Genomic DNA, 72,089 nt, shown 5'->3' on the forward strand with positions numbered 1-72,089 from the left:
ATTTTAATTATAAAATGTACGTCCACCGATTCCGTAACTGTTAGACACCTTAGTTCTTGCAACCTAATGGCCCGCCCGTTACGTTCCTCTACAGTGTAAATGTCTATTCATCATATACGATTACAGTTTGCTCTGTGGCAGGCCCACGTGGTTATAGGCTCGTATTTGTATAATGAAATTTTCACAATAAAGGTTTTTAAAAGAAAACATGGTAGTAGTATATACATTGGTAAAGTTTTTAATAATAGTGACTGTTTTAGAATCATTAAAAGGCAAGTGAAATAAAGCAGACCAATTACATGAAGGGTAAAAGGTATAATACGAAGGAACGCAGTAAAGATAAATGGTCAAGGGCTGTTGTGTTTTCTATTCCTGCAACATAAAGTGATCGATAAGAATCTCATATTCAGGCGTATCGGCGACTAAGACAGCAGGTCGACCCTCTTTTGCTCAACGGCTCCGTCATGGGACGAAGAAACGCTCTTTTTCTCGAAAAAAGAATATATTTTACTTGCAGGACAGTTGTAAAATTTCCGGGAAAGTACATTAGCCTGGAACATTATAACATATATTTAAGAAAAAATAATGTTCTGAAGTAATGAAAAGCGTAATTTTTAGGTCATATGACCAAGCCTTTCATCATTACAATAAGAAAAGTAAAATGAACCAATGAAAAGTTTTATTAACAAGTCACATGACTTGTTATGCTTACGTTACGCGCTGCGCGCCCCGGATGACTTCCGGATGCGCTAACGCGGCGCGTCATATGACGCATTACGCGACAACGCAGGTACAGAATATAGTCAAAATGTCTCCACCAACCAGCGGTCGGAACACAACCCCTTTCAGCAGGCTAAATAGTTCTGTTAAATGACAACAGAAGGGACAGGCAACAAGAACCATCAGTCAAAGAGGGGAGAGCTAGTTCTTCTCTACCGGGTTACATTGGGGCGCTACCGGAACTGATCGAATTGGTAGTCTACAGTGTTTCTGGATGTTTCAGACTGAAGCTGGGGTTAGCATGAGAGCAGCACCATTTCGTAGCTCCGTCGTGGTCATTCCGCAACCAATCATGGCAGCCGTTCTTTATCGTTATTTTGGGCGGGGTGGGTGGCGGAGCCGAGCTGTTTTGCAGCCATCATTGTGTGGAGTTCAGTTCATCTCACTAGTTTTGTATTTGTCATGAGGGGTTGTTCCTAATGTTTCTATTTTAGCGAGGTCAAAAAGAGATCCCGTTAGTGGCCTACTGATTTTGCTCGATTCCTTTTCTTTTTTTTTTACACGATTTTTCGTTATCTGCAAAGACTAAACAGAGTATTGCGACTCTGTGTTTGTTTGTAAATAGAGAATGAACCAAAGAGAACTAATTCTAAAACAGTAAATACTTGGATAACAATCAATCAAATGGAGAGAGAAGCAGGCACGACGGATTACAATGGGGGCAAAGACCTGCGTTAACTACCTTTCACTATCTGCAAAGAGAGAGTACTCCTAATAGAAATGAGGGGGGGGGGGGGGGCACCATTCAAAGCAGATCAGTGTGCATAAACACGAAAATGTTTTCACTTACCACGTACTTGACATTCGACAGCTTATGATATTTGCTATTAAAAAACCATTGAAATTCACTGAAAAAACCATAGGTTATAGACCATATATAGTTAGGAATTAGCATTTACAAAACCTTGAAAATTCACTGAAAAAACCATAGGTTATAGACCATATATAGTTAGGAATTAGCATTTAAAAAACCTTATTTTACTCACACAAAACCATTGAAATTCCATATATAGTTAGTTGCACTAACTATATATCGCGCACCTGCAATCCACTGCTGATCATGTCACATATTACATCATTCATGACATGGTCAGTGACATCACTGATGACATCACTGATGACATCTCAAATGACATCACTGATGACATCACTGATGACATCTCAAATGACATCACTGATGAGATCACTGATGACATCTCATTTGACATCAATGACCACATCACTGATGATATCATTCATGTGACAATACAATGCATCTCCTCACATTTTAATATAACCTCTGTTTCACCCAGTGTTAAATACAGAGTATAATTTTTGAAACCATTGACACACCAATACTAGTTACTACATACGTACTCACTGATTCCTACGTCTACACACACATTCACTCATTCACCCATACAATCATTCATACATACAATCACTCATCTTTACAACACTATCATATGCACTCATACACCTATACAGACACTCACACTCTGCCACTCATCCATGGAGTTACTCACACACCTAGTCAGTCCTGTAAAGAATCAATCACACTTCCATTTTTTTTGTCTATACAGTTAAACATAGAGCACCTTACATTTTCAAACATATACTAACACATACTTACTTTCTTATACAATCATTGATACAAGTACACATTGATCTGCACAGAGTCACACACCTCCCAGCCAGCCACACACACACTCAGTCTCCCATACAAATACTTAGACAATCAATCAATAACCCATATAGTTAATCATATAGCTACTGATCAACACATGCAGCAGTTTACAGAACAACAGACATAATGATGCACAAATTAAGACAGTTTAGTCACTAACCCATGCACTCAGTGAGACACATTTAATCACTCACTCATACATTCAGTCATGCACCTACTAAATCCTTCGTCCAGACACTTATACATCTACTCATTCTTCAATATGTAAAACATATTTAAACTTTACAGAAACACACAGTCACTGGATGATGTCATCAGTGATCTCATCAGTGATGTCATTTGAGATGTCATCAGTGATGTCATCAGTGATGTCATTTGAGATGTCATCAGTGATGTCATCAGTGATGTCACTGACCATGTCATGAATGATGTAATATGTGACATGATCAGCAGTGGATTGCAGGTGCGCGATATATAGTTAGTGCAACTAACTATATATGGAATTTCAATGGTTTTGTGTGAGTAAAATAAGGTTTTTTAAATGCTAATTCCTAACTATATATGGTCTATAACCTATGGTTTTTTCAGTGAATATATATATATATATATATATATATACATATATATTACCTACTGGCGGTCGCCAGTAGGTATATATAGTTAGGATTTTTTCCCTATGGGTTTTTTGAAAATTCTATGTCTAATAACTTTGGCGTTTGTGGACGGAATTGGCTGAAATTTTCTGGAAAATGGAACATTTTGTTTCTGAGCAGCCCCTGGAAATTTGGGGGGGGTTCGTCCAGGGGGGGCCGAGAAAAAAGGGGGGTCCCAAAACGTGTTTTTAACATTGAGTTTTCCATAGGGCGGTCTGTCGCACTTTTAGCCCGAACGGCTGAATGGATTTGCACGAAACTTGGCAAAATTGTAGAGACTGGTAGCCCGATGTGCCTTTTGTAGGTCTCAATATATGTGCTCCAGTGGATTTTGAGAAATTAACATTTAAAAAAAGATATATATCTGTAACAGCGGACTGGGCAGCTCCCGGTTCGCGGACCGGGGCGCGTACCAAAACTTCGCGTAGCGAAGCTGATTGGTTATCCGGCGTCTGTAAACATTCCAAACAGTCCGGAGCGGCCGCCATCTTGTCTCTCGGTAGGATTGAGAGACAAGAGGAGGCCAAAACAAAGGGGGAAATAACCATAAGGGGGCATAGTAGATCCTCCCTGACCCCTTAGGTTTAATGTGGAGGCTTTAAAAGGGCCCCGCGGGGCAAAAAAAAAATTATTTTTTTTTTGTTTTTTTGCGTGGGTAGCGCCCGGTACGCGAACCGGGAAGCGTTCTGGGCAGCGTACTGCAATGAAAAATGAATGATAGACTTTTCAAATGCTGTATGTTAATTGATTGTTGGTTTTGTTGATTATTTTTTATTTTTTTTTATTTTTTAAGCATTTTTTATTGTGTTTCATAATTTATTAAACTTTCTAACATTTCATTGTCAGAAATTTCAAAATTATCATGGAATATACATTGTAGTCTCTGAGGTTGTAAAATGTCCTCATTTGCAAGGAGGTTATCTACTGCTTGTACACATTGCAGTAGTTCTTGGTCCCAAGTTTCATCCATAAATTCAATCTCATTTGGATCAATGATTTCTGTGTTGGACTCTGGAAGGACAATTTCAAATGAAATTTTTTGTTCGCTTTCCATTTTCCCTGAAATTTGCATTAAAAAAATATATATTAGTAGAGGTAGGGCACTGTTGGGATTAATTTTAGATAGGCAGTTTTTAACAGTGAATTTATCTTTGGGCAGTGTATAGTATCAGAGTGGAAGTAGGAATATAAAAAATTGTATCTAAATTTATAAGTACTACAGAGGGATAGTATATAACTAACAGAAAAAGTTTGCCATATTAACTTAAAGTGCACAATATACTTCAGTTTTAAAAATAACAACTTACCTTTAAAAAGAAGTTGAAGTTATTAATGAAAATCCTATTGAAATGTACACCAGGAAGTAGTAGTCAAAATGGCTGTGTTTCCTTCTCTTCCTTTATATATATTCGGGTACATAACCAATCAAATGTCAGGTAAAAAAAGTAGAAAATGAAAGTAACATTTTAATTGGTTGTCAATTCCAACACTTCAGATGTGTTTTGTGAAGTAATTTACCTCACGGTATTTAGAGAGGTCTACAGGCTAAATGGCTAAATGGAATTCCAATCAAATTTGTGAAAATGGTAGGGATTGGTATGTAGTATGAGCTAATCTATATTTGGTGAAATTGTCTCAAGTGGCTTTTGTGTGAACTACTTTCCCACCTTTTTTGATGGTGCGCTTCCCAGGGAGCGACCCGGTACGCGAACCGTTGAGCGCCCCGGTTCGCGGACCTTAAGCGTTCCAGGAGTCCACCATTTTGTGTTTCGGTCGAATTAAGATACAAGATGGAGGGCAAATAATGTTCAGAATGGGTAGAAGGGGGCACGGTAAAGTTATCTTGACCCCCTAGGTTTTCTGAGGGTGGCTGAGGAGGCTTATATGTGCGAAAAAAAAACATTTTCAAAAAAAATTTCGCGAGGTTAGCTCCCGGTTCGCGTACCGGGTAGCGGCCCCGGTAGCGTATTTTGTTGAAAATTAGTGAAAAATGTTAGAGTTAAATAATAATTGTGAGTGATCAGATGTAGGGTAGCTCTGAGAAGAGCTTTTGGGTTTATGGTACATTTAGGTACTTATAAGTAGGTACCAATGCACATTCTTAAATTCAGAGTGAAAATTCTGTTGCCCTCATCTGAGAAGTGAACTCCATCTCCTCTGTAGATATCTTGCATGTAGTAACGCAAGTTATTGTTGTACAGGGAGCCCATTCCATGGTCTCTCATGTAAGCTGAAACAGATTTGTTTACATGCTTCCTCGATTTCTCAATTTGTGGACAAAATTGGTTTGACCACCTCCATTTCTGTCTTTGGCATATATTTGAATATACCAAGGCAGTCTGAGGAAAAAGTGCCATCAATTGCTCAAAGGTGTCCTTTAAAAGCATTTCCAGACCTACCCCAGTCAAAGTGCCCAAGTCATTACCTCCACAGTGCACAATTAACAGGTCAGGTTTGGGCAAATGCATAAAGGTTTTCACCAATGGTATCAATTGGTGACATTTTAATCCTCTGTGGCCAAACCACTTAATTTCCACATCTTGTAAATTGAGGTTAGGTAAATTCCTGCTTTCAACGTACCTTTGAGCCCAGTGAATATAACTATGACCAACAATCCAGACAGAAAACATGGTGAGAGAAGGTTCTCCTGCAGTCAGATGAAGTGTGGCAATGAAATGGCAGTTGAAAAAATGAGAGTTTGAAATGAAAAAAACTGTGGAGTTTCTGTGTTCATGAAGCAGTAACAGTGATTGGTGGATTTTGATTGCTGAAAACAAAAAGTTAGGGTGCACGGATGTGTTCTTTGAAAGATGTATTTTGAGTGGTCAATAAAAAGTCATTAAATGAAAGAATGCACTGGATATGCAGGTGCACTGAGAGTTCAGAGTTCAATTGCAACATTGTTGTGTGAACTTGCAAACAACAGAGTTCTTCCAGGAGGTGGTTGCCATGCAGATAAAGCAGAAAGGGCAGAGGGGGGATGGGTTTTCATTTGAAAAAAGTGAGGGAAGACTTTTGATTGGGTGACATGAGAGATATGTGTGAAGAATTACAGCATTTCTGTGCTTTTCATAGCTGCAGACTCTGGAGTGCATACCTTTTGCTCTGCTGCAGACAAATTGGTGTCTTTCTGAGACTGTTTTCAAACTCAAAGTATTTGCTAAGGTGAGAAAATATTTCTTTACTTTAGATAGAGAATAGTGTGTTTTAAGGAGAAAATTATGATTTATGTGGCGCAAATTGCTTGTAAATATGCTCTCACATGTGTATGGAAAATTTTGATTTTGAATGTTTGTGTTACATAGCCATGTTAAAAGTGACCCAACCATGCTGGAAAGGCAATCAAAAAATGCTTTCATGTGTTTTATTGACATTTTAAGTCATTTTCCCATGTGCAGTGTTTAGAAATTATGATTTGAAAATCGTTTTTGGGGAAAAGGAATTGTTTTTAAAATCATGACAAGGAGATAATGGTGTATACTTCTTTATAAGGCTATTGACTGTCCTTGATGTTATTTTTCTCATTTTAGTGTAAGACCTTTCTCTGTGGCGCAAATTGCTTGTAAATATGCTCCCACATGTGCATGGAAAATTTGGAGTTTGAATGTTTGTGTTACATAGCCATGTTAAAAGTGACCCTACCATGCAGGGAAGCCAATCAAAAAACGCATTTATGTGTCTTAAGGACATTTTAAGTCATTTTCCCATGTGCAGTTTTTAGAAATTATGATTTGAAAATCGTTTTTGGGGAAAAGGAATTGTTTTTAAAATCATGACAAGGACATAATGGTGTATGCTTCTTTATAAGGCAATTGACTGTCCCTGATGTTATTTTTCTCATTTTAGTGTAAGACCTTTCTCTGTGGCGCAAATTGCTTGTAAATATGCTTCCACGTGTGCATGGAAAATTTTGATTTTGAATTTTTGTGTTACATAGCCATGTTAAAAGTGACCCAACCATGCTCGAAAGGCAATCAAAAAACGCGTTCATGTGTTTTAATGACATTTTAAGTCATTTTCCCATGTGCAGTGTTTAGAAATTATGATTTGAAAAACGTTTTTGGGGAAAAGGAATTGTTTTTAAAATCATGACAAGGACATAATGGTGTATGCTTCTTTATAAGGCAATTGACTGTCCCTGATGTTATTTTTCTCATTTTAGTGTAAGACCTTTCTCTGTGGCGCAAATTGCTTGTAAATATGCTCCCACATGTGCATGGAAAATTTAGATTTTTAATGTTTGTGTTACATAGCCATGTTAAAAGTGACCCTACCATGCAGGAAAGCCAATCAAAAAACGCTTTTATGTGTCTTAAGGACAATTTAAGTAATTTTCCCATGTGTAGTGTTTTGAAGTTATGATTTGAAAATCGTTGTTGAGGTAAAGGAATGTTGTTAAAATGTATGTGCGCCATATGACCCCAAATTTCTTTTTCAGGGGTGCAGCAGGGTGTTCTTGAGATACCCCTGCACGCTTGAAAAAAATCCTATTTTGTGATGAGCTAATTGCTAATCACAAATTGCAACCTTCATTCCTATGAGCCTCCTAGCCCATGGAAATGAATGGTTAATTTGCAATTAGCAATTTGCTCATTGCAAATTAGGAATAGTAAAGAATTGCTATTTATTCCTTAAAATTTGCTATTTAGGAAATGCAAAATAGTTTGATGGTACATATGGTGGTTCATCTGTAACAAGATAAGAAGCTTAGGGATACATTTATGATGACTAGCGCAATAAAGTGCACATTACTTACTTCATTGGTAGGCCTTTACATGTATTATCTCCTCTGTATTCTTCATCAAGCGTAACTTTAATCTGCAATCCTGAGTAGGCCTCACCTTAAACAAACCTCTGGATAGGACACACTTTATTGTCATCCTGGATTAATCATTTAAAATGGTAGGGACAGATTTATGATAGGTGTATGCCTCTTTTGTGCCACTGTGCGTCACTTTTATGATGCAGCGGTGGTGCAAAAGATTTGCTATGAGGCGACAACATTACAAATTGATGCATTTAGGCAGATATGTCATGGTGTAAAAAAAACGTACCACATAAAACCCAAGCAGCAGTGATGCAAAAGATGCACCATGCCGCAAGACAGGCCTCACTTGGGGCCATATGTATGAAGGTAATTAGCATTTGCAAAGATCAAAATTCTACGAATTTCAGCCTTTGTTAATGTTATTTAGACAAATGGTATGTATCAAACAAGTTTGATGCAAAATAAGGAGTAGCAACATTTGCTATTCCTTATTTTGCAATTGCACTGAAGGATTTGCAAATTTTGTGATTCCTTAAATGCAATGTATCAAACAAAAAATATGTAAAAAATGACATTAAGGATTTGGAAACTATTGTGGTAAATTGGTGGTAATTTGTGAATTCTTTTCAAAAAGCTTTTTTTCAAAAAAACAAAAGGTGCTATATGATGCCAACACATGCCCTTAGGGCATGTATGTGTGCCATATGCCCCCAATTTTCTTTTTCAGGGGTGCAGCAGGGTGTTCTTGAGACACCCCTTCACCCTTGGAAAAATTCCTAATTTGTGATGAGCAAAATGGTAATCGCAAATTAAACCTTCATTCCTATGAGCCTCCTAGCCCATGGAAATGAATGGGTAACTTGCAATTAGCAATTTGCTCATCGCAAATTAGGAATGGTAAAGAATCGCTATTTATTCCTTAAAATTCGCTATTTAGGAAATGTAAAATATTTTGATGATACATATGGCAGTTCATCTCTAACAAGATAAGAAGCTTAGGGATACATTTATGATGACTGGCGCATCACCAGGGATGTGACAGTCATCCTGCGCCGCTGTTCCGCCACCCATGGTGTGCTGCATTTACAATGCGGCGCAGCATGGGGCAAAAATGGCACAGATGCGTGACGCATATGTGCCGTAAAGGTGGCGCATTGCTGGAGTTGTATTGCAAGTGCGATGCAGCTCCAGCAAGGCTCAGGGGTGCCGCATCTCCACAATGCTGCGTCAAGACCTATGCCAGCTTCAAGCAGGCGCAGGGTTTTGACGCAGCTTTCTCCTATCTGATTGTAAATGCGGCACACCATGGGTGGCAGAGCAGTGGTGCACGTTAACTGGTGCATGCCTGGGGATGTGCCATTTAATATAAATCTGCCCCTTTACATTTAAGTATGTGCAGGGGACACAGAGTCGGTGAGGCTTATCCAAGGTTAAGAAGAGATGAGTCCTGTTCAGTGAATAATTAGACATAGGCTTCACCTGCTCAGCATTGCTGGACATGGCTAAATAATAGCTGCTAAATGTTAATCTTGTTAAACAATTTTACTAATATAATCTCTGAGATTTGTCTCTTACTCTGCAACATCTCATTGTTGTTATCTTTCTTTAAAGATAAAGACAACCTCAACATGAGCGACAATCTGCAATCAGTTGATTTTGACCTCATCATTGAACTTGTAATTGAAACATCAGTGGATGTTGATCCTTTGGATGATTTAAATCCTGAGGATGAAGAAGAGCGTGATGAGGATGCAGATTTGTCCGAACTATATGATATAGGATGGGAAGCTGACCTGCTTGAGCCTTTGGAAATATAAACATTTATTTTTAAAATTTATAATTAATAAAAAGTAAAAAGGTAAACCGTTTAATTTAAAAATAAAGACACCTTCAAAAACAGGTTATGTGTAGTGTCTTCAATAAAATATTAAAATATGTTCATAAAATTAGATCAGATTCACATATAAATTAGCATAGATTCTTTTCTGGTATTTTTGTATTGTAAGATTGCCAATGACTAAAAAATCTTCAAATTAAAATGTCAAGTAGTGTGTTAAGTTTTTGATCACTGTTACTGATTTACTGTTTGGTAATAATGTTTATTAACATTTTTTATTATATTTTTCCTCAGATTCAACTGCAGATCATTTCAAGATTTTACCATGCCTACAATACAAAGACAGATTAAGGCTGCAAAACGTCAAAGACAGCAGGTGAAAACAAAAACCCAGCAGTCCTCTAACAAAAAGATTTCTCAAGCCACGAAGAAAGCACCGGGTAAGAGCTCTAAATATTTCATAAGAAATATTTGTAATAAAAAAAATATTACTACAGAAAATGTTTCAGTCCATAACACGAGAAGGAAATCAAATGGAAAGAAAAGGACAATGAAAAATGTTACTGCTAGAGCAAGAGATAAATCTGTGCATGATAGTAGAAGGAAACAACAGTTTAGGGAGATTCGTAAACGAATGTTCCGCAACAGGATAATTGGCAATTTGTTAAAAAATATTAAGAAAGGTCAACAGAAACTAGTTTTTTATAAGAGAAAAAAAATAGTTGAGAAAGTTATTGATCAGGCATTTGAAATTAAACGTAAGTTATTTATTTTGACAATCAATAGAATTAGGAAGCTAAACAAGGCAATTTTTGATTTCAAAAGAAATAGTAGATGGAAGAGAATAGTTAATCGTAGTAATTTTTGTGAAGTTTTTTCTGGAGAATGGATGCATAGTTCAAGCTCTGAGGCATTTTTTAATGAGGAGAGTTATTTCCAGGATAATGATTTGGTGCATGCAGTTGACACCAGTGGTCGTGCTTATGAAGTGAAAGATGGTTGTCCAGTTGAAAAAGAAAAACTTGTGACAACAGAGGCAGAAGAGGTGTTAGGTAATGAGGTTTTAGGAAGACGTGCTAAGGGTCCTGTGTACACCTGGAAGTGTAGTAGTATTTGCAGTGTGCGACAGGATTCCATCAATTTGCTTTGTGATTTTGTACGGTCATTTAACAAAAAAAGTTTGAAGCAGAAAATGATGTTGTTGCAAGAATTAGATCCTTGCAGAGTAAGAGAAGTGACAGGTTTGCATGGTCATTCACTGGCTTGTCTTTCCAGGAGAGTATGCCAGAGTGTTTTTCATCATTTCAGGATGCTAGCAGTGCATCATAACAAAGTGAGGAAATTAGTTAGAATGTTGTATTATGCTAAGAGTCCAGCAATTATGCTGAAACAATTATGCGCTGCTCTTTTGCATGGTTCTGAAATAGATGTGAAGAATATGTGTGAAGAAATTGAGTTTTGTTACTTTGGAAGTAAAGAGGAGAATGTTGAAATTGAGCAAGAAGTAGAGGGTCATGTGGAAGATAGTGTACAGGTTTCCAGTACAGATAATTTCCAGAGGGAAATTGCGACGTTTGAGGTGAAATCAAGTGAGAGGCCTAATTTCACTTGTGTGTGTTGTCGACGCACTTATTATAAGAATCAGACTAAGTTAGTGGATTTATATGCAAAAAGTGAAAGGGAAAATAATAGTGAATGGAAGTATTTTGCAACATACTTGATGGTAGAAAATTGTTTTGATTTGGGATTGGATCAACGTGTGTGTACTTATTGTTGTAACAAATTAAAACAAAACCTGATGCCTGCTAGAGCAGTTCATAATAATCTGGAATTGGTTGAGATTCCTTCTGAATTGAAGGACTTAAATACTTATGAATCTATTTTGATTCAAAGTATCCATCCCTTTCAGGCTATTGTAAGAATGGAGCCAAAGACAGGGAAATTGCCTCCATCAGATTTACAGAGAGGATTAAAGGGAAGAGTTGTTTATTTGCCTCTAGATTTCAAGAAAAACATTAACACAATTGGAGTAGAAAAAGTGGAAGAGGAACCTCTGGTTATCTTAGTTAATGGGGTTCCGACAAAGAATAAGAAAATATGGCAAGATTTAGTAGATGTTAGGAAAGTTAAAAAGGCAACATTGTATTTGAAAAAAAATAATAAATACTATAAGAATGTATATGTTGCAGAAGAGGAAGTAAGTGAGGAAGAGGATAGCGATTTGTGTGCTGGTCAAATTGAGAAAGTAGAAACCTCTACTAGTGAAGAAATATATGAACATTATAGTGTTCATCCTTTGCATTCCAAGGAAGTCATGGGGAATGCTATTGAGTTGTTTCAAATGAAACAAGCCAAAGGGAGTCCCATTAGTGTATGGGAGGAAAGTTTGGAAGCTCGGTGTTTCCCACAGCTTTTTCCAACAGGTCAGGGAGGAAGATATGATGAGCGACCTCATCAAATTCCTGCTTCTGAATACCGGACTTTGCGATTGTATGCAGGAGATGCTAGGTTTCGACAATGCATTCCCTATTTGTTTCATCTCCTGTTTGAAAGCGATCTGTCTGGACTGTCATATGCAGTGAACCACATCTTGAAAAGTGGTATACACATGCAAAACATCTCGGCAAGTGACTTTATGGATAAAGTCAATGTCCAAGATAGTATTTTGGATTCTCACCTGATTAATCTCATGGCGTGTCAGTGTGGTACTAATGAGTACTGGTACCGTCGTCATGGTGATTTAAAATGTATGCTGAGGAACTTAGGTACTCCCACATGGTTCCTCACTCTGAGCTGTGCCGAGTATGGCTGGGAAGACTTACTTGAATTTCTACGAGAGGCAAATGCTAACGTAGATAACATCGAATTCAAGACACCCGGAGAACTGTGCTCTTTGGATCCAGTCAATGTATGTAGGTACTTCAATCATAGATTTGAAGCTATGATGTCTTTCATCATGAATAAGAAGAATCCACCTCTTGGAGAGGTGTTGGATTTCTTCTGGAGAAAGGAGTACCAAGCAAGAGGTGCTCCTCATATACATATGTTGCTGTGGATCAAGGATGCACCTAAATTTGGAACGGATCCAGAAGACTCAGTGATGAGTTTCATCCAACAGTATTCTACGTGTGCTGTTCCGAACGCAAAGGAGAAGAAAAGCCTAAGAGAAAAAGTTCTGCGTTTCCAAAGCCATCGATGTGGAAAGTACTGCCGACGTAAATTCCGAAACAAAGACAAGTTCTACACCAAATGTCGTTTCGGCTTTCCACGACCGGTGATTTCTAAAGGAAGAGTAAACAGTTTGATGTCTTCGCTGCGACACAATGTGATGAAGAAATCACCTAAAAACACATACAATTTGAAGAGGAACGAAGAGTCCAAGTACATCAACGACTACAACCCGGTGATTTTGTCCATGTGGAATGCTAACATGGATATACAGTTTGTGGCTGATAACTGTATGGCTGTGGCTCGGTATGTGACGTCTTACATCACCAAAAAAGAGAAGACAGAATTGAAGGATATGTGGGAGGACATTTCCCATGAAAAGAGCCTCAGCAAGAAGTTGTACAGTTTCAGTCTGAAGATGTTGTCGCATCGAGAAATCGGAGCGTACGAATGTTCTGACCGGTTGTCTTCAGCAAGTCTCTATGCCAAGTCCAGGAGTATCGTTTGGGCGAGTCTTGGTCTTGCTGCAACGCGTAATAGAGTTCTCAAACCTGTGCGGGAAATTGAGTATTTGGCGGAAAAGGAGCCAAACAGTACCGACATTTTGAAGACAAACATGTTGGATACATATTATCCAAATCGAAGCAGTCACCTCGAGAATGTTTGTCTGTATGAGGTTCTGCAAAATTACATATTCAAGAGGAACATCAAAGAAGATACTGAGAAAGGAGTGTATGCTGTAATAGGAAGTGAGGGATGTCTGGTCAAGCAAAGAAAATGCCACTTGATAAACCATCGAAAATTGAGTGGCGAATCTCCTGAAAAAAAGGAGTTTTTCTATTTAGCACTTTTGCAACTTTTCAAGCCTTGGCGTGCAGAAGAGGAACTGCTTGGAGATTTCCTCTGTTACGAAGACTCTTTCAATGCCGCCAAGGAGACCATAGAATGTCCTGCTTTTCCCAAATATGTAGAAATGTTGAATGCGGAAATTGAGCAGGAAGCAACAATTGCAGCCGAGATTGCCAGAGACAGTTCTCAGGACAGTCAGAGTTCTGCTTCATTGAGTCAGGATCCACTAGGAGGACCTCTTATCGAAAATGAAGCTGCCACTGCTATGAATGAAGTGGAAAGAGCCATGGCACATGCTCAAGAGGATGCGGTTAACTTAGAAGAGTTGGAAAGGCAACTCAACGTTGAGCAGAGGAAAATATATGACGAAGTTACCATGCAAATTGATCATGGATTAAGTCATGATAAGAAAGAGTGCTCATGTACGTCGTTGAAGCCTGTCCGACTGTACGTGAGTGGAGAAGCGGGAACTGGAAAAAGTTTCCTCATTAAAGCAATTTCATGCTATTTGCAGGAAAAGACAGAGTCATCGCTGTCTTGTGTTGTCACTGCTCCAACTGGACTGGCAGCACATAATATTAAAGGGATTACTTTACATCGTTTACTGATGCTGCCAGTGGAGCATGACAACAAATTAGAATATCACAAGCTATCTGGAGATGCTTGTTTTGAAGTTTCAAGAATCTTGAGGAAAATGAAACTTCTTATCATTGACGAAGTAAGCATGGTTTCCAATGTCATGCTTGCCTTTGTGCATTTGAGGATGCAAGAAGTTCTCAAAACAGAGTATGATGTGTTATTTGGTGGCAAACACATCATTGTTTTCGGAGATCTTTTGCAGCTGACACCAGTGAAAGGGCAACCTGTGTTCAAAATGCTCACGCATGAAGATACCAGGAAGTGCCTAGGCAGCATTGGCAACGTCAATATATGGTTAAACTTCAATTATGCTGAACTGCATGAAAATATGCGTCAGGCGAAGGATGAAGTTTACAAGACTATTCTACAAGATGTTAGAATTGGAAAAGTGACCGAGCATGGGAAAGAAGCTTTACATGCACGATTACTGTCAAATTTATATCCAGAACAAGATGTTGTGCCTGAGAATATTTTTCAGAAAATTACTGAAAAGAAATCTGGAATATGTTTGATGCCAACTCTTGCAGAATGTGCCAAATTTAACAACAAAATGTTGCATTTAGAAAAGGAAGAGATTGTGAAACTGGAAGCTATTGATAGAGTAGAGCATATGGGATCAACAATTATTTTGTCTGAGAATCTGAAAACAAAATTGGATTCATTAGAGAAGAGTATATCTAAAACTGCAGGTTTTGAAAAGACTCTGAATGTGTGCTTGAACTGCCGTATAATTTTAAGAAGGAATTTACATGTTGAAAGAGGTCTGGTAAATGGATCAATGGGTAATGTTGTTGATTTTGTGAAATACAGAAATAGAGATGGAATTGAATTTTTAAAAATTAAATTTGATGGCATTGAGGAAGTACAGCTAATTGCTCGTTGTTCTGCTAGATTTTTGCTTGTAAAAGACTTATATGTTCGCCGTAAGCAGTTTCCAGTTTGTTTGGCATATGCGGTGACAATCCATAAATCGCAAGGTTTAAGTGTAGACAGTGCATTGGTGAATATTGGCAGTTCTGTTGTGGTAAATAAATAAATAATACCCTATTTTTGAATGAATAAATGAATAACAGATAGCTCAATAAATAAGAGTCAAGATTCGAGGTAGTAGGAGTTTTGCAGGTTTAATACAGCATAAGGACAAGAACAGGACGACCTGCACGGGAATAGGATGGCAGCTGCCGGGGACAGTATCGGGAATGACGGCGTCACGGCTAACTTTTAATAACAGTACATGAGCATATATACATAACGCAAACACATAGCATTACATTGCAATAGGCGTAGCAGTGGGTGGAGCAATAGGCGTGACGCGTAGCAGTCGCGAAAGATAAGGGTGAAAAGAGGTGTAACAGGGCGTATACATAGACATGTGATGCAAACGTAACAGAATATGTCATAAATGGGGCGGAAACCATGGAGGGGGCTACCTGAGGAGCCGGGACCTCTAACCTGATGGTGCGCGCAAACTGTCAATGACGTGTTACTAGGAGAAGCTGGGGGCTTCGAACTCTGTGCTAGGAGCAGAGACTGAAGTCTGGAGAGTCAGGGCGACATGTACCTAAACAGTATCTAGTATCTGATGTTTAGAGAACATGTTGATATAAACTAGAAGTCAGGAGGGGAAAGGCTAACTTGATTCTAAGACTGGACCATGCATTATTCTACATGTAGTACGTGATGGGGAATATTAAATGACCATTAAATGCAGTATTTCTCTAACGTGGAGACGTGAAGGCTAGACAATGACGGAAACTATCGATGCGATTCAGTAGCTTTAGGAATGCAGAGAAGGAGGACTGAACTGATAACTGGAATCATAACATATTCTTGGCAGACTCAGAGGCAGAGCCAGGGTGAGCCGGGCACTGCGAGGCAGGAAGTAAGTGAAGGGTCGAGGATACAGGTGGGGGCTGTATCGCTCCTCAGCGAGGGTTCAGGAGACAGAAGCCGGATCTGGTGTCCGGGCCCTTTTGAGGCCTAGAAACGGGGACTTTTCAATAGAATAACGTGCACACTGAGAAGCGTGGCAACGTAGTTTTACATAGGCCTGATATTCGTAGTATTCACGAGAACTGGAAACTGCCATACTAGAGGTGGACACAACTGTAATTGCGTCTTGAATCGAACATGGGGAATACATATGCATATTTAATCATGCACACATAACATATGATGGATGACATGTAGGGACACAGAACATGGCAAAATTTACTTTTCCACATTCCCTCCTTGTCACTACGATTCCATCAGGAAACATCAATATTCATGATACCATCTATCATTTCATACAGTATCATTTGCTCGTCTCGAATTATCCTGGAACGGGATTTAGAACGGGGCTTGGGACTAGGAATACAAGAGGTAGCACAAATGCCGCAAATCGCAGGGCCACATTGTATACAGAGGCAGCAGCTGAATATGATCGCTACTGCAATACCTAGAAAGGACAAGACTTTCCATCCCCAGGCGGAAATTATATTCCAGAACCAACCGGACCATGTCCAGCTGCCTGGATCTTGGTGTAACAGATGGGCAATCTTATGGAGTCTGGTTATAGCTGAATAAACAGACGGCGCGTTATTTGGAATGAAAATGCAGCAACTGGATCCGATGACTCTACAGGCCCCGCCCCTATCGGCCAGTATGACGTCAAGGACGAGACGATTTTGCAAAACTACAAATCTCATAGCAGATTGCTCTTCGGTTAAGTTACCTAGAGCAGAGGCAGTCTCATTTACTACAGCTTCAAGGGTTCTGGTTAACCTACGGATTAGCTTACTATTCTGGATAGGTCCTATAAAGAAAAAGAAACCTCTGTTGAAATCTGTATACTGTTCTAGAGCAGTTTCAGTATAATCGACAATTGGGGACTCCCTTCTATGTCTAATGTGTACTAGATGTGTGTTTCTATGATAATCAGATGGGGCTAGGAAAACTGGTGGCAGTAGGAAGGCAATGTAACAGGTTCCCTCCCAATCGAGGGGCAGACGAACATATGCAGTTTGACCACAAATAAAATAAGAATGACGTGAAGCTTTGAAGATAGATTTCCCACTGTCACTATACTTGACAATAGTAGTACAATCACTATGTCCTACGTGTACGGAACCATTATTTCGGACACATAATTCGCCTTTGACTGGTAGTACTGAAATTGCAGGTAAATCTGGAGTGGAATCAGACTGAACATTCAGGACCATGAAATTCGAAGAATAATTACCTAAATTGTAAACTTCATTTTCTAGATCTAACCCGATTCTATGGGGGAGACCTTGCTTGTCTGGAAAACATGTACTGTTAAGAAAAGACATATCTGTTGAGGATGACGTTAACGTGGACCATGCTCCACACGAACCATTATGTGAAAACGGATAAGGAAAGAGTGGCAGAACTCCCTTCGGTGTCTGGAAAGGGGGGAGTCGACCACATACCCAACAATTAGTGGCATTGCTGGTCTGGTGTGAATAATGTAACATACGGATAAAAGAATTATTTCGCATAGCGAGGCGGTAAGAGAGTTCATGAGGAGGCAGATCACTAAACGTGTGTTCTACTGTAGCATTAGAAGACGTATTTACATGAGAAACTGGGAAACACAGGTAGAATGCGTAACTGGTGCAGGAAATCATAATGCTGAGAAATAATATGAAACATAGAAAAACGATACATCGAATAGAGTTTTGACTAACTCTCTCACTATGGGGGTCTATTTTATACATGTCAGAAACAGTCTAACCGTTTCACCTAGGGGAGGACTTAGACAATCAAACTGGCTGACTTATTTTACTAGACCGGAGTTTCAACTTATACTCCTGCTGCGGCGTTTTCTCTAACAGGGGAGGGTTTGTAGCAATGTCTTTTGCGGGACAGTCCTTGAGAACAATATTTTGGCAATCCTTCAAATCCTGGGAAATGTTCTTTGAGACGGGTTTCAGTCCGTAAAACTTCTTCACGTGCGAAAGGTGCACCCAGCCTTTGCGACCCTCCAACTTCACGGCTGTACGGGTGGCGAGGAGGACCTGTCGGGGCTCCTTCCAGCGTGGCTCCAGCGGACTGGAGTGGTCAAAATTGCGGACAAGGACCATGGATCCTGGAACGATTTCATGCGGTGCCACCTCGGTATTGTCTGGAAATGCGGCGGCAACCTGTGAACGACAAGAGTTGAGGGCAGACATCAAGGAAGCTAGGTAATCTGTCAGCATATTACTTGAAACATCGGTAATACTTCGGGGTCTAGGAGTACCCCACATGTTAGGGGGGCGGCCGAAAACGACCTCATACGGGGACAGACCTGATCTGGAATGTGCGACCATGCGCATATAGAACAAGGCAACTGGCAGAGCTACTAGCCAGTCCACACCTTTCTCTTTACATACTTTTGCGATGCGAATTTTCAGGGTCTGGTTATGTCTCTCTACGAGACCTGCTGCTTCAGGATGGCGTACACAATGGAACTTCCACTGGTATCCTAACAAAAGGGAAACGTGCTTCATTAACTCAGATGAGAATGGCTGGCCGTTGTCAGAATATACGACTCTAGGGAGTCCATAACGGGGGAAGAACTCACGAACCAACTGCTTGGCAGTGGTCGCGGCTGTGTAATCTGGGACTGGATATGCTTCTGTCCACCTGGACAAAGCGCATACAACTACAAGGACATACTTGAAACCTCGACATCGCTCCATCTGAATATAATCCATCTGGAGGACTTCAAAAGGGTGGTCAGGGGGCTGGAATCCACCTTGTTCCACCGGGACACTTTTACCTGGATTAAACTGACAACATATCATACAGGTACGGACTTTCTGCTTGGCTGCAGCTCGTAAATGCTTGTTGAACCAAATGTTCTGGATACTGTCTAACATAGCTTTTTCTCCTAAATGTGCTGGACTATGTGCGGTATTAATAATGACTTGAACCATAGAGTCGGGGAGAAACCATGTGGCTCTACCCTTCGTTAACCATCCTTGATCTGTCTGGACCCCTCCTTGTTCGGACCATTTCTTGATTTCTTCAGGAGTAGCATGTAACTGGATATCTATGACATCTTGTGTAGGGTCCTTAACTGTCATGCATGTAGTCGGATCTGGAGTGTGTGTCATGTTAACTGGAATGTCTGGAGTCTGTGCTGTAAGCTTGGCTGTGCGATCTGCTAGATCGTTACCCTGGGAAATAATGTCAGTAACTTTCGTATGTGCTTTGCACTTCATGATAGCAATGGATGTCGGTAAATGTATGGCATCTAACAGAGCTTGAATAAGGAGACCATGCTGAATCTTGGTACCATGAGAAGTCATGAAACCTCTCTCCTGCCAGAGCACTCCAAAGTCGTGTACAACTCCGAATGCGTAGCGTGAATCTGTGTAAACATTAACTTTCCGGTTCTTAGCGTGTATGCAGGCTTGTGTCAGAGCAACTAGCTCTGCTGCTTGAGCGGACAGGGTGTCAATACGATGCGTTTCAATAACTTCGGTGTCAGTAGTCACTGCATACGCGGCGACTAGTTCTCCTGTACTTGTTCTCATACATGAACCATCCACATAAAGTGTCAGGTCGGGATCTGGTAACGGAATATCTGTCAGATCTTGTCTGGGCTTTGTCGTAATGTTAACTACTTCCACACAGTCATGTGTGGCAGAATTCGAAGTAACTGATGGTAACAATGTAGCAGGATTTAAAACGTTGCAGCGTCTGATTTCTATGTGTGGCTGGAACAGTGTCAATTCATAACCTGTTAAACGTGCAATTGTCAAGTGCTGAGTCTGTGTTCGGTTTAAAAGAACTTCCACGGAGTGGGGAACTTGTACTGTCAGGGAGTGTCCTAAGACTATGGAATCACTTTGTCTGATAGCTAGTGCTGTGGCTGCAACTGACTTGAGGCACGCAGGCAGAGCCTGGGCTACAGGATCTAATGTGCTCGAAAAATAAGCACATGGCTTGTATTGTCCTGCTTGATCTTGTGTGAGAACAGATAATGCTGTACCTTCACGTTCAGTGACGAAAAGTGTAAAAGGCTTACTGTAGTTTGGTGTAGCTAGAACTGGAGCTTGACATAGGGCTTTCTTTAACTCATTGAAACTGAGTGTATGTTCAGATGTCCAAGGGAGGACAGTCGATACGGCTGCCTCCTGTGTCGTTAACTGTATCAGTGGCTTGGCTAGGAATGCATACTGAGGAATCCATTGTCGGCAATAAGAAGTGAGGCCGATAAAAGCACGTACCTCCTTCTGGGTCTTGGGCTGAGGAAGACTCGCTATTAACTGGATACGGTCTGGTGTCAACTGCCTACCCCTCTTGGACAGTAAGTGTCCTAAGTATACCACTTGCTGGACACAGAATTGAAGCTTCGAAGGGGACACCTTATGCCCCATCTCGGCTAGAAAATACAAGACTGTAAGGGATGCTCGCTCGCAAGCACGTTCAGAACGGGCTGTGATCAGGAGATCATCGACATACTGGAGCAGGGCAGTGTCAGTTGGCATGTGAATGTTGTCTAGTTGTCTCTTGAGTGCTTGACTGTAAATACTAGGACTTTCTGTGAAACCTTGAGGAGCTCGTGTGAACATATAGCTCCTTCCACTTAAACAAAATCCGAAAAGGAACTGGCTGTCTGGATGAATGGGAACACTGAAAAATGCGTTCTTGAGGTCTATGACAGTGAAAAATGAAGCTTCGGAATCAATGGCTGTTAATAGGGAAGAGATATCTGGGACAACTGGATACTGGGGAATGATACATTTATTAAGCTCTCGTAGGTCAATCACTAATCGATATACTGGGGGTGCATTTGGATCAGTACGTTTCATGACTGGAATGATCGGAGAATTGCATACATTGGAGTCAGTTTCTACAACTACTCCTTGAGCGATGAGCTCGTCAATAATTTTGGATAAGGCTGCTACAGCCTCAGGTGGCAATCTGTACTGTCTGATTCGTGGTAACACCACACCTGGCTTGAGAGTCACACGATAGGGTGTGATTTGCATATAACCAACATCAGTTGGACCTTGCGCCCATAGATGCTGCGGAACATCAGACAATCTGGGATCAAAATCTCGTAATACATAGTGACCCTTAAAGTCACGTAGGAACAGACGTATTCCCTCTGGGGAACAGCATATAACTGCACCTAACTCTTTCAGTGTTTTAATGCCTAATAGGTTTTCTGGACATGACTTAGTAAGTAACAGATCAGTAGTGCGGGACAATGGACCTACTTCTAGAGTAACTGGCTTTGATATTTCATTTACAATGGGTTTTCCTGAAAATCCAAGGGAAACATTTCTTGAGCCTGAGAGCGGAGCCCCTGGAACTTCGGCGTGACTAATTGTGGTCCTACTTGCCCCTGTATCAATCAAAAACTTTCTGTCTTTCCCTAATACTTGACTATGAACATAGGGACCTTCTTGATCTACAGGTATCTCGATGAGAGGCAAGCCTACCTCCCTCTCTAGGCTGTTTCATGAATACTGCTGGTACTCTGGATACTCGGACTGTGCATACTGGTACATTTGCTGTGTAACATGCTGTGTTGCAGCGATAGGCTGCGGTACTGTAACTGTCTGTGGTGCATTCTGTGGCTGAGGAATCTGTGAAACTTGTTCTTGTCTAGGCGGACGTGGTCTTTCTTTAGTCTTACCGGTAGCTATGTTATGTTTCAGAACTGCACACTCGTTTATAAAATGACCTGGCTGTTTACAATAATTGCAGTTCCCTTTAACGGGAGCTGCAGGATGACTGGCTTGATTTGGACCCCTCTTCTGACTGTCTTGAGGAACAGATTGTGCAACTAGTACTTTCATTTTCGTGTCTTTCATACGTTTTCTCTCGTGCTCTTGCTCTTCCCTGATTCTATTCTGGTGGTATTGGAGCATCTGCAACATCTGGGACGGGGTATTAGCTTGCCAGGTACTTTCGACTTTCAAAACTCGATTTTTAATTTGTGGGCTTGAATTCTCGACTAATTTAGTAACAAAAAGGTGAGGGTATGACTCACTACTTGTCTTGAGGCCACTGTTGATGCTAAAACATTTCTCAAATCTAGAATAAAAATCACTAATATCTTCATCTTGTTTCTGTTTACAGGCTGAGATTGCATCCCAGTCTTCTTTTCTAGTTGTCAATAATCTAGGTAAAACTTGTATTAATAATTCTGGTAATTCTTTACATTTCGCTCCAAGACCGGTACCTGGTACTCGTGCCTTGTCTTCAGCTTCTAGAACTGCCCAATCGATCTTTTTCTCTCCCACCTCCCATTCTTTTTCCTTGAGCTTTTCATACACCCCTGCGGGCAGCAGAACCTTTAACATTTTAATTATATCTGGATACGTGTATTCTCCCATACGGAGCATGTCTTTTAATTCTCTATGGAACCCTGCTGGATCTTTATCATGACAGGGAATTAATTTCTTCATCTCTAGGAGTTCCATCTTTGTAATCGGAGTGTAAACAAACACTCGTTCTAGTTCGCCACCCGTTCCTCTAACTGGGTGGACTTCTCGTAACGGATTCTGTCTCTCCATGTAAAATGGTTTACTTTCTGGGGGTGAGACATGAACAAAATGCGGGTTCAGAAACGTTCTATATTTGTGGCGCTGTTCTAGAATGACACTAATTAAATCGGTACCTAGACCTTTCCATCTATACTGGAGTAACTCGTTCAGGATATCATGTAACGGGCCTGGATCAGAGTGCTGACCCTCATACAATGTAATGAGGTGCTGAATCATATACATACCCGCCAGTCGCTGCTCGGCTGGGGGCATTTTCAGAAACATTTGTGCCACTATTTCGTCTGGAAAAGTGGTAGAATCAGTAATCCATCGGACTGCTGATCGGACTAGTTCTTGTTCATGCATGGTACTCAACTCACTGTAACCGATTCGTGATTTCAGAATGTGATCGGTAGCTTGAAACACTTGTTCTAGAGAACCTTGTTCTGGTGCTGGATGATGAAAAATAGACTTGTGTTCTAGGCGTAAATGGCGATCTGGAAATCTAGATCTTCCTACATACGCTATTCTGTCAGGATTCTCGTCCTCTACCTCTTCAGTATCAGAGTTACTTTCTTTCTCGCTTACTTGTGCTGCTTTACGTTGATCGTGTAACCTTATTATTTCTTTACGGATTTTCTTGTACATACTTTCCATAGCACCGACGGTCTTGTGCTTACCCTCGGCTATATTATCACTCCACCTTGTCAGGGTTTTCATTTCAGCCGGATCTTTAGACGGGTAATCTTGTTCTCTTATTAGACAATTGATCAGAAACTTTAATATCATGAGCTGGGTCTCAGCTTTCCTTTGAGACATGGCCTCGCCAATGCTTTCTGGATCATCCCCTGTACGGATGAAACGATATATTCTGTCTAGATCTTCTTTCATATTCGGTAAGGTGACTAGATACTCGGCCACCTTTCTTACGCGGAATGAATATAAAACCATATTATCCTCGCCTGGGACTGGATCATAGCCGCATTCGGCAAGGGATTTTCTTATTTCTGCTACAGTCTGATGTCTGGGCGTACGCTGTGATGCTTGTATATGTAATTCGGCTGTCGTTAAACGCTTGTGTGGCGGCGGGGTTTGAGGAGTACCTCCCCCTGCTGCCCCTAAACTAGAGTCGTCTACTGAGGCTCTTCGTCCTGGCAGAGTGGGAAATGGAAATGTAGGCTGGACTTGTATGGCGGGCTGGACCGGGGGTACCGTAACAGGTACTCCGGTGTCTGGAGGAGCGGGAAGTGCCTGATTTACAGGGACTGGCGGAGCGCGAACAGGATTTGCATATTCTGGGACTGTATCGTCCAAATAGGACGAAATAAAAATATCAGCTGCGGTCTGTTTGTGACGTAGCTTGGTCGGAACTAATGGTGGCGGGAAATTACTGGATGCCTCTGGGGTCGCTTTTGGCAAGCCCTCGGCAAGGAGAGGATACATACCCCTAATAAGGGCATGCCTCTGTCTGTCTGACTGTTCGGCTTTAACTTGTTCACCTATCTCGATTAATTCTTTTTCATGGGCTCGTTCCAAGGATTCTCTACTTAATTCTGACTTTCTGATTTCTTTTTCAGTTCTTTTATGAGCTTCTTTGCGCCATAACTCGATGGCATCTTTCTGTGACTGTCTGGCTTTCTTTTTCCATAATGCCTCTTCTACTCGCATGATGCACTCGGCATCCCATGTACCCGATACGGGCCATCTATACTTTTCTTCCAACTGTTTGGTGTACTCTACCCATAAATCTAGATATAGTATGGCGCTTATGCCATGCTTCTGATACATAAAATGACCTGGACTGTCCCTAGGCGGGACAGGAACTGCTGCTTCCAGCAGACCCTTTCTAGTTTTTAACTGGCGTAACTTAGAAAACAAGGGCATGACTGGACTGTAATCTAGACACAATACAATACACAATGGACACGATACTTATTCCCCATTCATACCACGACATTAAAATACATGAAGAACATTTAAAAATAACAGTTCGAACAGAATACTACCTGGAATACGGAACACAGAATACATGAATTTTCTCGAGAACAGAACTGACTAGAACAGGAACTAGATGCACTGCTGAAACAGTACGAAACTTACCGGTCTCATAAAGAGACACGTCAGGACCCGCATCCACCGAAGTGGACACTTCGTTTGTGGGTCTGTGTACCACCAACCCACGGACCAGAGTCAATTAAATTGACCCTGTCTAGATACTACCCCAGTAATGGTACTCACCGGGCAGCAAGAACGGAAAGCCTCAGACTGGACTGGACCGCTTCGACGACGGACGACGAACTTCGGACTTCAGTTACGGGTGGACCTCCGGATACCTCGGACCTTGGACTCTCGGCTTGGGCTCTGGTCGGGACTCGCCGCGTTCCTCCACCGTCTCGTCTGGATGCTGGACCGCCTCCTCCGTCTCCTCCGTGGGCCTGAGGGATACTTGAAGCAGAAATATCTGCCGGTGCGCAGAAGAGTTCCGTCACGACTGCAGAGGGTCAGGGGGTCGGCGTAGCTTCACCGACGCGTGGGGAAAGGGCAAGTCCCTATTCGGGCGCCATTATGTGGTAAATAAATAAATAATACCCTATTTTTGAATGAATAAATGAATAACAGATAGCTCAATAAATAAGAGTCAAGATTCGAGGTAGTAGGAGTTTTGCAGGTTTAATACAGCATAAGGACAAGAACAGGACGACCTGCACGGGAATAGGATGGCAGCTGCCGGGGACAGGATCGGGAATGACGGCGTCACGGCTAACTTTTAATAACAGTACATGAGCATATATACATAACGCAAACACATAGCATTACATTGCAATAGGCGTAGCAGTGGGTGGAGCAATAGGCGTGACGCGTAGCAGGCGCGAAAGATAAGGGTGAAAAGAGGTGTAACAGGGCGTATACATAGACATGTGATGCAAACGTAACAGAATATGTCATGAATGGGGCGGAAACCATGGAGGGGGCTACCTGAGGAGCCGGGACCTCTAACCTGATGGTGCTCGCAAACTGGCAATGACGTGTTACTAGGAGAAGCTGGGGGCTTCGAACTCTGTGCTAGGAGCAGAGACTGAAGTCTGGAGAGTCAGGGCGACATGTACCTAAACAGTATCTAGTATCTGATGTTTAGAGAACATGTTGATATAAACTAGAAGTCAGGAGGGGAAAGGCTAACTTGATTCTAAGACTGGACCATGCATTATTCTACATGTAGTACGTGATGAAGAATATTAAATGACCATTAAATGCAGTATTTCTCTAACGTGGAGACGTGAAGGCTAGACAATGACGGAAACTATCGATGCGATTCAGTAGCTTTAGGAATGCAGAGAAGGAGGACTGAACTGATAACTGGAATCATAACATATTCTTGGCAGACTCAGAGGCAGAGCCAGGGTGAGCCGGGCACTGCGAGGCAGGAAGTAAGTGAAGGGTCGAGGATACAGGTGGGGGCTGTATCGCTCCTCAGCGAGGGTTCAGGAGACAGAAGCCGGATCTGGTGTCCGGGCCCTTTTGAGGCCTAGAAACGGGGACTTTTCAATAGAATAACGTGCACACTGAGAAGCGTGGCAACGTAGTTTTACATAGGCCTGATATTCGTAGTATTCACGAGAACTGGAAACTGCCATACTAGAGGTGGACACAACTGTAATTGCGTCTTGAATCGAACATGGGGAATACATATGCATATTTAATCATGCACACATAACATATGATGGATGACATGTAGGGACACAGAACATGGCAAAATTTACTTTTCCACACTGTGTTCAAGGAGGGTATGGCATATGTGGCATTGTCACGAGTTAGAACTTTATCGGGATTGTACTTGATTGAGTGTGATGTCACAAACATTTGTGCAGATCTAGATTGTGTTAAGGAATACAATAGGTTAAGAAGAGAGTATGCGCCACATTTGCCTCAGTTTCCTTTGTTTGAGAAACGTCTGGTAGGCCGGAAACGAAGAAATGAGAACAATACTGGGGAGGTTATAGCAAAAAGACAAAACGTGAATGAACCTAAAATTACAAGCAGAAACAAAAAGGATTCTGTTGAAGATGTTGTTGGTTTTCAGTTTGAAAACAGTTCTGGTGTCAACTGCTATGCTAATGTAGTAATTAATGTTTTGTTTTCTCTAAAAAATGTAAAAGAAGAGATTGTGGTCAATTCTGATCAAAGATTTTGCGGTTTGTTAAATTCTGTGTTAGAGAAATGTACCACTGATAGAAGAAACATAGAAAGTGTGTCTGAAATTCGAAATCTGTTAGACAGATGTTCAGGCCAAACACAATTCTCTCAAAATATTCAGCAAGATTGTCAGGAGTTTTTAATGTATATGCTTGATGTATTACATGCTGAAGGTGTAGATGTAGATCAGCTGTTTGGGCTTTCTTATCAATGGCAGCATGACTGCGAGAACTGTATGATATCAAGTACTACTAGTGTAGACTCAGAAAGATTTATATATTTAACTTTGCCAGACAGTAAATCAGTCTCCTTTAATAAGCTAGTAAAAGCTGCTAATCACAACATGGAGTGTAGCCAATGTAAATCTGAAATGATGTCCACATTATTTATACGAACATATGGCCAGTACGTCATTTTAATGTTCCAACGATGTAGGCCTGATGGAACAAAATTGACAACTTTAATAAAAAATTTTGTAGCTTCGCAGTTGTCAATATCAGGAAGGACTTTTGTAACTACAGCAATTATATATCATGACGGCCCTTCAATATCATCAGGACATTACACAGCTTATTTAAAGTCTAGAAATGGCTGGTCATTCTGCAATGATTCTGTTTTAATTTTCAAAAAAAAATTGCCGTATGACCTTAAAAACTCTTACCTGGTGTTTTTAAAACCAAAATTTTAGGGAAATAATCTCGGGATGTGCTCTGTGGAATTTCAAGAAGTTCTAATGGCTCCTACACAATTTGGCCTTGAGGATAAGTGTAGTTCAGAGACACAACTTCTAATCATAGGACTGGACATCATGGAGATATATGTGCACTTTGAATGAGTTCAGAAAAACTGTTTCTTTTTATAAGCTAATTGAAGCAGCCAATCAAAACATGGAGTAGAGGGAATGTAAGTCTGCAATGCTGTCTACTGTTTTACATTGCTTTGTGATTAAAAGTGATGTAGAGAATTAAATAATTGTTGTAGTCATAGAGGTAGTGTAAGTCTGCTTCATATTAAGCAGTATCAGTGTCATAGGAAATGTAGAACATGACTGAGCAAGAAGGGGAAGATATTACTATTCCAGGATTGTGAAAATGATCTTCAACATTTTAATTCTGAAAGTTGCGGGAATGCCAAATGATGGGATTGGCTAACAAGAAATCCAAGAGTTATACATGGCTCTGACAAGATTTGGCCTTGTGGAATCTTGTGGTAGAGAGCAAGAAGTCATTTATTGTATGTAACATGTTTTTAAAAACGATGGAGATTTTCTTTCAGAAAGTGGCGGGCTGAAAGTAATAACAGCACAAAAGAGTGTAAGCTATTCATAGGACATCCTTGGACGTCATGGAAAGTAAGTTAACTTTAAGGAGTTCTGATTTTTGATTTCTGATGTTGTATGGGTTTTTTAAACACAATCATTTTGATTGTGTTTTTTTTTCCCCGCTGTTACATGATGAATACCTTCAAGTCACTGTTTTTAGTGAATTTTGATACATTCTGAGAACAGCAAAAATAAACCATTTAACATGTATAATTAATTCTGTACTGTTTGCATTTATGATGTATATGTAGAACTGTGTAGGAGGCATGGAGAAGGTGAGGCTTCTGTAAGTGTCAAAGTTGTTGCATGCAGTGCTGCACTTCTGCGTATTCTTTGATATGCTAGACTACATCTGCACAATGAGATACCTAAGCAAAGGAAACACAAGTGATGTGATTGTGAAATGAGCAAAATAAATTGCATGTATTTCAATTACATCATGTGTGTTTCCTATCATTACGAATCACATTGTGCAGATCAAGTTTAGGTCTGTCCAGGGAAACATAGGAGGTTTGGACTTTGTTGAAGATTGCAGTGGACATGACTCACTTCATTGGTAGACCTTCACATGTATTATGTCCTCTATTCTCTTCAACAACTCGAAATTTCATCTGCAACCCTGAGTAGGCCTCACCTGAAACAAAACTCTGGATAGTATACATCTTATTGGCATCCTGAAGCAATTATTTTAAATTTTAGTGTCTTGCGACACTTTTCTGAGACAACAGCAATGCAAAAGATGCACCATGTTTTAAGATAGGCCTCACTTCATCTGCATCAAGATAGTGTTAGTTTAAAATGTATATCTTTAGGACTGTGTAGCTTCTGTAAGTGTCAAAGTTATTGAAAAACTGTTTGTCCTTCAATCTTTGCCCTTGTCTTTTGTAATTTTTTAATACATGTTTTTATATTTTTCAAATGTTTGTTCTCTCTTTCACAGATTGAAAGTATAAAAATAAAAAGTGAGGAATTTAACGACAATTATAAGGTAAGTATTTTGTACTCTTTTCGTTACATTTCTATCACATTGAACTACTATTAGTTCCACTGCTTCATTTCTTTAATCCTCAGTTTCCTGCCTTTGCTACTTCCCTCATTCCTTTCTCTATTACCTACTTACTCAACTCCTTCCACTCTTTTTCTCAGTCCCTCTCTTCTCATAGTTCCTCACTCTTGTTCACTCACTCCGTCTCTATTACTCTTAGTGTCTTTGACTGATCACTGTATCACTATTTGTTCATAATGCTTTCTCTGTGTAGTTGAAGCACACTAAGGGGCATATTATGAATGCAGCCAATAAAATTATTGCTCTTTTTATTGGCAGAAAACTGGTGCAAAAGCGGCTTTAGCGGCAGTTTTCGGCCGCAAAAGCAGCTTTAGCGACACATTTCTGCCGATAAAAGCTGCAAAACTTTTATTGCCTATGTTGATAATATGCCCCTATGTTATTTACATTAGGGCTATATTGTCCAGTATAACAATCAAAATTGCTCTCCAAAGACACCAGGCAAAGCAGACGCTCCCTCAAACAGATCACCAAGCGCAATTTACCCTACTTACAATCTAGCCTGTTCTCTGTCGAGACTTTAGCAATCTTTAGAGCACAAGATAAGATTTTTTTACATGGAAGAGCCATACGTATTGCAATTCTACTTAAGAAACAAGCATTGGCATAGACAATAGGTCTCGCCTTTGGGACCTTATACGTGTTTAGCCATGCAACAGTTGATGTTGCTGCACCAAGGATATTATGCTGCATAACTAAATACTTAGAAGGTCCCAAAGTCGATACCTATTGGCTATGCCAATGCTTGATTTTCTTTCACTTTGTTATCTATTTTGTTTTTCACAATTATACCCTCTTCTGTCTGTTCTTTGGTAAATAGATCTATTAAACAGTATCTCTTCTTTACTCCCTATAGCTGTCTTTCTTGAAACATCACTCTCTGTTTACTTTCCTTATACTTACTCTTTTTAAAAAAAAAAAAAAATTTTTGGGTTAGCTCCCGGTCCGCGTACCGGGAAGCTAACCCGGGAGCGAACCAAAAGAAAGAGAGCTTGCCAGAGTGCTAAACATTGTAGCAATTTTTTTGGAAAGGGAAGGTAGTTCTGAAAAGAACTTTTTTTTTAATATTTTTGTTGTTTTATATTTTTTTTGTATTTTTTGAACATTTTTTGTTTTTTTTGTATTTTTTGAACGATTTTATATTTTTTTTGGTTTTTTTGGGGGGGGGGGAAACAACAAAAAACAGGCGTTGAAAAGGGCTCAACAGGAGCAAAAAAAAATTACTGGGGGCGGTTAGGGCAATCATGGTGTTCATACGCCAGGTTCAGTGCATTGATGCTCATGTTGCCACAAGCTAATAATGCACGACAGCGCATACATAAGTGTATCATGTTCCCAAAATTGGGTTGGATATTTGGCACAGTTTCCCGTGCCTCCTCTGGTGATAAAGAAACCGATGTTGCTGGTCTCGTCACAGGAGTTGGTCGAGGATTGTCCATCATATCCCTTAATTCCGCCCGGCTGTAATTTAAGGGATGTTTCCTCGTCATATGCCTATGCATGGTATGATTACCGTAGCTGTATTTTTTGTCCGTCCCTCTGGACAATTGTTCCTTGCATATGAGGCATGTTGCGTACCTGGCATTGACCTTTTTTTGGCCACGAGGTATGGAAAAAAACTGCCAGATGAAACTGGGTTTCTTTCTTGAAACCCGGGGCAACTCTTCAAGAAATTGTGGTTGTTCTCCCTCCTCATCCATCTCTTCATCTTCCTCCTCAGTGTTGGTAACCACCTGGGGAGGTGGTCCTCTCTTCCCATGAGGAGGTGGAGGTGGTGGTGGGAGTGCACCAGCTGAAGCAATCAGTGAAGCCATTTTCATACAATCAAAATAGGTCTTCCAAGAAGCAAAATAGGTCTTCCTCTCACAATAATGAAAGTCAGAGTGAGGAAAGAAGGAGTGGTTTTCATCATTTGGAAAAAACAATACTTCTCAACCAATGAAAAGCGTTATTTTTAGGTCACCTGACCTAGCCTTCCATAATTATGAAACTAAAAGTGAAATGAACCAATGAAAAGCTTTATTAACAAGTCACATGACCTCTAACTTTCATGTTACGCGCTGCGGAACACTCCCCGGTTAGCTTCCGGTTCGCTGCGCTTCGCGCCTCGGTCCGCGCCCCGGGACACTTCCGGGTGCGCTAACGCGATACGTCACAAGACGCATTTCGTGGCAACGCGATACGTCGCGCTTTCGCGCCGCGGATCGCTTCCGGGGAGTTGCGTTTCGCGCCTCGGTCCGCGCCCCGGGGCACTTCCGGGTGCGCTAACGCAGTACGTCATAAGACGCATTACGCGGCAACGCAATACCGTCACTATGTTGATTTGTTACCGGTTCGCGGACCGGATCGCGGAATCGAATTGAGCTAACGGGAAGCTTCCCGGTTAGCGGACCGGGAGCGAAACAAAAAAAATATAAAATTTTTTTTATTAATAAACATATAAAATATATTTTTGGATTTAAAGAAGAATACATTTTACTTCTGTAGATATTAGCTTTTAAAAAACCAATGAAATTCACTGAAAAAACCATAGGTTATAGACCATATATAGTTAGGAATTAGCATTTACAAAACCTTGAAAATTCACTGAAAAAACCATAGGTTATAGACCATATATAGTTAGGAATTAGCATTTAAAAAACCTTATTTTACTCACACAAAACCATTGAAATTCCATATATAGTTAGTTGTACTAACTATATATCGCGCACCCGCAATCCACTGCTGATCATGTCACATATTACATCATTCATGACATGGTCAGTGACATCACTGATGACATCACTGATGACATCTCAAATGACATCACTGATGACATCACTGATGACATCTCAAATGACATCACTGATGACATCACTGATGACATCATCCAGTGACTGTGTGTTTCTGTAAAGTTTAAATATGTTTTACATATTGAAGAATGAGTAGATGTAGAAGTGTCTGGATGAAGGATTTAGTAGGTGCGTGACTGACTGTATGAGTGAGTGATTAAATGTGTCTCACTGAATGCATGGGTTAGTGACTAAACTGTCTTAATTTGTGCATCATTATGTCTGTTGTTCTGTAAACTGCTGCATGTGTTGATCAGTAACTATATGAGTAACTATATGGGTTATTGATTGGTTGCCCAAGCATTTGTATGGGAGACTGAGTGTGTGTGTGGGTGGCTGGGAGGTGTATGACTCTGTGCATATATGTGTGAGCAGTTGATTCACTAGATGTATGGGTTCAAAAGTGCATGTGGAAACAGCTGTATGGGCGGTTGACTGTGTGCATGAGTGTATTGGTGAGTGAATGGATATCTCAGTGCTACATGTCAAAGTAAGTACATATGTAAAATACAGTACATGTGAGAGTTGACATATATAAATAACTGTGCATAGGAGCCAGTGAATGTGTGAGTGGCTGTATGCATCATTGTGAACTTGTATCCAGGATTGTATAAGAGAGTAAATATGTTTTAGTATATGTTTGAATAAGTAAGGTGTGTATAACTGTATAGTTGAGAAAATGGAGGTGTGATTGATTCTTTGCATGACTGACTAGGTGTCTGAGTAACTCCATGGATGAGTGACAGTCTGTGAGTGTCTGTTTACACTTTGTGTATCTAAGGTTATATTAGAGTCTGAAGAGGTTCATTGTATTATCACATGAATGATGTCATCAGTGATGTGATCAGTAATGTCAAATGAGATGTCATCAGTGATGTCATCAGTGATGTCATTTGAGATGTCATCAGTGATGTCATCAGTGATGTCATTTGAGATGTCATCAGTGATGTCATCAGTGATGTCACTGACCATGTCATGAATGATGTAATATGTGACATGATCAGCAGTGGATTGCGGGTGCGCGATATATAGTTAGTACAACTAACTATATATGGAATTTCAATGGTTTTGTGTGAGTAAAATAAGGTTTTTTAAATGCTAATTCCTAACTATATATGGTCTATAACCTATGGTTTTTTCAGTGAATTTTCAAGGTTTTGTAAATGCTAATTCCTAACTATATATGGTCTATAACCTATGTTTTTTTCAGTGAATATATATATATATATATATATATATATATATATATTCACTGAAAAAACCATAGGTTTCACACACGTTATAGTTAGGAATTAGCATTTAAAAGATCTTCAAAATTCAATGAAAAAACCATAGGTTTCACACACGTTATAGTTAGGAATTAGCATTTAAAAAACCATGCAAATTCATTGAAAAAACCATAGGTTTCACACATTTCTCTCATACAAAACCTTTGAAATTCCTCCATTATAATTAGCTCAGCTAACTATAACTTGCGCGCCCGCAATGCACTGCTGATGACGTCACATATTACATCACTCATGACATCTCAAATGACATCATCCGTGTGAAAGAGTGGCAGACCTCCTCTCAGCTTAATATACCCTTTCATACACACATTCAAAAATAGAAACAAAAATTTTCAAAAAAATGGAGATACCAATACCAGTTAGAACAACCTATTCAGTAATTCCAAAATCTACATACACATCCAGTCGTTCACTTAAACTAATATATTAGCCAATGAGATGTCTCCAAAGACCATCATTCTTATACAACGCGAAAACTCTACCAATGAAGGCCCTGGGCTTGGTTTGGTCAGCCCCCGCGGTTCCCATATAATGCGGGCACTGACGTGAGCGCGCTCTCTTTTGCTTGCCTGTGCTGCGGTGACAAACAGAGTGTCATCATCGGTTTTACTATGAACTGATTGCCCGAGTGGAGGAGGACTCCTGGCACTCGACGTTGGGTCACTGCTGCTGCCTCCCAGCCACAATACTATAGGCGCGGAGGCGGCGGCGCCCGCACCCAAAACACCCCAGACTCAGCAAAACCGCAGCCTTTCAAGACACGACAAAACACGACAGAAGCAAAGGTAAGAGAAGCCGTCTAAACATCATCCTCCGCTGTAAATTGTATATGCATGATGCTATTTTTTTCTCCATCATATGGCTTTCCTTCCCCTCAATGGTTTCAAATTGTATGCACATAGTATAAAAGATTTGTTCTGCGTCACAATGTTGTATCCACTTTCAGCAAGGCCTAGTCATGCCGCTAAAACCTGTGAATCTTAAAATAGTAGTTGGCACGGAAACTGGAATAGGAAAGACAAAGTTTATTAGGACAGTAGGTGGATAGTAATACAAAATGGCCTCTGAAAACGGGCAACATAACATTGAAAGGTGCATTAGCTTCAGCGAATGCTAACCTAATCGTTGTCAATTTACGACAACAAGGTCCTCCACACCTCTATTTTTAAAAATTCTCCATGCATAAATTTTGCTTTCGTATTTTTAAACTGTGACATGCTTTAGCCTGTATTCATATAAATTGTGCTTTCATAATAGTATTATTTTTTTTAATCCGTCACTTGGCCCTCCCAGCTCTGTTTTGCTTTATTTTTGTGGAATATATGCTTTCTAGTTCATCGTATTTGCCCCCACCTAATTCTCCCATTAGTTTTAATATTTATTACTGCGTCACATGACACTCCCACGCCTGTATTCTTTTAAATGATGCATACATGGTTGTAATAGTTATTGCTGCGTCATATGGCCCTCTCAGACCTCTATTTGAATTAATGTGTAAGAGTAGAATCCAGTAACGTTTAGAAGACTATGACAAATGTAAGATGTTTTTAAAACTTTTTCAAGGGAAGATTGTTTATTTTGAAAATATATTCGTTAATATTCACTTTACGAATGTAATTTGGTTGTAATTTGGTTGTAATGTAAATGCATTTTAACTCTACAGGTACCTTTTGTGAAAATGAACATTCTTCTTAGTCCGACATATACTGCCTGTCATTGGATACTTCTGGTAAGTGCAAATCTTTCAACATTTATTAGTCCGTTTTCAAAGTTATTCTTGGAAAATATAAATGGTTGTAATAGTTTTAACTATCTACATTTTTATATCAAATAATTTAAAGGGTAATCTTTTTAAATAATTCTGTAATGTATCTAATGTAGACATCTGTACCGTAAAATGTAAACACTCCATACTAAAAATCATATTTCTATAATATTTTCTATACACTTCCAAATCTTTAACAAAAACAATCGGTCATGATTCACGGAGTAACAAAATTCAGACCCATCAAGAGTTTTTATTAAATAGAAGATAACTTTACCCTACAAAAAATGTTCCTTATCTCTTTATTATAGCCTATAGCACTCAGTAGAGGGCTATACCGGCTATTAGGACTATGAAATACTGGTATAAAATATAATTCATTCTATTGTCAGATATCTACCTTGGTGACAGTGGAATTACCACTACTTTTTAGACTACCATTGAACAATTTTGTGTAGAGGAGCGGTGTTGCTTCTTGACCTTCAAAGAGGAAGATTTAAATGTATATTTCAACAGGTAAACAAAATAATTGCTCAATTTCAAAAAGAAAATTAAGTAGGAATGTTAGAGGAACTCTGGTCCAACTCTAAAAGGATTGTGCAAATCGTAACAGGTGAAAAAAAGTGTGTCTCAACATTACTTTTTAAGATAATTTGGACACAAGACTAGACGGCCAGAGTGTGAAAATATCTAATTAGATATCTTGCATGTGATCATATGTTACTTAAAAATATACTTATGCACTTTTTATGCTGGACAGTGTTGCTTCTAAACACCCTTTCACTGCTTTCCTCCGTACCTTCAAAAACGATTTCATGGATTTACATGCATAGTCTTTCAGGTCTGTATATCTGTAATGTAAAATATTCGTACTTGTTTTTCTTTTCTCACTGACATATATAAACTCATCAGTCACTCCTATGTCAAGCTTTTACAATCCTGAATACTACGTTTTCTGTGAAAGGATGCCCATGCATAACAATGCTAAGTTTTCTTTAGCTGCATGCACACATGTAGTGAAGGACATCTAACATGAGCTTCGATTGGAATTCCATAGAGCATATTATCAAGCCCATTATCGCCACTTTAGCGATAAAGTGGTGATAATTTTATCGCCCAGGCTTCATAATATGGCCCAGAGTGCGTAGTGTACAGCAGCTTCTCTGTAAAATATATAATTACCTCCGAGCAGTGACAACAGATAGGTTACAACAGTCTGACAAACAGATCCACAAGCTTATTACGCCACTTTTGAGTCACTTTTACCATGGGTAAAGTGACGCAAGGTGCTTGTAAATCTACGTCTGACTTTTCAAGAAAAAATCTCAACTCCAGACTCTGCGACACAGTTTTAATGTTGTTTTCTCTCTCTTTCTCTCTCTTATTCTCTGTGACATAATTTCTCTTTCTCTCTTAAACTTATAGACACTGCTGTCTGCTTGGACGTATAGAAGAATTGCTGAAAATAAGTTGTGAATTCAACTGCCTGAAGTGTTTGGCCGCAAGGTTTATACAACAGTAAGCACAGAGGCCTAGATCTACAAAGCCTTCATAGCAATGCATTACAAATAAGTCGGCATAACGGGTGTCAGTAACGCAGTAGGCACTTCCATATAGACACCACTTGAACGCGACACAATAACAGAACTGAAATGTACGAGGCACACTGCACACGTAAAACCGTAGAGTTACAAAACTTGTAATGCTTCAGCTCATTTACTCACATCTACAAACCGTAGAGTTACCAAAACGTGTAATGCTTCAGCTCATTTACTCACATCTACATAATTCTAAACGCTAATTTTCTTTTTTGTTTTGCAGATTACCAATCGGACATTTTTTGGAGTCCATTTAACAATTTGTTTATAATGTTGTTTGTTGTTAAAGTTATTTTTCTAGTTGCTTCTAATATAGTTATAAATTGAGTTTTGTCCACAATAAAAATAATGTTGAAATACTATAGTAAGACATTCAAGACTAGGATTGAAAACTACTGAGTTCTAAGTAACAGATATAATAAAAATAATGGTAAAAAACTACTATAATGGCGGTAGACGGAGTACGAAATCAACGTTTGGCGCCTCGGCACTACCTTTTAAATAAATATAGAAAAAATATGATTATTAATATATTACAAAAGTACAGCAGCGGATGACACACACAACCCGGGAAAAGAAAGCGACACATTTACTACCTGAAATAAAGAAAGGTTTACTTGTTGAACTTGAAGAAAAAGAAAAAAACGTGGGCTTTGAAACGAGGCTGCGCATGCGTAGAGTACAACTGCTGCACAAAAAAAGGAAAGTTTTACATACTATCATAGAAAAGAAGGGGCATATTATCAACAAAAGGCGATACATTATTGCCGCTTTTATCGGCAGGAAACTGCAGATAAAGCGGCGATAATGGGCTTGATAATAGGCCCTTGTAAATTCCCATAGCAGCCCAGGTTCTGATGTTAACCTGGGATGCTATGGGAATTCACAAGGGCATATTATCAAGCCCATTATCGCCGCTTTATCTGCAGTTTCCTGCCGATAAAAGCGGCGCTAATGTATCGCCTTTTGTTGATAATATAGCCCATTGCTCTTTTTTTGACAAGTATACTTAGGTGCATATTATCAAGGACCGGTGTTAAAATTATCACCGTTTTATTGGCAGGAAACTACCGATAAAACTGCGATAATGAGCTTGATAATACAGCCTTGTTATTTCCCATAGAAGCCCATTTTAACACCAGAACATAGCCTTCTATGGGAATTAACAAGGATGTATTATCAAGCCCACCCTCCCAACATTAATAAAAAACCATAGGCCCTTGTAAATTCCCATAGCAGCCCAGGTTCTGATGTTAACCTGGGCTGCTATGGTTATTCACAAGGGCATATTATCAAGCCCATAATTGCCGCTTTATCTGCAGTTTCCTGCCGATAAAAGCGGCGATATTATCGCCTTTTGTTGATAATATGGCCCATTGCTCTTTTTTGGAACAGTAAACTTAGGTGCATATTATCAAGGACGGTGTTAAAATTATCGCTGTTTTATTGGCAGGACACTGCAGATAAAATGGCGATAATGAGCTTGATAATACGGCCTTTTTATTTACCATAGAAGCCCATGTTAACACCAGAACATAGGCTTCGATGGGAATTAACAAGGACAGATTATCAAGCCCACTCTCCCAACATTAATAAAAAAACATAGGCCCTTGTAAATTCCCATTGCAGCCCAGGTTCTGATGTCAACCTGGGCAGCTATAGTTATTCACAAGGGCATATTATCAAGCCCATTATCGCCGCTTTAACTGCAGTTTCCTGACGATTAAAGCAGCGATAATGTATCGCCTTTTGTTGATAATATGGCCCATTGCTCTTCTTTTGACCAGTAAACTTAGGTGCATATTATCAAGCACTGGTGTTAAAATTATCGCCGATTTATTGGCAGGAAACTGCCGATAAAATGGCGATAATGAGCTTGATAATACGGCCTTTTTATTTCCCATAGAAGCCCATGTTAACACCAGAACATAGGCTTTAAGGGGAATTAACAAGGACGTATTATCAAGCCCACTCTCCCAACATTAATAAAAAACCCCAGACAATGAAGGTACCCGGAGCTGGAAGGTTATTTTACATATTACTACCCCAGAAAGGTGGCGTTCCCCGCGACGTGTACGGGGAGAGAGAGAGAGGGTTTTTTTTTTACCTTTTCTACCTCGTACAAGTACTGCACGAGTACCCTGCCATTTTTTATTTAAAAAAAACAGAATTGAGCCTAAAGATCCATGTACCACCCCCTGACCAAGACTATAGGGTCAGAATGTTTCGACCCTGCCCCCTTTCCTTATTTCTCAACTTGGTTTTATTTTTTTCTTGTGACTCGGCTCTCCCGACAAACAAGATGGCTGCCAACACTTCCTGGCTTGGAGTATTGACAGCCAATCAGCATGCAGCTCCTGCTCATAATTGTATGTATTTCCGTACTGGTACACTGTGATTTTTCTTTTTTTTTAAAATAGAGCCTAAACATCCATGTACGACCCCCTGAGCAAGCCTAGAGGGTCAGAATGTTTCTAGCCTGCCCCCTTCCCTTATTTCTCAACTTTGTTTTACTGTTTTCTTCTGACTCGGTTCTAGCGACGAACAAGATGGCTGCCAACACTTCCTGGTTTCGAGTGTTGACAGACAGTTCATAACCAATCAGCATGCAGCTCGCGCTCGCAATTGAACGGATCTCTGTCCGCGTGTAGAACTCCGTCTCTAGATATCGCTATAATTTTCCTTGTCATTTTCTCAGAAACTACTGAACGGATTTACACCATTTAATAAGAAGCACAATCTATGAACCAAGCTCTACCTCTCTGCCAAATTTGGTGTAATTCCGTTCTGCCGTTCGGGCTACCACGGACAACCAGAGAGGCCGGCCAGGCAGACCGATACGCTCTTGAATTGAGAGGCTGAACATCCCCTCAAATATTAAAGAGGAAGGAGTATTTGTGTGACCCCATGAGGAGTGAAAGAAAGAAATCTCTTCGGGCAATTTAAACATAAAATCGATCTAAACCTAAAGTCTATTGACAGAAGGCGTTTTGAAACAGAGCGTGGCGCCCATTGGGAAATAATAAATCCTCTGATGAAATACAGAGAAGGAGTGGAGGTTGAACATTTATTGTAACCCCTGTGACATATCCGGTAATCGAAAGATATATCGAATGTTGAAAAAGAAGATTTGATGTTTTTAAACGAAGCAGTCCTGAGGAAGGTGGTCTATAAAAACAAAACACCGAAACTCGTCGACACATGGAAATTCTCTATTTTTTATTTTTATATGGTTTTATCAAATTGATGTATTGTAAACAATGTATTGTTTTATTGTGAAATTTTGATCAGAATATGAATAGGTAGGCATATGTATACATGCTTTTTAATGAATTAGCAATGAAGTGTTAATGTATCTATCACTGAAAATAATTTTTGAAAATAAAAAATACCTAGATACTTACAATTTTATATTGTGATTGTTGTACTCTATTTTGGGGTTGCATAAGAGGGATGTATTTGGTCTAAACAACTGTTATCTTTGAAACCACATGTGTGCATATAAATTTAAATACACAGAAAGGAATTTCTTTGTTTACTTGTGATATTTTCCGGTCCTTTCTGGGTTTATTTGGGAAAGCTCTCTCTTTTTAGACCAGTAAAAAGAGGCGTAGCCTCATTACACCTCTCTGCAATGCAGCACCCTGGCTCGTTTCCAGAGGGGGAACTAAATCCCCTTGAATACTGGGGGTCCCTGGGGGCCAACTTACCCACCAGGAACCTCCAGTATGCCCCAGGGGGCTGCGTTGCAGAGAGGTGTAATGAGGCCATGCCCCTTTTTACATCTCTCTGCAATGCAGCCCCCTGGTGAATACTGGAGGTTCCTGGTGGGCTACTTTGCCCCCAAGAACCCCCAGTATTCAAGGGGAATTACTTCCCCCTCTGCAAATGCGTGGTGTTTTTTTTTTTGGATCGGCAGTGTACGCGATCCCTACGCGCAACCTGCGATTTAAAAAAAAGAATAACTTTTTTGGGGTCCTTGGGGGGTCCTTGTGGTACCCCTTAGGCAGGCCTAGGGGTCAGGGTGTTTCTACCTTGCCTCCTTTGCGTCTTTTGCATGCTTGTTTTTCTGTTTTCATGTGCCTCGGTTCTACCGACACTTCCTGGTTTGGAGTGTTGACAGCGTATTAGCATAAAGCTTGTGCTCGGGAGGATATGCGTACGGTACATATATATATATATATATACATATATATATATCCTACTCCACACCTCGACCAAAGCAAAAGTGAAGAGGCCACAGCAGGGGAACAGTTTGGAAACGGCTTTATTCTTTCGCATGGGTAAGTCTCAGTCCTCCATCACCCACGTTCGGCGAATGCATTTCGGCGTATTCTCTGCCTTCCTCAGCGCCAGGGGTGTAAATAGTTCAGGAGGGTTCGTGTATTACAGGTATATTTTCTAGCCCTTCCTGATAGGTTGCACAGTGTCCCGCTCCTTAAAGGTGTATTCCTAAACGCTAGCAGCTCTGGTAGTACGTTATATGACTCTACGCCTACCAGTCCCAGGATGCATTGTTCATGTTTGTGTCTGGAGGCTGTTGCGTGGGGCGGGTCCACAGGGTTGCTGAGGGGAACCTTCCTTGTTCCCAAGCTAACGGAACACGCCGTCTCCTCGTGTCCCCAACCGCTTCACCCTGCCGTCACCGGGGGCAAGGCTGAAATCAAACCTCGCCCAGCGTGAGGCTGAATGACCCCAACACCGTCATATCATATATATATATATATAGATATATAGCGCTCCAATCCTTCATTGTATTTAAATACTCAAAAGAAGATGCCGCACTCCCGGGGCGAGTTCAACGCATTTATTGACGTGACCTCACAGCAATAGACGCGTTTCGGCGAGAGTGCCTTTGTCAATGTTACCATGATGTATCCAAAAAGGTTTTGGGTCCGACAAACAGACCAGCCTGGACCTCAACAGTTGCGAAACAGAACAAAGTGGCTGGCCAGGATGTTTTAATTACAAATTAGAACCCACACAGCCCATGAGTGCTGCGTGACCAAGCTACTTATTTAGCAGAACATTTATTTTGGTTCATAAGCAAGTTTCAAAATTCATAAAAACATGACATCAAAAGAAAAGCACTGTCAAAAACAGTCAAGTCAAAAGCAAAAACTGACAATTGTGCACATAATGAATACAAAATATACAAACGTGAATACTAAATATTCAAACAATCACATAACACATGACACCAAAGTGAAACTTTGAATACAGTACATACAGTCCAAATCAATTGTAATCAGATAACATACAAAGCTAGAAAGGAAAAGACCAGTCCTTTGACTGAAATACCAGTGGATGGGCGGAATCAAGGGTGGAAAACAACTGCCTGCCTGTCTCACAAGACCTGTGACTAAATGTTCAGTTTGGTTGCACGCAAGGGCCCACACCAATGGAATAAGTTGATCCCTAGCTGCACCCTCCTTTGTTGTCACAGGCTGGGGGTCAACGCGTTTCGAACCGAAATGATTAAAGGTTCTCCTCAGGACAGGGACTGGGTACGAGCAAACAGAATTGCAGGAGTGGAGGTAGACTGTAAAACAGGACAATTTAATCTGGAGTTGTAAAGGTGTCAACAACACGGGGCGCCCGCCAAGCGGTGCCCTGTTGAGAAGTCACAGGGTTCACATTCCTTGAATGAACTGCACGTCATATGCCGGCTGTGTAGAGGCAAAGTCGGAGATTCTTTCTCAAGTGAGGCGGATATTAGTTCTGCCGCATGGAACCGGTGTGTAACAGGGATTGAATCCAGACAACGGCCGAAGGCGTTCAGAGAGTCTACACAGCCGGTTCCTTTAGCATATGACGCAAAAAACGAACATGTTGCAATGTGTGTTATAAAATATATACAATATATACACAACCGTTGTTCCGCTCAAGTGGGCATACATTATGCAACCCCCCTCTCTCTCTGTTTGAAAAAATTCTGCCCAAGTGGGCTCAGAAACAGTCAACGAAAATCAACTCTGAATCTTCATTCCTTCTTTTGAAATACAACCTAGTTGTACAACTTGATCGTAATAACACTGTGCCATTGTCTGTAGTTCTTCCTTATCGTACGCAGACAGTTTTGTCTCCTATAAAAATACAAAAAAGTGTCATCACTATACTACGTGTGAATTTTAAAAGAACAAACAAATCTTGGCTTCATTATTTACGGTAAAAATATACTACTGAGCTTTCTCTGTACAACATGAATCTATTTACAAGCAATTAACCTAGGTGGATTGACATTTCCACCAACGGGTGTACTGTATCATATTTAATAATGATTTTAGACTCCAATTGTCAAAACTGCAAGACATTGATGTTCTTATCATGCATTTCTTTAAAATGTCTTGCAATCGGATATTGTTTATCCTCATTAATAATTGCCCTGGTATGTTCTAGAACTCGTTTCTTCACTTGCTGAATGGTACTCCTTATATATACTAGGGGACAAGGACAGCACAGTGGTCTGATTTACATGATAGATGTTTTTGAATAACAAATGGCTTATGTTTTTTAGATAAAGTAAACTCCTTCCGGTTTATACTGTTCTTCCCGGTGCGCGCCCATGACCATGTCATGAGTGATGTAATATGTGACATCATCAGCAGTGCATTGCACGCACAAGTTATAGTGAGTCTGACTAACTATAACGTGGGAATTTCAATGGTTTTATGCGAGTAAAATTTCCAGCTAACTATAACTGGTGTAAAACCTATGGTTTTTTTCAGTGAATTTAATAGGTTTTTTAAATGCTAATTCCTAACTATAACTGGTGTGAAACCTATGGTTTTTTCAGTGAATTTCAATGGTTTTTTAATAGCAAATCTTAATAGGTATAGAAAGTGAAACATTTTAAAACAAATTTTATATTGTATAAATATGTTAAAAAAAAAAATTCTTTTTTTATTTGTAACCCGGGGGCGCTCTGGTATGTTCTCCAGGCACTGCAACCAATTAATGGCACAGCAAACCTCTAATTCTACACACATATTGCTCATGGTAACCAATCAAAACTCTTCCCTCTCTATTTTCAAACCAACACCCTTCCCTCCCCTCAGCCCTTTCTACCTGTTACCATAGCAACTCCCTCCTCACTGAGCTCTCTGGGTTAAAAGTTTATTCTACAATGTTGCAAATGAACTCAGCAAGGATGTTTGACATCTCAATACCCCAGCTTATGAGGTGCAATCTTTCTTTTAATGACTTTTTCTTAACCATTCAAATTACTTCTTTCACAGAACAGAACCATGCACCCTAACTTTCAGTTTTCAATTATCTAAATCCACAAATCATTGCTTGTGATTCAAGAGCACTGAAACTCCACGTTTTTTTTTTTGCAAACTCCTACTGTTCCAACTGCCATTTCATTTCTACACTTCATCTGACTGCACCAGAACCTCCTCTCACCATGTACTCTGTCTGGATTATTGGACATAGCTACATTCACTGGGCTCAAAGGTATGCAGCTATCAGAAATTTTCACAACCTTGATTTACCAAATGTGCACATAAAATGGATTGGCCAGAGAGGATTGAAATGTCACCAATTGATACCATTGGTGAAAACCTTTTTGCATTTGCCACACCCTAACCTCATAATTCTGCACTGTGGTGGAAATGACTTAGGCACTTTGACTGGGGTAGGTCTGGAAATGCTTTTAAAGGACACCTTTGAACAATTGATGGCACTTTTTCCTCAAACTGCCTTGGTATTTTCCAATATATGCCAAAGGCAGAAATGGAACTGGTCCAACCAATGTTGTCCACAATTTGAGAAAGCATGGAAACATGTGAATACATCTGTTTCTGCTTACATGAGAGACTATGGAATGGGTTCAATATACAACAACAACTTGCGTTACAACATGCAAGATATCTACAGAGGAGATGGTGTGCACTTCTCAGATGAGGGGAATAGAATATTCCTCCTGAATTTAAGACTGTGCATTGGTACCTACTTGTAGGTACCTAAATCAGCCACAGAACCCAAAAGCTCTTTTCAGAGCTACCCTACCTCTGATCACTCCAAATGATTATCTTTTTCTAACTTTTTTCACTATTTTTCACCAAAGTACGCTCCCCGGTACGCTTTCCGGTGCACGTACCGGGCACTCCCCCCCGCGAATATTTAAAAATATATATTTTTTTGGCCTATATGGGCCGCCTAAGACCCCCTCAGAAAACCTAGAGGGTCAGGGAGTGCCTACCGTGCCCCCTTATACCTATTCCCAACGTTGTTTGTCCGCCATTTTCTGACTCAAATCTACCGAAACACAAAATGGAGGACTCCCGTAGCGCTGCCGGTACGCGTACCAGGGCGCGCACCGGGAAGCGCTCCCAAAAAAATTATAAAAGTTAATTTACATAAAAACCACTGGAGACACTTTCACCAAATATATAATAGGCCATACTACATACCAGTCCCTACCATTTTCCCAAATGTGGTGGAATTCCATTGAGCCATTTGAGCTGTAGCACTGTCTAAATATCCTGAGGTAAATTACTTCACAAAAACACATCTGAAGTGTTAGAATTGACAACCAATTAAAATGTTACTTTCATTTTCTACTTTTTTTCCTGACATTTGATTGGTTATGTACATGAATATATATAAAGAAAGAGTGGAAACCCCAAGCCATTTTGACTACTACCTCCTGAAGTAGATTTCAAGAAAAATTTCACTGAGAACTTAAACTGCTTTTTGCAAGGTAAGTTGTTATTTTGAAAACTGAAGTATGTTGTGCACTTTAAGTTAATTTGGAAAACATTTTCTGATAGTTATATACTATCCCTCTGTAATAGTTATAGATTGAGATAGACTTCTCTATTATAGTTATGGATGGAGTTAGGCTTGTCTTGTATAATTATAAATTTAATTATGCTTCATGATATACACTTTTTTATAATTCTACTTCCAGCCTGATACCATACACTGCCCAAAGATAACTTCACTGTTAAAAAATCAAAACTACCTGTCTGAACTTAAACCCAACAGTGCCCTATCTCTACTGATATATTTATTTTTTATGCAATTTACAGCAACATAATGGAAGGAGATCAAAATAAATGTAATATTTCATTCGAACTTGATCTTCAGGACAACCGAGAGGAAGAGAATAACGATTCAGATTTTTTGGATCAGTCTCTTGATGAAGAGTTTCTGAAATATGTGGAAGAAATGGAATCATGTAATCCAAATGAGGACATTCCCGACGACATAATGTTGGAAGTCTTATTAAATTTTGAAAAATCAGAGCAATAAATGTATATTTAATAATTAAAAATTGTTCCAGACATTATTCTTTTTTATATGTAATCAATGAAATAGTACCAAAATGAATATAATATAATGTGAGACTTATAGTATACTGTGCAACTTTTTTGTGTTACATAGTAATTTTGCTCATAGATACTTCCTTTCTCCCACTATATTATCTCCAATGTGTATTTGACATCTCTTTTTCATCTCCTGCCTCCATCTTCTTTCTGCTTTCCTGACAGACTATGGTATGGATTCCATATACCACAATAACTTCTATAACAACATGCTAGATATCTACATAAAAAAAAAGTGTACATTGAATTTAAGACTCTGCACTGGTACCTACATGTTGGTACTTAAATCACCCACACAACACAACAACTCAATGCAGAGCTACCCTACTTCTAAGCACTTTAAATTATTATTTTACTGTTTCACTGGGTTTTCCCCATGTGTGAGGGGGGAGGAGGGGTTGAGGTGTGTGTGGGGGATGTGTGGGGGGTGTCTGTGAGGTGTGTGTGTGTGGGGGGGGGGTGAGGTGTGTGGGTGGGGGTGGGGGTGTGGGTGTGTAAGGTGTGTGTGTGAGTGTGGGTGTGTGGGGTGTTTGGGTGGAGGTGGAGGTGTGGGTGTGTGAGGTGTGTGTGGGTGTGGGGGGTATGTGTGTGGGGTATGTGTGTGGGATGTGTGGATGTGTCTGTGAGGTGTGTGTGTGTGTGGGGGGGAGGTGTGTGTGTGGGATGTGTGGGGTGTGTCTGTGAGGTGTGTGTGTGTGTGGGGGGGTGAGGTGTGTGAGTGAGTGTGGGTGTGTGGGGTGTGTGGGCGTGAGTGTGGGTGTGGATGTGTAAGGTGTCGGTGTGGGTGTGTGGGGTGTTTGGGTGTGGGTGGAGGTGTGGGTGTGTGTTAGGTGTGTGTGTGGAGTGTATGGGTGTGGGGGTGTAGGGTTATGTGTGTGGGGTGTGTGTGTGTGTGTGAGATGTGTGGGTGTGTGTGTGTGAGGGGTGTGTGTGTGGGTGTGTGTGTGGTGTGTGTGGGGGGGTGTGCATGTGGGTATGTGTGGGATGTACTTGTAGGTACCTAAATCAGCCACAGAACCCAAAAGCTCTTTTCAGAGCTACCCTACCTCTGATCACTCAAAATGATTATTTTACATTAATTTTTTTTCTCACTATTTTGCTCCATGGTACGCTCCCCGGTACGCTCCCGGAGCGCGTACCGGGCGCTCCCCCCGTGAAAATCGAAAAAAAAAAAATGGTTGTTCCGCGGGACCCTTTTATGGCCCCCACATCAAACCTAGGGGGTCAAGGGGGTGTACCCTGCCCCCTTTTGGTCATTTCCCCCTTTTGTTTTTAGCCACCTCTTGTGTCTCGGTCCTACCGAGACACAAGATGGCGGCCGCTGCGGACTGTTTCGAATGTTTACAGACACCAGAGAGCCATCAGCTTCCCGTGCGCAAGTCGTGTGGCGTGCCCGGAGCGCTCCCCAGTGCGCGTACCGGGGCGCTGCCATAGATATATAATTTTTTTTTACCTAAATTACTCAAAATCCTCTGGAGCACATATCTTGAGACATAGCAAAGGCACATCGGGCTACCAGTCCCTACAATTTTGCCAAGTTTGGTGAAAATCCATTCAGCCGTTCGAGCTAAAAGTGCGACCGACCGCCCTATGGAAATTAACATGGGGAAAACACGTTTTGGGACCCCCTTTTATCTCGGCCCCCACTTGACGAATCCCCCCCCAAACTTCCAGAGCAGGAGTGGAGCACCGTGAGGCAAACTTGCTGAAAAATTCACGCCGATTCCTCAACCGGCGCCAAAGTTATTCCAAATAGAATGTTGCGATTTCCCTATGGAAATCAATCCTAACTATAACTACCTACTGGCGACCGCCAGTAGGTAATATATATATATATATATACATATATATATATATATATATATATATATATATATATATATATATATATATATATATATATGTATATATATGTATATGTATATGTATATGTATATGTATAAGAGTAAAGATCGCCTTAATCTGCAAAATTAAAAGGCTACCTGGAAGAAATTGTGTTTGTACTTTACTGCCGCCGAAAAGCGAAGGTTTCCTGACTTGATATATATATATATATATATATATATATATATATATATATATATATATACACATATAAAATAAACATATTTCTCAGCATTAACCCTCACCTTAGAAGGTTTAGGATTTAGGCACTTTCCCAGGTCTACCACTTATGGTAAATCTGGGAATGTGTCAAAATCCATGGATGTTGCATGGTGACACCTATTCAATGCCCATGTAAATGCCTCCCTGGCACAGAGTAATGCAACACTGCGATCGGGCTGCATCGCATTACTTGAGATTTGTGAAGCCACTCATAGCCACGCAAGGTGGCCTTGAGGGGCTCATAAAACTCATTTTTAATTTGCATCGCAACGTGGTTCAAGAGCAGAGGAAAGGGTCTTATAAATATGCCAGACAAATTCGTCTGACATGTATAAACAACTTCCTTGGGATTCAAGCTATTCACCATCTAGCTTGGTTCAGGGCAATTTTAAAGCATGCTTTCCCACATAAAATATGGAGGAAGTATAAGCTGGGAGTCTTTCGAACGTTATTCTTTAATGTTAGAAATGGGGTTTCTGGTTGGTTAGGGCGTACACCCAAACAAGGCAGAACCCACCACTCTTACTCAGGGTAAGGGAGTTACACACCCAAGATAACCTCTGCTCATCCCCTTCGTAGCTTGGCAGAGCAGTCAGGCGTATCCAGAGGCAAGGTGTAAAGCATTTGTGCAACACACACACCAGTGACACACTAGGCGCACCACAAAAGAAACTGCACACAAGGTTATATAAAAATAGCCTTTGTAATATTTACAGACACACAAAGCACATTAGACCATGAATCACTTTGGATTATGCAAAACACATTAGACCACATAACTAATGACCTACACCAATAATAAAACACTTGAAAAGTTTTATTTAAATGTATTTACACAATTAACATAATTAATTATAAATTAAAAAAATATTAGCAATAAAAAACAATAAACAGTAATTGACCACACACACTTTAACACTATAATTTCCACAACACACACCTAAATTAAACTATAAAATATTGAAACACAATTAAAACTTTGGGTTAAATTAAAAACAATTAATACTAACAACTAATAATTGATTAATTAAAATGTATTTAATACCCACCCTTTACCCTTTTAAAAATAAATACAACAAAAAATACCTAAACTAATGATCCATTAATTAATATTAATTAACAACCATATATTAATTATACCCAGATTACTTCCCACCCTTTATTCCTAACACCACAACACACACCTAAAAAAATTACACAATTACCAAAATGAATAACAAAATAATTAATGAAAATTAAGTAACAACCAGTTATGAATTTATCAACTAAAAACAAATTACTTCCCCCTTCCCGCTCTGTACATCTATAAATAGCACCACACACACCTAAAAAAGTTACACAATTATCAAAATGTATTACAAATTAATGAATTAAAATTAATTAACAACTGTTAACGTTCACTCACCTGAATTGAGCAAGAAATGTCACGAAATCACGATTTTATAAACCCGGACATTATTTCTTAAAACAGAAACTTACTAATTAGCTTTGAACAGAGTTGAGTATTCGAATACTTATAAACAACTTGATTATGTTCCTTTTTAAAATGTCTTTAGTGAAGTCTTTAGTTTACAATTTGCGTTTTCTTGTTTCTTTTATCTTTTTAGATTCGTCTCTGATCAAAAACAAGATTGTCTCAGGAGTTCAACACACCGAAGATAAGTATTATTCCTCTTATTGAAAGTTTCTATGATTAAGATTCTGTTGCACGTGAGATGATAAAGCAGTAGTAATGATATTGTATTTTTGTAAATAATCAATTTTCCAAATTCTTTCCCTTATCCAGGGGAACAAGACAAGGGTGTCCTCTCTCACCTTTACTTTTTATTCTTTGTCTTGAGCCCTTCTTGGAAAGAATGTGTTCCAATCCTCTAATAGCTGGTTTTAAATCCTCAGCCATTGAGATGAAGATCTCTGCCTATGCGGATGACATCTTGGTCTATATGGCTAATCCAGAATCCTCTCTCCCACCATTTTTGAGTGAAGTTAGTTTATACTCCGCTGTTTCTGGGTATAAGCTTAATGTATCTAAAACAGAGGTCTTACCCTTAAACTCCTCATGTTTCCAATACATGTTTGCATCAACTGATTTTGCTTGGTGTCCTTCAAAACTCAAATATCTAGGTATATGGTTTTCCCCATCGCTCGTCGATACCCTTAAACTCACATTTGCCTCTCTTACTAAGAAAATTGAATCTCTTCTTCAGTCTTGGTCCCCATTATTTTTATCTTGGTGGGGCAGATTAGACACCATCAAAATGATGATCACACCTCATGTACTCTACACTGTCTCCATGCTCCCCATGAAAATTCTGAACTCATATTTTATTAGGTTGAATTCCATTTGTTCAAAGTTTTTATGGAACAATAAACACCCCCGCATAGCACTACACAAATTGATACACCCTAAGAATGAAGGTGGGGTTCAATTCCCGGATTTTAAAACTTACAACACTGCTTTCCTTATTAAACAATCCTTTTCCTTAGCTTTTGATTTTTCTGATACCCCTGTCCCTAAATGGATTACATTTGAGCGCTCGTTGCTGAAGGATTTTCCTTTTCAACACACAGTTTTTATGTCCAATGGTTCACTCCTGACTAAACACCCTGTATTAAAATACTCCCAAATAATATTACATAATACATTTGCCAAAGACTTGTCCTCTCTCCAAAGTTTTTTGTTATCTAGCGTATGGTATAATAAACATCTTAAGTACAAGGGCAAATCTTTCTACTACAAGCACTGGAAAGAAAAGGATGTTGTATTTGTTCACCAATTTTTCTCTAATAACTCCATTATTCCTTTTTCTGAAATGCAAGTTTTGTTTAACCTTCCTGCCACTTATATCAAAGAATACAATATCATTACTACTGCTTTATCATCTCACTTGTTAACCCTTCCTGCATTTGATACTCTCCCTTCTTTATCTCCTTCCTCCCCTTTATATCCCTTGTTTTCACAGCAACAACCTAAAGCTGCCCTAGTTTATAAATTATTATTGTCAAATGCTCAGGTTAGACCTAAATCTATTACTGAAAGTGCTTGGGAAATTGACTTATCTATTTCTCTATCTGTTGATGTATGGGACCGTTTATGGAGTAAATTGTTTAAGATTTCAGTTGCTGCTCGTATTACACAATCGTTATTTTTTATCTACCATAGAGTTGTTATTACTCCTGTGAGTATTGCTAAGTTTTCTCCATCCTCCAGTGATCTTTGCTAGTCCTATGCTTTGCAAGCTGGTACACTCAAACATCAACTGTTTGATTGCCCCTCAGTTTTACATTTTTGGAAATCTGTTTGGAATATTTGCATGCGCATGTTTCATTTTTCTGTTCCAATATCGTTTGCTACTGTATTTTTAGGTTCTGACTCCGATGACCTTGATATTGTTCCATCAAGTGCAAAATTACTTGACTTGTTTATTGCTCTTGCTCTCAAATTTATTCTGTCTTGTTGGAAAGATAACTCCAAACTGTCTGTTCACACTTGGTGGAATTTCATATGTGATGAACATCGAATTGCCATTGCCTCCTCTTCTTCTTCTGTACCCTTGAAAATTAAATCTGATCTTCTCTGGCTTCCCCTATCTAACTATTTATCTTCTCTTTCCTCCGTCTAATTATTGTACCCTCTTCTCTTCCTCTCTTTCTTTCTCCCTTTCCCTTCTCCTCTCTTCCTACTTCTATCTTTCTTTTCTAGCTTTCTTTTCTAACTTCCTTTCTCCCCTCCCCCCTCTCACTCCTAATTGATTTAATATTCATAGTCATTCTATATCATCTTTATTACTTTATTTGACTGATATATATGACTTGTTATGATTATCTTGTATGTTCTTAAAACAAAATAAAAATTTCTTAAAATGAAAAAAAAAAAAAAATAGATTCTGTTGCACGCTTTATTTCTTAAAAAAGGAAAGATCTTACTTGTGCCTTTTTATTTTGCAGCCAATCAGAGGATTTTAGATGAGGGACTGGAGCTGGATGTGAAGTTATCCGATGTCAGGAGGTTGCAAGGCAACGAGGGAGAGAGAGCAGGAAGTTCTCCGCAGACTGACGTGAAGACTGGAGAAGCCGCGTAGTCCGAAACCGGTGATCGCGCTGGAATTACAGGTAAGGAAGCAATTGCAAGAACGAACGCAAGCGCATTTCATGGGTACAGCAGGTCTTTTATAGGCAATTGGGAGGGTGGGGTTCTGTACATGTGTGCTGATGAGTCAGCGCTTTTCTCTAAAGGAAAAAACATGCAGGGAACGTGCTGGGATTCCTGATCAGTCTTTCAGGTGCCAACTGTTCATTGGTGTTACCATTCAATTCATTATCTGCATGTGCACATTAAATTGACAACACAAGTTTACGCAATAGCATGACAAATACAAAAAGAGAATCTAAATCTTGAACATGAAATAATATGTGGCCAAACTACAATAGTTCAAATGGTTCACAAGGTCAATTCAAGGCATATTAATTCATAAATTAAAATTAAATTAATTCCCACCCTTTACACCTGTAAACACCACAACACACACCTAAAATGAATCACAATTACCATATTAACTAACAATTAATTAAAAATAATTAACAATTAATTATTAATTCATTAATTAATAATACATTACTTTACACACTTAACACCATAAATTATCAATTAAACAAATATTAATAAATACAAATTATTCAATAAATGTAATATAATGAGATTACTTCCCACCCTATTCCCCTAAAAACCCACAACTCGCTACTGAACTAAAAGTACAAAATTAAATAAGAAAAAATTAATAAGTAATAAAAAGTAACATATATTAAAAATACAAACAATTCTCATATAAAAAAACATATACAACATGCATATAAAATATATACTAAAATACATAACAATAATAAAAAACGATATTTTGAACAACTATATTTTTGCAAACAATATTAAACATTTTGATATTTTTTAAAATCGATATTACTTACCTTATTTCGTTATTCTTGACCATGATATTCTTGTTGTCGATCTTCCTGACCCATGATAGTGATGACTCGATATTTCTGATACTCAATATTCTGTCTCTGCACCGGGACAGATATCCTTTCAACAGTGAAAAAAGAAATACACTGTGTGGATGAAAAAGATATAAACAATGCAGAGATGGAATAAAATGCAAAGCGTCGTAGTTCGATACTTATTAAAATCTATTGTTGTGGTGCATTTGACGTTAGGCATTCCTATTAGTACTAATAATGAGCTTCTTGGAGACGGTATTTGCAACATGTTAGAACATCAAATCAAGCACTACTATTATTGATGTAATTTCTTTAATTCCCCTAAAGCCACAAGTCCTGCAGTTTTCCATATAATTTTCTGCTGTGGCGAATTAGGTGGAAGAGTGCACAAGCATATTTCAACAGTTATCTGTTCCTGAAACGGTTAGTTTTTCATGCACATGCCTTAGAATGAAATTAAATGGGTGTTTTTATAGAGCACATGTTTGCTGTGGTCTCTTAGCGCTTAATGTCATTGATTTTTGCAACATGAGATTGGAGCGGCTATAGTTTATGGGCAAATAGCCATGTTTTCAATTCTTTTCTGAACAATAGTAGATTGTTTTGGTTTCTGAGGTGAATAGGCAACGAGTTCCATAATTTTGGGGCCAGGTATCGGAAAATTCTGTGTCCCCGTTACAAGGTCTTTACCCTTGGAACTGCAAGTAGTGAGGCAGATGATGGTCTAGGGCTTCTCTGTGGAGTGTAGCGCTTGATATGTTGACTAAGTTGGGCAGGTCCAACCCCGTACAAAGTCTTATGCACAATACACATAGATTGACTTATTGGGCTACATTTTGGAATCTTAAGTAGTATACGGGCGTCCGCATTCTTTAAAGTCGTAATTTACATATAACACACTTTTTTGCTCCCAGCTAGAGTGAGTTACAGTATTCAATCTTGGGGATTATCAAAGCAATTACAACAGTTTTTCTGAGGGCAATGGGAATGAAAGGTAAAATCTTTTGAAGGATTTGTGGGGTGCGATTTGTGCTCTTTTATCATTATGAATTGTTCTCTATCGGTTAAATTTGACCTAAGAATGTCTGAGGCTTAGTATATGATCCCTATTTCGGCCAGTCGCTTGATAAATATGCGGTGGTTGACCGTATCAAACTCGGCCGACAAGTCGAGTAGAATCAGTATGGCTTTCCCCCCCCCCGGTCAAGTTGGACACATATGTCCTCTGTAGCAGCGATCAATGCGGATTCAGTGCAGTCCCTCGGTCAAAAACCATGTTGTGCTGGGTCAAGTACCTCGTTGATCTCTATAAATGATAGCAGTTCTTGATTTAGGGCTTTTTCCAGGATTTTTGATGGAAATGGTAGGCAGGTAATTGGTCGATAATTGCCAACCTCCATAGGGTCAAGAGTTGGCTTTTTGAGGATGGGTCCAGCCAGGGATTTTTTCCAAATGGCAGGAAAGTGTCCTGAGTCAAGAATATTATCAGGAAGAGGTGTTAGGTGGTTGGCGATTATGTTGGGGACCATGTGGAAGATCATGGCAGGGCAAGGATCAAGACGGGATCCTGACATAGTTGATATTATAATCTTTTCAATTCTGTCCGATGTTAGGGGTCTAAAAACTTGTAAGCAGTTTTGCATGTTTGCCCAGTCATTAGTAGGTTCATCTAACCTGACTCTTTCTTTGTTGTTAGAAAATTCGTCCTAGACCTTGACCACTTTGTCGTGAAAAAACTCTGCTAGTTTGTCACAGAACTGACTAGTTGGACAAAACTGTTTTCTATTTCTGAAATTGGCTAGGTTTGAAACTGTCTTTAAAAGTATTTTTAGAGGCCATCATTTTCTCGGTAAAGAAACAGGATTTTGCGGAGATTATAGCGACTTTATACTTTGTTATAGCGTTATTGTACTGTTTTTTCCCAAGTTCAGAGTTTTCCTTCTTCCAGTTCCATGCTTTAGCTCTACTTATTTTCTTTGATTCTTTTAGCTCCCCAGTGTACCAAGGGGCTGAGGATGATCTTTTCCCAATGAGTGTATGCGTTTCAGGGGCTAGATTAGTTACTGCTGAGTTAATCCAGCTGTTGAAATTTGATGCTGCTTGATCAGGATCGGTGTCAATGAGGGTACTGTGTGAACGTAAAACAGTTTCGAGGTCTAGACTATTTATTTGCCTCCAAGGGCATACTACGCCTGTCCAAATATTGTTCTGGGCTTTAATGGGAGGACCGTTTATGAGTACTTCAAAGAAGACAGCACTGTGATCTGTCCAGGACATTGGTAGTGTGCTAATAACTTTTATCTGTGAGTAGTTGGTTAAAATACCGTCCAAAATATGTTTTCTAATATGGATGGGCTCACTGACAATTTGCTTTAAGTCTAAGCTGTTTAGACTGTCATCACTTCCACCTGACATATAAAGCAGAAGCAAAAACAAACCAGGGTGAAATAGCATTTGCATCGGTGGTCACAATACTTTTGCCCCCAATTTGAAGATCATAACTAAATATGGCGAATCACAGGAATCAGTTTGCCCATTATGGGCATGTTAGGACCCGAAGGCTCAGATATACAAAGCCTTTGTTTTGGCATTGTGTCATGCAATGCACAGCAAGTTACACATGGGCTTCAGTGAGATTTACTAAGCCACACAAAGCCACCTTGCAATGCTCTACATGATTTTGTAAATCTGGAGTAACCTAAGGCTGTCAAAGTCGCTGCCTTGCATTACTGGGAAAGCATTTCATGGGTTTAGTGTGGGTGTTAGCACACATCCACCTATAGATTTTAGTGCATTCCCATACTTACTAAGATTAGTAAACCTGGGAATGCATCAAAATACTAGGCTTTCCAAGATAAGACGTAACAAGGAGAAATATGCCTATTTCTCCTCATGTTTCCTCTTTCTACGAGTGCTGTATTCTGCACCAAACATAGAAAGAGGAAAAAACCTCAGATAATTGTTTTTGTGCAAGAGGGTGTCCCTTCCTGTACAAAAACAATTCTGGCTGTAATGCAGGCACCCTTATACCATTGTGCAAGGCTGCCTGCATTGGTGCTAGGCTGCACAGAGTGTGCCAGTGCCGGGAGAGAAGAGTAATACGCTAATAAATGCGCTATAGCTTAGTAGATATGACACATTCCTGCCTTTTCCTTGTCATACAATGCAAGTTGTCTTGCTGAATTGCGTTTTGTGACTTGTTAATAAATCTGCCACCTAGTGTCATGTTTGGCATGGGCAAGAACCACTCTGGACCACCCTTCTAGGCAAATGAGTAAGTGAAATTGGTGCTAGACTACTGGGACCATGTCAAGATCTGCTTTGCTGGCTCACTACAGAGCCGACTGTGTATTTTTATGCCCCTGCAGAGCATAAAGTGAATTAATTTAATTTAAATGTTTTTCTGAGTTAGCGCTTTTTTTAGACAGCTCAGCTCAGAAAGAGGCAAATCTCACTGTTTCCAAATAGTACTGTCTGAAGAAAAGCACTCTTATAGAAATATGAGGTTGCATAAATTCACCTTACATACTGCACATAAAAACAATCCATAGGCTCTGCACTTAGGGGCCGATTATGATTGCGGTTTTTCCCCATCCTCCGGGCCGGCGGAAGCCACCGCCGGCCCGGAGGATGCGGAAAAACTGCTGCGGAGCCTCCAAAGACCCACCGCCATATTAGGATGGCTGGTGGGTCTGGAATTCCGTCCGCAGCTTTTCCGCCGCGGTCGCCTTCCGACCGCGGCGGAAAATCTCTAACATGGCTGGCGGTGTCTATCAGACACCGCCAGCCATATTAGGATGGTGTGACAGACATGCTTTTCCGTGGCGGCTTTTCCGCCGTGGAAAAGCATACGGACTTTCACTTTGAGGGCCCGTTGCGGGTCCCCTGGGTGAAGGGAGGGTGGGGGTGCACATGGGGGGTACCTATGGTACCCCCCTGCATTTGCGGTGCCTGCCGCTTTGTGCATGCAAATGCGATGCATGCATTTTTAAACTTGCGGCGGGTGCAGCTTGAAGCTGCACCCGCCTCAATGTTAAAGATAGAGGATGTGACCGCCACCCTGGCGGTCACATCCTAATATGCTCGGAGGGAACGCCGCAGCCCTTGCGGACATCCCCTCCGACTCAGGGGTCGTGGAAGGACTCAAGTCCGTCCGCGATCATAATCGGCCCCTTAGTCAGCAAAGATGCTGAAAGGGCCCTAGATAGTTGTTAGAGCTGTCTCATGATTGGCTCCATTGCATCAAGTAGCAGGATCTCTGTTTTTATGCTCCCAGAGTGCCTACAGTAATTTTATTTAACCAGAAATGTCACCGAGTGAATGATTATTTTCAAACATGAAATCTCAGAAAGAAGCAAACCTTGCTCACTGTTTCCAAGCTGTACTGTAAAAAATGAAGCTTTGACTTGGAGAAATAGCGAAGTGAATAACTATGAAGTACTTTGCACACTGCAGACACATACAAACAGACGCTCGACTCTGTCCTCAGGCAGAGAGTCCAGCATGTTAGGGCCCGAAACTGAAGAAAAGGCACGATAGCTTTTGTACCCAGCTTTACACCAGTGACCTCGGAGTGACACCATTGATGTCATACTTCAGAAGAACATCCCTACACCATAGTATATCTCAAGACAGTTCACGTGCTTCTTGGGAGAGAATAATTGCTACGGAAAAGCTTAAATTTTCACTGTGCTTCATGCATATATTCAGCAAGTGAGATTAGGACGTTTTTAATGAGCTCGGAAGGGAGCGTATTGTTTATCTGCCTGGAGAATGGTTCCACCCAATCCTTAAACGTGAATTTCTGCATGCAATCATATATCATAACAGTGTGAATAAAAAAAAGGTGTTCTGCACATTGGGAGGTAATAATATTAATGATGCACCTTTGTTGTTTCCTTTTCTCATGTAGACATATTTATGACACTGGATAAAAATTAATGAAGCTGCGGAGCTTTGGCAGAGATGGCACTGTTCTTACTGTGTTTTTTTATTTTGAATCAGTTTGTGCAATATTTGGTATCCAGTAAAATAAGACATTCTTACAATTGTAAAAAGACTAACTAGAAAAGGATATTTCAAGTAATAATAATACTTTGTTTTACATAATGAAAAATACAAAGTTTCCAAAAGAATATCAACACATGTTGTTTTAATACATATTATCCTTAGACTTGTTTTCCTTATTGGCCATTAGGTCCCTGGAACTCTTTTTTGAGTTTGGACATTTGGTTGGTAAGTTTTGGGAGCACTAAACACTCACAGGCTGATTCATCAATCTCCCGTTTTGCGAGCCCCTAATAGCGATTCATAACGAATCGCTATTAAGGACTTGCAAAACGGGATTCATGTAGGAATTGCATAAAGAAATGCGATTCCTACACATTCCTTATTTGCGATTAGCAAAGTGCTAATCGCAAATAAGGAATAACTCCCCATTCGTTCCTATGGGCCAAAAGGCCCATAGGAATGAATGGGGAGTATTCCTTATTTGCGATTAGCAATTAGCTAATCGCAAATAAGATAGCGATTTAAAGGGTGCCAGGGGTGTCCAAAGGACACCCTGTAGCACCCCTTAAATGCAAATTGAAACAGGTGTTGCGCACACACATGTCCAAAGGACATGTGTGTGTGCAACATGCAACTTAGAAAAATGCATTTAAATGCATTTTTCTAAGTTTTTGCTATTTACCGAGAGGTCTGACCTCTCGGTAAATAGCGGCCCAAAATTGCATTTTCGCAGTTTTAAAATGCTTCATGAATTGCATTTAAGGAATCTCAAATAGAGATTCCTTAAATACAATTCTTCGCAAATGTGCGAATTCTTAAATAGCGAATTTTGCATTTGGGATGATGAATCCCAAATGCAAAAATTGCACTCACAAAAGGCAAGATTCTGAGAATCTTGCCCTTTGCGAGTGCAATTTAGCTTGATGAATCAGGCGGTCAGTCCTGATTTAGAATTTGTTGAACAGAATACTCACCCACAAATGCAAGGAAATACCCCGTCTGCCAAACTGTCGGTCAGCCTGCCTCATATAGAGATCAATAGACCGTAATTTGTCTGTCTATGGAGCCCTCATCAGCTTGGTTAACAGTCGTCAAAACTGCTGGCAGCCAACCACCACACGTTTTGTACTTTGAAGGGAACGACTGTGACAATGGTTGCTTTCAAGGCACAGAGATGAGCACTTTCATGACCATCATCTCAAAAGTAGGCAGATGATAGTCAGTCGTGGTGATGAATTTCTATCTGCTAAAATAGAAATCAGGCCCTCAGACTATGCCTCATTGTGTGATAGCTAGCATCACAAGTAGTTGAGGAACTGAAGCAATTCTATTTTACCACCTTAGACAGTGGTAAATGGTTGCTTGGCTCAGAACCGTTCAAGACCTGCCGGGTTTGGCTGTAAATGAAGAAATATTTGTTGCTATACTAGAATGAGCAACAGAACACAACACAGTAACATACACAAAGTAAGATAACACAAAATATAGAGGCGCATATCGCAGTCAAAACGGAATGCAACTCAATAAAATCACATTGCAATAATACAGCACAAAAACACAACCTCACAAGAAAAAAACAGAACACATCACCACCCCAACCAAATGCCTCACAACAACTAGGGCAAGTGTTCTTGTTACACATTACCACTTCCTTAATCCTGCACTGTCTTAACATACCAGTACGGAAAGTAAATAGCACCAGTCCAAAATGAGTGGGATCGTTCACTCTATCTTAAGGAATGTGTGTTTATTTTAAATAGGTTAGAAAGGATGATTATATAGAAAGAGATTTAGGAAAACCTAGGCGATACCTAACATTGTGATGAAAGCTTTGAGGCATCTGAAAAGAGCACCTGTCCTGATGACTGTAAAAGGGTAAGAGAGAAAGTCACAATCCATGTAGTTGTGAAAGCACAAGTGAAGTCAGTTCTGCTCCACCCTGTGACTAAATGTAGTACTAATTCAGTTCACACTTCTCCTTCTGTGCTCTCTAGCTGGTCTTCACGTTCAATCTTCTAGACCCAGATCCTCATCAATGCCCTGATACAAAAACAACACACCAAATAATGAAACTAAAAGTCTCAGGACGTCTGCCTTAATTAATGCAGGATCAGCTGTCAAATATGTAATGCTTATTGAAGAGCTCCAAAAAGGCAATGACACACGTGTCTTCTAGGCTCCAAATCATTAGGCTTCAGCTTCTTCTTACAAGAAAGAAAACATAGACTAATCTTTTGAACATTAGAGAAATCTAAAGAAAATTGTAGCACAACCCCTATTAGACCCATTGGTTCCCTTTGTCAGTATGAACCACAAAATATTTCTAAATCATCTACAAATCTAGTTCAAAATCATTGGAAAAAAGGCGGATTTGACGTAACTGATTCCAAAAAGAATGAAGGCAATATTTTCTTTGTTTAATTAGTAAAAGATAAATTACAATAAGACTAAATCGGAACAATGCACAGAAATATAATAGGCCCAACACTATGTTCTCCGTTCAGTGAGACTCAAGAAAGAGGTGTTCAAATCAATCAAAAATAGCTTTATTCGATTTAAAATGTAAATCATAAAAGCACAATTTTAGCAGATACTTAAAAACTTTTACAGACAAGTAGAACTAAACAGTGATTATGTTAAAAATATTTACAATCATGATTAAGAGCCAGGACTCATATTCCACTTTGTTTTTCTAGAGTTAATAACACATTTCAAATAAGTAATATTTCATTTTCTAAAACTTGTAAGGCCTAAAGCACTGAAAGAGGTGTTAATTATTCCAGGTCTCCAAGAGCAAACTATTTAATTTTGGAAAAGAACATTTAGTTCCACTTACCATAAAAAATAAGATTATTAACTGAAGGAAATGACCACATTTTGTCTGGTGTGTCCACAGATGTTTTCCCCTATCTGTTTTTGTTGGCTGTAGAACTCCGTGATCTTTACCTCTGCTAACCAGAGGTAAAGTGTCTAAGCTCTCCTTCATCAACATTATGAAAATGGAATACCCCCTACTTGCATATTTAACTAATCTATAGATGTCTTGTATATGGCACAAAGTGTACCCAGGGCCTGTAGGGTACATGTAACTAGTAATCTGCAGCACCCATTGTGCCATCAACTACAATGACAGAGCAAACATAACTGTAGGCCTACCATTTGCAGCCTGGCTATCGCAGTTATAAACTGCAAATTCAAACTGTCAAACTAAGCTTTTTTGACTGACATACAGCTTCCTTTGAAATATCAATGTCACCTTAAATAGGCCTTACTGCCAACAAGGCAAGATGGATGTTATTTAGAAGTAGGACATGTACAAATGTAATGCCAAACATGTCCTGTTACAAATAGGTTCTGCCCATTTAGTACACACAGAAGTGTTGCTTTTGGAGCACCTAATGTTGGCCCTTTATGGTGGGTGAGTCTCACTACATTAGTGTCACTCCCTGTAATTGTATGTTAAATTGGACTGCACGTTTACCTCCAGTGTCTGCGTTTTAAGATAAGGACACTGCAACATGAACATGTGCACATGTGTGTACGAATGGATACAGGCTGCAAGTGAGAGTATGCTGCTGTGTGCAACCTGGGAGCTGCACACAGGTATCCTGCCTGCATACTTGACCTGTTAAAATGCCACATTTTGCCTTGCATAAACCTTACTTTTAAATATTGATAAGTCACTCCTCTGCAAGCATTATTGCCAATTAAGATAAGGTGCAGACCTGTATAAGTTGGGAATGGAGAAATTATTGTTGAACATGTCCTAACAGTGAAATATCCTCAAATACAATTTTCTCTGTAGCAAGGCTGGCTGCTATCTTAGAGAATTGTTGGGTACGTTGGTACATTTATTGAAAACTAAATTCATATTCGTATCCACTGGAAAAATACTCTTACTCTCTTTTGAAATGTATTTTATTGTCTTCTTTAATGATGAGATCTGATTTAAAACTCTTACTTTAGCTCTGCGAATTTTAGAAAGTTGGCATTTTTCTGCCTAAAGTTTGTAGGACTTTGCAGCTGACTGGGCTCATCCCACACAAAGAGAGCTGTCACCGGCCTTCTGTTTAATTAGCCAGGCAGGACCCAAACCCAGAAAAGGGGGAAGGTTAGACAAAGATTGAATCTCCCACCCACAAGCTGAACTGGGCATAAAAGTGCCACCCCAGAACATGAAGAGAGAGCAAGACGTTGGACCTAGACTCTGAAAGCAGCAACACATTGGACAGCTGGAAAGGCAAGCCCTAGATGCCCCGGTGGAGTGTGGACTCTACAGCTGACCACAATACTAACTGGTCTTAGCAATGACATCCAGGTGTAGTCTTTCCCCAAACCTTTTGCCTTAACCCTTCCTGTTTTCTTAAGTTTGCTTTTATTGGCCTCAGCACTTTACCACTACTAGCCAGTTCTAAGGTGCACATTTAATTTACTTACAACTTCATGGTATATGATACTATATGGTAGCCAGGGACTGCACATTAATTGCTACTCGTGGGCCTCTTCATCCCATAGTGCAACCTCCTAAAGTAGCACTTTAAAACATGTCTCAGGCCTCCTACTGCAGCCTGTATTGCAAAGTTAAACTGCCATTTCAACTGGCAAAATAAACCTTTTGCCTGGCCTCAACCTTCCTTTTTATTAGGTATAATTCACCCTTAAGATAGGCTTTAAAAAGTCCATAGGGCAGGATGCATTATATTTAAACAATAGGACATGTGTTTTTATGTTTAACATGTTCTGCTAGTGGAAAAAAATCCTAAATTACTATTTCACTACTCTAAGGCCTACCTCTCGCAGAGATTAACATTGGGCTACCTTATTACATTCAATACGTGCTAACCTTTGATTGTGAACAAGTAGACATGTCAAGTTTGAACTCAAATACATTGTAATTTAAAATCCTCTTCATTGTAAAGTTGAATTTCAGTCACTAATCTGAAAATGCTACTTTTAGAAAGTTGATATTTTCTTGTCCTAGCCATTTGGTGCCTGTTTTTAATGTGTCTTGGGTCAAATGACTGTGAATAACTTTGTTGTTTGGCTTTGTATATTCTTATGGACAGTGAGATAACTGGGACAGTGTGTTGGTAGGTCATGCCATCTTGCCTGTATTGCTTGGGGCAGTGTTGTTCCCTGCCACACTTTCATTTTAAAGGGCTGCCTCAAACACATACACAAAGAAGCCTGCACCAGTCATTCGTCATCCCAGACATCTTGGAACCATGACAGGGCAAGGGGAGAACTTTTCAGAACCAGATGTGGGGTAGCCTAAAAGATTCTTCCACTTCAAAGGTTGACACCAGGTACAGACATTGGACCCTCAGGGCAACTCTTTTGTACACTCATGTTCATGTGGAAGACTTCATAAGGACTTCCTTGGAACCGCCAAATCACTGCCCAGCTGGTTGAAGCCTCTCTTGTATCTCAGATAACTCCCCTGCTGCTTGAGGCCTGCCTTGTACCGCTGAGGACTGCTCTGCTGCTTAAAGACTGCATTGCTGCTTAAACCCAGGGCTACCATAGTGACTTCAAGGACTAGTTTAGCTACATGGACAAAACAAGCTCCAGAGACCTTGAACCCTGAACCTGGCTTCTGCTAGAGTCATAACCCCCAAGTGGTGCCCTTCTACTCCTGTACCCTTGGAAGTGGTGTTAGAGTTGTTGCTCCTGCCAAAACCTAAATGTTGGGACTTAGGAAAATGCTTACCAAAAATTGATAGAAGAACAAACAGAAGCCCAGGACCTACCTGTCGGCCGATCTGCCCAAGGTTCATTGTCTGTCGGCCTAACTTTGCAGTAGCTCCTGCTACATCCTTCTCCAGAACAGCATATTCAATTCAGGAGGACCTCTGCGCAATCGTTTCTGGGCTTGTCTACAGCATCATCTTTGACTACACCTTTCAGCTTCATCCCACTGGAGGTTTTTGACTTCCAAAAAGTTGTCTATGTCTAAAGGCAAAAATCTTCACAGGGTCGACGGCAACAGGCTCCACATTGCAGACAGCAACTTCCTTAGTCTAGAAATCCTGCTTCTCCTGCGCAGAGTATTTTCCCAACATCATTGGTGGCTTCACCAAGACCACATTCAGAGCTCCCTGGTGATGATTCCTCAGATACAGCCTGCTGCCTTTCCCTGCTGAACTCTACTTTCTCCTGGACTTTTCTTCAAAATTTCTTCTAAGACCAAAGATAAGGCAAGACCGGACCCAATCCACCTTGTGTATCTGACCCAGGCTCCATCGTAGTTGGCCTTAACTTTTAACTTTGCCCTGTTTTTGCACAGCCAGATACCCATAGTTAGCACTTTTCTCTTTTAGGCACCAGATTTTATTAAAAACTTAAAACATTCATCACTGTGATGCTACTGATTGGATTTAATTAATTTCAGTCTCAATTTATTCATTACATTTGCTCTCTTTTTCTAAATCATCTTGTGTTGCATTTTCACTTTATTACTGATTGTGTGCTGCATAAATACTTTGCACTGTGCCTCTAAGTTAATTAAGCCTGACTGTGTTTGTGAAAAGGTCCCAGAGGGCTATGCACAGGTCAAAGCAGTGACTTTTGTGGTTTGCCCAATCTCTTACAGTGGGTCTCTCCTAGGGCCAGGGTGATGACCACCTGAACCTAGTTGGGGGAAGACTTGGACTCTACTGCCCCCCTTCCCATATACCCTGAAAGAAGTCCAGGATGCAATGGAGTCTCTGGAGAGCAGAGCAGAGGAGGCCAGCACAGGGAGCCAAGGAATCAAATAATGGCGCAGAATCCCTCAAACTGAGACAACTGTGTTATGGAAGCCAAACCAAAGTATGCTTTCCTCAGTGTAATTTCAACAAACTCTATATTTTAAAAAACAGACCTACAAATAAACTCAATCTCACACACATTCCAAGTAGAATCTCAAAATGAAAAGAATAGCGGAAATTAATTCATTTACACTATAAACTATTTGAAATGCACTGTGTGTTACGTCTTAGGTTATATCTTATCCTATATCGATTTGTATTAATTGCCTTATCACCTGAAGGGAATCCAGGTGCTGGAGCATTTGTGTAGGTCGTGTGATTGGGGTGAGTTGAAGAGCCAGGTCCTCAGCGTCTTGGGGAATTCAAGAAACAAAGAGCAGGCCCTGATGGATGGAGGCACGTCGTTCTATGTCTTGGGTGAAATGTGTGAGAGGTCTAGGGTGCCCATTCTGCTTTTGAGGATATGGGGGTGGGTTGGTGGAATTAAAGGCAGCAGTTGAGGTATACTGATCCTATGTTGTGCAGTGCCTTGTTCACATGTATGAGGAATTTGAATTGGCAGCGTTTGTGTATCAGCAGCCAGTGAGCTCTCTAAGGAGTGGTGTGATCTGTGTGCAACATTGGAGATCCAGGATTGGTCTAGCTATGGCGTTCTAGATGGTCTGAGGTCAGTGGAGGAGGTGGCAGGAGATGCATAGAGTGTGCTGCCATAGCATAGTCTCCTAGTACCTAGGGCTTGAGTGACAGAATGTCTGGTACTCATGGGGATACATTTGAAGATTTTCTTGAAGATGAGTAGTATGTGAAAGCAGGAGGAGCTGACTGTGTTCACCTGTGAGGCTATGTTGAATTTATGATCTAGGATGATTCGTAGGTTTCTTGCATTGTTATAGGGTATAGGTGGACCAGGTGGAGTACCAGGGGGAGTTCTTGTTCATGAAAATCATTACTCTCTTCTTGATGGACTTCAGTTTCAGGCAGTTGCTTTTCATCCACTCCGTTACACAGATCATGCGTTTGGTGTAGTTGGATGCTGTTCGGGAGTACTTGTTAAACATTCAAAGGATGAGTTGGGTGTCATCGGCATAGAAAATGATGCAGATGCTGTGGGATCTGATAACATTGGCGAGTGGTCCATGCAAATTTTGTTCAGAGTGGGATTGAGAGATGATCCTTGAGGGACTCTGCAGATCACGTCATTGGTCCTTGATGTGTAAAGCAATAGTTTGACTCTCTTTGTTCTTCCTGTAAGGAAGGAGCATATCCATGTGAGGGCTTGACCTTTAAAGCCTGTTACTTAAGTTATTTTGACGAGGCTGGAGTGTGATACGGTGGAGAGGTCCAGCAGTACGGGCACTAGTGTTTCTCCTTGGTCAGGTAAGCAGCACGTCTCATCTGTGGTGGTGATGAGTGTAGTCTCTGTGCTGTGGTTCCTTTGAAAGCTGTATCGAGTGTGGTTGATAAGATTATGGCATTCTAGGTGGTTGGAGAGTTGATGGCTAATTACCTTGTCTGTAACCTTGCTGGGTACAGTAGTAAGAAGATGGGGTTGGCATTTCTTATCAAGTTGGGTCTGCTAATGGTTTCATGAGGAGGGCAGAGACTGCAGCAGGTTTCCAGTCCTTGGAGAAGCATTCAGAAATTATGTAGGAGTTGATGATGTGAGTGAGGAATTTGCAGATCAGATGTCCTCCTAGGTTGTAGATATAACTTGACCTACCACATGAATGAGTATGGTGGCATCAATGCTAGTGTGAGAATATTACAAATCTCTCTATCTAGTTGTCTAACTGTTGCAGAAACAGATGGGAAACCAAAGACATGTTGGACTTATGCTGTGTTTGCAAAGAAAGTCATCCTTTTTGGAAGAGAAAACCTCCCACACATTATAGTGTCATCATCGGTATCCTCTCCCCACCCCAGTAAATGAATACCACCAGGACAGCTTACACCTTCTCAAAGACCTAAATCGAAGGAGGGAGTTCTTGGATAAGACTAACTGGATAAAGGCAGGATCCAGAGTTGTACTAAAAATACCTCAGTGTTGCCAATTTATTATCTTTAATTTGACAAAGTATTTTTTTCTGTCAACCATTATTGAACTGTAATATGAATGCAATGATGTTGTATTGATTGCAAATAGTATTGTACAAAAAAACTGGGATCGTGCAAATGCTATTTGAACATGTAGCATATTCGCCCTATGTTATAGTTCTACATATGCATTTCTTATCTTGTTTTAATTGAAATGTTCAGTCAAACTGTTTGATGCAAGTATTGTAAAAGTACTGAGCTCTAGTACGTAATTTGTAAGAGTGCACCTCACACGACAAGCAAAAATACAAATCGTTATTTGAATTGTATTTATCCAAATGACTAAAACTGCCATGGATTCCCAATTTAACTGGTTCCTTGCTCCGTTGGCCGGCGCGAGCACCACCTTCGGGTTGCTGCGCACGACGGTTGCCGATGCAGCCCCGCCAACCCATTAGAAGACCCGCACCCCGGCAGAATGTCCACTGTGGTAAACGGGCTAAGCATATGGAAACTAGGTTCCACAAACAGATAAAGAGAATTCATATGTTTTGCATAAAGTGGTATTCACACACAAAGGCACACACATTTCCCTGCCCTAAGGAGGCAATATTTGACACAAATATAATTGAACATACTAAACACATATAAGAACTAAATATGCAGGACAAAAGAAAGACAAAAAAGAGTAAATGTTAGAACTATGGGCCACCTTTGAAGAAACTAAAACCGACAGCCCCACAATGTAGATAGCGAGCAAGGCATTAGCACTGCCCCCCCCATATGCAGGGATGGTGGGGGAGGCTTCCTCTGCATTAGGACATTCAAATCCAACAATAGTAGAAGCCAACAAGCCCTCCCACAGAAAAAAGATCAGTTAGGTCTAAGCCCGAGAAAACCAAAAGCAACAGAGCCAAGACACCTCCAGCGTAGCCCAAGTCCCTTGGGAAGGACCCCAAAGCTCGGCTCCCTGTTCACCATGCTCAAAACATGACACCTCAAAGCAAGTAAAACATGCTTGCTGACTGGTTCAGGCGGGCATACACGAGTATCAGGAAAGTTTGTGGCTGTTCTCAATAGAATTCAGCGAGCTTTAGAGAGAGGAAGGAAGCTCCAGTCTCCTGGGAACCGATGACAAAGGTGGGCAACAGGGCTTGCCCAGGTGCCTGAGGAAGAAATGGAGAGTGAATTTGACGGTGAAGCCAGGCAAACGAAAGCAGCACGTAGCTCAGAGCAAAAGAGACAGGCCAGACGGCACAAGGAAGAGATGCATGAGCTGATGCTCGAGAGAGAGAAAGGGAATGCAACCAGAAGTTATAACAAGAATACAGGACAGCATGCTCTTTGCATGAGAGGAGCGGGCATGGTTCAGGGCGCAGCACTTGAAAAAGTCTGAGGTAGATGAAAGGCTACTAGTTGGGCTCAGAGCCACACCGTCCACTTGACAAAGGAGAAGGGCTGACCAAGAAATGAAGTAACAAGGCAGCTGGGTACTTTCCCACCTGCAATGTAGGAAAAACAAAATGGCACCTATGCGTACATATGAGGGAAGCAGAAATGAGGCTATGCACTGCTCCGCCTAGGTGCATGACAGAGATAAACTAACCCAGAGGGTGATAATAGCCCAAATAAAAGGCAGGACTTTTGCTTACCTGTTGTTCAACCTATTCGCAGATTGGACTGTGGAGGAGGTCCAATAGGACAGGCCTTGGCAAAAGGAAGGATCATTTGAGCCAGAGGACATGGCTGTAGTAGAGGATTTCTTCAGCGATGAAGGAGGAAACCCCAGTTGGAACTTCCTCTACTTTCAGTATTGCATCACAAGATAGGAGCGCTATGTTGAAGAGAAACCCGTAGAGTCAACTAGAATGAGAATGAACACTCTACTGCAGAAGAGCGCAATGAGGATTGTGTATGTGCCACGGACCCATATGGAGAAAGAGGGATTGAGAACCAATTTACCATCATTGATGGATGGCGCAGGGAAATGGATTACATGCTTCAAGCAAAACACCACAGGTATCAACCTAGCAATAGGTGACATTAAGAGCCTGCTAATCAACCTAATTGGAGATTTGACAAACATGGTGTTCACCCAAGCTCGCATTCCAGCAAACACGCTCACAAATACCCAGCATGACGGGCTGAATTTAATATGCACGGGACCGTATATGGACCACCCTCAGAGATATATTCCCTTCCCGCCCAGATGTAGGAGGGCTAATGGCAGCGATAATGAAGTCAGAGGAAAGCATAAATGATTTCTAATATAGAATGAGAGAAAGATGGGGACTGTAAACCGGAAAGCTGTGGACCAGCACTGGCCCGAAAGTCAAATTTTTCTGTAATATTTTAATAAACAGTTACCCACCGAGATACAGAGCGGGCTGGGCAGCATAGTTGGTTAATATAACAAACTGTGGCAGGAAATACAAGTTCATATACTTCACTAACATAAGTAAAAGCAAGAAAAGGATTGAGAGAAGCAGGAGCAGACCCAAAGAGACACAGCAAAAAGAGTGCAGCATAAGCTAAAACTGACTGCCGTTGAGGGAGCAGCAATGACTGCAGCCGTGCAGATGGCACCAATTGCAATGGGGATCCACAGTAAAACTTTAGAGGGTCCCAAACAGGTAGTTTAGGAACATGGACACATTATGGCAGTAAAGGTCGGGAGGCTGGCCGCAAACAGATATTAGAGAGTGCTTTTGTGACATAGGTGGGGTCACCTGGTAAAGGCATGCTGGTCAAAGGCATACCATGAGCATCAAAAGCAGCAGATGTTAGAGAATATGAGCCAGCTGCCACAGAACCCCATGTGACAAAATATGGTTAACGTCCCTCCTCAGTGCCAAGCACAGGGTAATCAGAACTAGGGGTGGGCGAAGAATTCTGCTCTGCCAGTGCAATTTGCGGAGTTTTGCCCACTTCTCGCTCTGTGCAGAGCACAGAGTTCCGCAAAACTCTAAGCATGGGCGCAAAATCCGTTCCGCTCGCGGATTTTTCGGATTTTCGGTAAATCCGCAATCCGCGAACTCTCGCGGATGTGGCGAAAATACGCAAATCCGCGCGCGGCGGATTTTTTGCTTGTGTTCGCACTGCTCGCGGGCAGCAACAATCTCGCACTCGCGAAATTACAAAAATTACAATTGGGGAGGGGTGAAGGAAGTGACCCAGTCTCCAACTTCCTCTTCCTGTCCAGCAAGCTCCTCCCATTGCTTAGTCCATTTCCTGGCCACTTTGAATTCGATCTTGACTGGGAAGGATTACTTTTTGTGGATGCTGCTGGAGATTTGGCTTTGAGGCCTTTTGGATTACTTTTTGATTAGAAATTTGATTTACAAGTAAGTTGATAAGTTGATGTTGTTTGTTTGTGGTGATTTTTGTGTGTGTTTTTCGACTTTTTGGGGTGGGTTTGGGGGCTGGCTATGTGTGGGAGGCCATTTTGAGGCATGGTCCTGCAGGTCCTGGCCATGTGGATGGGGTCAATCGGCCATTTTGAAGTCAGGCAGTGTGTTTGGTGCCCTATGCCCACCCAGTCTGCTCTGATTGCTTTCATTATGCCCAGGGGGCCTCGAACTCCCGCGGATTACCCGAAAATCGGATTTTTAAAAAAAAATGTGCCTGTGTTCGCACTGCTCGCGTCCCGCGCAGCAACAATCTCGCACTCGCAAAATTGTAAAAATTACAATTCTGCACATGAATTGAAAACTACCAGGCTTAGTTATGGGTGCATGCATGATACAACTGTTTTCTTTAATTTTAACATTATTCTGGCCAGGGCATGGATGGCATTGGATTGTTGTGATTTTTGTGTGTTTTACGACTTTTTGGGGTGGTGTTGGGGGCTTGCTATGTGGGTGGGGGCCAGTTTATTGCCTGGTCCCGTGTGGGTGGGGGTCTAGGGGCCATTTTTAAGCCAGTTTGTGTGCTTTGTGCCATAGGCCTGCACCCAGTGTGCTGTGATTTTATCATGCCCAGGGGGCCCAGAATCCGTCTGTTCGTGGATTTTGCTGGTTATTCGCCACGTTCGCGTCGTGAAAAACAATCTCGCACTCGCGAAATTGCAAAAATTGCAATTTTGCACCAGAAAACCACCAGCAGACAGCATAAACCTTCTGAAACTTGATGGATGGCATTGGATTGTGGTGATTTAATTGGTGTTGTGTTTTTTGACTTTTTGGAGTAGGGGTTGGGGGCTGGCTATGTTAGTGGGGGCCATTTTGAGGCATGGTCCTGGCCATGTGGATGGGGGTCAAGCGGCCATTTTGAAGGAAGGCAGTGAGCTTTGTGCCATAGGCCTGCACCCATTTTGCCTTGCTTTCACCCATTGTGCCCAGGGGGAGTCAGTGGTACATGAAACTATAACCCTCTGTGTGTGTGCTATCTTGGATCAATGTTAAATTCCTGTTTCCCAAAAACTTAGCAATTCTTAATTTTGAAATTTCCATATTGTGTGGTGTGCACGTGTGTATTCATAAATGCCTACTTGCAAACTATTTATTGAAGCGCTACATATGCAACATATATTTACTGATGTTCCTCTGTCTTCGTTTGCTTTTAGGTGCACAAAGTCAATAACTCCGCATCATCGTTGAGCATCAATGCCAGGAAGAAGTCCTGCTGCGGCCTGCTGTTCCGACATCTGAAGAAGATGGCTCCAAAAAGAGGTGCCCGTAGCTCCTCTTGCAAGAAAGATGTCTCTACTAAGGAGAAGAAGAAGCAAGTGGCACCACTTACCAAGGAGACTGGTGGCTCGACCACTAAGTTTTTGTGGAAAAAACAAAAGTCCACCATGAGTGCTGCACAGGTAGCCTGTTTAGTGGTTCAATCACCAACGACCAGTGATGTTGGCTCATCGCAAGAAAGTAGCAGCACACCATCAACACAGGTTGTAACTCATCTCACAAGTACTATTCAACAACCAAAGCCGCAACAACAACT

Source organism: Lissotriton helveticus, chromosome 6 (genome assembly GCF_964261635.1).
Source record: "Lissotriton helveticus chromosome 6, aLisHel1.1, whole genome shotgun sequence".
NCBI lineage: Eukaryota > Metazoa > Chordata > Amphibia > Caudata > Salamandridae > Lissotriton > Lissotriton helveticus.